A 72,089-nucleotide genomic window follows, 5' to 3' on the forward strand; every position below is an offset into this window, starting at 1 on the left:
TACTCTATACTTGGCTACAGCATCTCCCCATTTAATATTGGTGGGATCATGTGCCTGAAAAATAGTAATGGCTTTTCCATTTGTAGTGGGGGGTGGATTTAATTGATCAGATTGATCATGAGGTGTCCCAAAGAATTATAAGACTCAGTGACTCAGTTTCCCAAGTTTTATTAAAACACTGCTGACCACAGGGAGAGCACCATAGTGATAGGTGTCTCAAAGAGGGGGAAGAAGAATAGTTATATTTATAGTGAGAAAAAGTAGGTTATCTCCTCATTATCTTAATCGCCACCTTATGGAGGTATATGGGAGGTCTTATCCTAATTTGGACTTCCTAGGGTCCTAAAACAACCCATGAGGTGGGTACCTTTTTCCCTAAGGATACATTTAGTCCTTTCTGTGCATGTTCATAAAGACATGCTTAGCCTTGTCAAAGCCAGAGGGTCTCTGTGTTTATGATATCTCTTTACTTAAGATCTGGTTTCTAGGTGTCCTGTCAACTAGGAATATTAATGGCTATTAATGGTTAATGGTCCCTAGTTACTATCTCTGTTGATGGTGTGGGTTGATAGGGACAAACCCCCTTGGTTACTGTAAGAACATAAACCTTAATTTCTCTGTTAACCCTTTTAGGTACTATTGAGAAGGATTGAAGCCTCAGTTTCTCTGTTAACCCCTTTTTGCCTCCTCCATCACATTTATAGCCAGCTTTCTATTCTCAGCCTTTATAGTGTCCTTGAACTTGTCATGGGGGGAGTCATATTAAAACATATGAACCATATGGTTGAGGACAACGAAGGGGTCATTAATGGACAATGTACACTCTTTCTGAGGTGAATGCAAGCCAGATGCCTTTTCATAATAAATCAACAAAAGTGGAATCTTATATTCTCTATGTATTTCAGTCAATTGTGAGATGATAAAGATGTGGTCCATAGTTGAATATTGTTTGTGTAAGCCTCCTTGTTCCCTACTAATACCTACATTGTGTACGCCCTCATTTTGTGCAACCATTTTGTACAGATGGGAGAGTAGGCATACAGGTCATCAGATGTTGATATGTGAAGCTTTCCCCCACACTTTCAGGATATCTTCCTCCTTTAGAAACCTTGTGAATCAATCCCTCAGTGACCTCACAACTGTATTGCCTCCAATATGGATATCCTCTGTATATACATGATCCAATACAGCTGCTTTACCCAAGTTTGTTCCCCCTTTTTTTTTACTTCCTCTCTAAGGGCCTCAGGGACTGTGATGTTAAAGCATGCAGGAAACAGACAACATACATTTATTAAGCACTTACCATGTGGCAGGCACTGTGCTAACTGCTGGGATCACAAATATAAACAAAAAGAAGGTCAGTCCCTGCCTTCAAGGAGCATATCTTTACATGGGAGGAAAACACATAAAATGAAGCTGAAAAGGAGGTAAAGGTACCCAGCACAGAGGAATGGTAGAAGAAGTTTGGAATATAGCCTAGGGAGGACTGAGACATGGCTGGCTTGGACATCCTCCTTAATTGGAGGTTCTGGGTGGAGCCATCCAATGAAAGAGAGAGAAAGAGAGAGAGAGAGAGAGAGAGAGAGAGAGAGAGAGAGAGAGAGAGAGAGAGAGAGAGAGAGAGAGAGAGAAATAGCGAGCGAGCGAGCATAGGCTTTCCAATGTGTGAATTATTCCAGGGCAGAAGTGAGCTTTAGGATGAAGAGCTGGAACATATTAGAGGAAGTCTGCAATGCAGTGCAGAGAGGAATAAAAAAGGGAACACATAAAAGGAAGCTGAAATGGGGGGGGTAGGATATGATCGGGGGGAGGAGGAGGAGGTATCTGAACAGAGGGCATGGTGAAACCCAGAGAATCAGAAGCACAACCAGATAGGGGGCGGCTAGGTGGTGCAGTGGATAAAGCACCAGCCCTGGATTCAGGAGTTCCTGAGTTCAAATCCGGCCTCAAACACTTGACACTTACTGGCTGTGTGACCCTGGGCAAGTCACTTAACCCCCATTGCCCTGCAAAAAAAAAAAAAAAAAAAAAAAAGAAGCACAGCCAGGATGACAATGAAGCAAGGCTGGCCTGAGTTAATCCCCAAAATGAAGACCCCTTGGAAAGAACTCACCCAAGGGAGATGGGTACAGAAGGTCCCTCCCTGGCTCTGAAAGAATTCCCAGGCTGAGAAAGAATCTTAGTCATGGTAGCAAAGTCCGAAAGTTAGAAACACAGGAAGGAAGGACAGCCCGAGCCCATACCCAAATGGAGGGCCCAGAAGGAATTTACCAATGGGAGGAAGCCAGCATAGCAGAGGGATATTTCAGGGGAAGAAGCCTCCCAGTGCTGAGGGAGGTCCCAGGGTGTTAAGACCCAAGTGTCATGTGGTTCCACTATCCTTGCATTTGTTGCCATAGTTTCTGTAAATCTTTTCCATTTTTCTTTTCTTTGTAACCCTCTTTCCATTTTCATCCTTGAATGCCCTTGGGATGAGCTTTCTTTAAACTGGTTTTACCCTCCATTGCTTCTCTTTGCTTTATGAGATGATATTGCTCATAATTATCCATCATCTTTCTTCATAAGATTTTACAGATGAGTTTATGTTCTAAGCAGGTGTTGTCTCTGGCAGCCACCCCTTCTCTGATTGGCAAGTAAGTCAGATGTTTGTTGATTAAGGCACTTTCTGGACCCTTTTGGTCTCCTTGTGATAGCGATTAATTTACATTGGTTAAACGTCTGGATTAAATTATTGGAGTCAGAGGCATCTAGGGTAGTGCAGTGTATAGAGTGCTCAACTTTGAGTTGGGAAGACCTGCGATATTATACATACTAGCTCTGTGTTCTTGGGCAAGTCATTTCATCTCTATCTGACTCAGTTTCTTCATCTAGAAAATGAAGATAATAATAGCACCTACCTCCCAGAGTTGTTGTGAGAATCAGATGAACTAATATTTGTAAAGCACTTTGCAAACCTTGTAGCAATATATACAGGTCATCCATCAATAACAACAACAATAATTGATGTCATTTCTCTATTTGCTGTTTTTTTTTATTTTCAGCTTGTCTATATAATCTAGGGTTAAATCTTCTCAACTGTATGCCATGTCCTTTTCTTATTATAACTTCTTATTTATTAAAATTTCTAATCTTAGCTCTAATGAACTGATGGTCTAGTTAGACACAATCAGCTGACTCCAAGAGAAGTCAGATCCATAAATCTTTTCCTGTCTGTTGTAATGTAATAAATTCCATTCTTTGTAAGATTTTTTGGAGATGCTCTGCATGACCAACATCTAACCATTCTTTTTTATGAAGAAAGTGTTCATGATATAGAGGTGTGAGGCTTTTGTGACATCTACAAGTCTTTGGTCTCTGTCTTTCTCATATATAGCCTATCCCAAAGGCCTTGGTGCAATTTTAAGCTTTAATAAGCTCGGGCCATCCTTTGTTTCTTTCCAAACCTAACCTTTCCCCACTTTTGCAATAAAGTCACAAGGTATCAGGATGTATTTTTATCTGATTTGGAAGGTCTGGTCAAGTTTTTCATAGAATTTCTTGAGCATATCATCCACAGCAACCAATATTGGTATGTAAGCTGCCATTAATTTCATAGTGATCTTTCTGCAAATAGTTATCATTAGCACTGTAATACTTGATGACCAGATGCCCCATGCAATTATATTCCTTGTAGTTTTAGGATTATGATGAAGCTCATTTCATTAACCCTTTCATTGCCTCTCCAAGCAGTACCTGCGAGTTCACCCTCCCACATAGTTGCAATTTCTTTCTTCTGGTTGCAAGAATGTCAAGGTTGATGTGCTTCAGGTCTTTCAGTAAAAGGTCAATTCATTCACTGGACATTGAACAAGAACCTCAGATTTAAATCAGCTACAGTCAAATTAAAGTTTGTCGATGGTCTAAAAACTGTATATAATTTTCTGCTGTTTAAAAAAATAAAAGGTTGCATGTTACAGAAAGAGGAAAATCTACTAAGACTCAAGGAGAAAGGAACCAAGCTTATGTGGCAGTCCTTAACACAGTCTTTTGTCCCACTTCTGAACACTCCATAGTCCATGTGAAGTCAACGAAGTAGATGGTTAGCTCCAACAGCACTGCAAACTGATCTGAATGGTTCCTTAACAGTAGGGTTTGCTCTGTTTTACACACACAAGATCCCAAGGACCTTTGAATATGTCACTTCTGTATAAGCTAGATAAGGCAACCACTCCTGTGGGGACTATGTGGCTACACCTGTGGATTTCTCAGTTATTCTAGTTGTTTCTCTCTGTGTGCTCCATCAGCTTGGGGGTGGGGGATAGGAAGAGGAACGGGAGAAGGAAGGGAGGGGTAGAGGAAGGGGGAGGGGAAGGAGAAGGGGAAGGGTCCACTCTGATCAGAATACCCCAGAGAGCTTTCCAGGTGGGTAGTATTAGGATGATAAGAGAAGGAAACAGGCCTAGAAAAGCAGACTGACTCAGCTATTAAATGCTCCCGTGGCTATAGTGCTTTAAGGTTTACAAAATGCTTTCTGCAAAACCCTGGGAAGTAGGTCCTTAAAGTGGTATTGTACCCATTTTATAGATGAGGGAATTGAGAAGCCCAAGATCATCCAATTAGTGAAAGAACTGAGATTTAAACCCATGTCTTCTGACTTCAACCCTTTTGCTCCTTCCATTATATTTCCCCCAAAAGGAATAATTGCAAGAGGGGACTGTTTCCTCCTCCCAGGTGTTGTTTTGGGAGAATGGACACTGGGGGAGCCTCTATGTCACTTTCTGATCTCTGCTGTCAGTTCAGCCTGGAGTTGTTTCGTTCTCATTTGCTTCCCTTTGTGATCTGACCGGCCTTTGCCAGTTCCCTCTGTGCCCAAATGAGAAGAATTCTCCCATTTCCTCTCTCCTAGACTACAGAAATGAGCTACTTCCTGAATCTTGTGCTGTGGAATACCAAGGAAACACAAACACACAGCAAGGTAAGAAGAGAATCCCAAGCCCCCTGTGAGTGAGGGGGGTCCCTAATTCCGAAACAATAATCATGCTTAATTCACCTTCCTCATCTAACGCCAAGGCAAATGGCCAGGCAAACACATCACCACTATCAGAGTTGTCTCTGCTGCTGACTTTTATGCACAGTTAATCATATTCGACAGAGATAGTAGTGTGTGAACAGCACCAGGGACACTAACTAAATACTACATAGGTCCTCTTCGGTGCTTTTATTTCCATGTTGACAGCTCTCCCTACTCTGTGTGTATGTGTATGATTGTGTGCTGAGCATGGCTCCTGATGATTCTAAGCTGCCTTGTTTACTGACACCCCTCCCCTGCCCCCCCCTCTACAGAACTGGAATTTTTGACATGAAATAATATATCAGAGTTGTTGGGTTTGGGGACATTATGGCTTTATTCCCTAGCGATGTAGTCTCCTTAAATGGGAATAATTACTGCCACATGAGCAGAAACAGAGACACCTGTCTGCCATCCCGTAAATTCCATGGAGGTTAATGAAGCTGGAAGCGGTAAGAGGAATGCTCCAGCTGTCAAGATTGGGAGTGAGACTTCTACCCCATAGCTTCCATGGCAGCTAATGAGGGTAGCAGCCTCAAGAGGAGTTCCCAGCTCAAGGAGATCTGAGTGAGCTGGGAAAACAGGGCAAGTTAGAACTTGGTCATGCGTCTGTGTCATCTTGGAGAATTCACAAATCCCATTACCATTCTTTGCCTGGCTGGACCTCTCATCTGTCTTCTGACACTGAGCAGTCCCAGGCTCAAATCCAGACCTTTACTTTTCTCAGCCTCTCCCCCCTCCTTTGTTGCTCTTGTTGTTGTTTTTACCTTCCTTCCATTTTGGACATTAACTTGTACTGCCTCCGTTCCTTTCTGGATTTTTTTGTTGTTGTCATTGAACCTCCAGTCCTTTCTAAGCTGATTGGCCTGTCCACTCTGCTCCTGATCTGAGAGATTGCTTCCACATGCCCAAACATGATCTGAACTGGAACATCCACAGGACAGGAGAGGGTTCAACCTACACCTTGGGACTTGCCCAGCTGGAGCCTGACCAGAGCAATAATCGGGTGCAATCTTGTCCCATAAATGGGAAACTGGAGCCATCGATTCAAGAGAGCGTTCATTTAGTTCAGAGGTGAAACAGTCTTTTGGGGGAGTTTTGTTTAAATTAATGCAGCCTAGGTTTTCATAGCACTGCTAGTAGAGCTACTGCAGAGGAGGGCATACCAAATATCCTAGTTTCAGTCACTTTCTCATCACAATCTATCATGCCAAAGGCTTGGGTGACAATTGGTACCATTCTTTTCTAACCATTCTTGGCCTCTGGTCCTTCGTACACCCTCAAACTGTTAAAAAAAATTTCTAGTCCATGTGACAGTACAATAAATGAAATTACATATTGAATAGCCATCAACAAAAACAAGTTACCCATAGTGCAGCATTCTAATTGTGGAGGGACAATTTCACTCCCAAACAGAAGCTCACATTTGGGTGTATATACACTGAGTTTAATCTTGAGCATGGTCCCCAAATAATCACTCTCTTTTGGGCTCATTTTGATCCTACCCAGAGCTGCTTCTGGGAAATCTTGGAATCTTGACCACAGCTTGTGTCTGTCTCCATAGATGTATATAATAGACCCCAAAGTTCCTGTATAGTACTAAGGTAATAATGCATATATGAGGTATAAGACAACCTTTATTCTACCCCATAGAAAATATAGATAACACGTAAAAGACCCCCTGTACTGTAGCCCATGAGAAATTTATACAATTCTCTTCCTTTTCAGGTAACTCCCACCTTTCACCAGGGCCCTGCAGTCCTCCAGACTCATAGTACTACCCTATGGTGTGGACTCTCTTTGGAAGGGAAATGCATTTGAGGTTTGCTAGACAGCCCCACTGACATGCTGGTAATTCTCACTTTCATCCCAGGGACCTATACAGCTTTATGATACTTCCCTGAGAGCTTGGATTCCCATGGAAACGAAAAGCCCTTGGAGCTACTAGGGAGTCAATCCCTCTTCCCTCAGATCTGTACTGCCTGAATAACTCACAGTAATAGCAGAGAACAAAGTCCAGGGCTTTTGCTCCCCTATATTGTTGCTTCATTCCTTTGATGTGCCTCCTCAGGTCATGGAGGTAGTGGAATAGGATGTTCATGATTACTCTCTCTCCTCTAAGAGGTTGGTAGTCCAGGAATTTCCCTTCTTTCTCTAGGAAGCAGGAATTTAGACTTTTTTACCTTGGACTTCTTAGCAAAGTAAACTAAGAATTATATTACCAGGAACCTATTCCTCTTCTATCCAGAAGACTTGGAGTCAGAAACTCTTGGCATTCATCTAAAAACTTGGGGTTCAGTAACACCCATCATTCTGACAATGTAGTTCTCTTGTCCATGGTTAGCATCCCTTGGGCATAGAGGTTATTTCATTGTCTCTTCAAGGTTGGGGCCTGAAACTTGGCATCTAGGAACTTCTAAATGGATGATAATAATGCAAATATATGAAACAAATATGGCAATGAAAGTTTGTTGAAGGACTCCTGCAACACATAGAGAATCCAGTTGGAAGTCTAAACTCACCCCTGATTAGGATAACTGTTAGCCTCATAAATTCAGTAAAGCACCAGGGGTTCAGAGAGATTTGGGGCTCCCAGAAAGGGATTAAGCACTTGGGGTTGATTAATCAAGGTTTTTAAGTCGACAGGCAAATCTTTTTTTTTAATGGACCTGAAGTCTGTAAGGATTTCAGACTAGTTATGTTGACTCATGCACGAGGAAGGCAAGCAGTATAGTTCTACTTTAAAAGTAACAAAACAACGTAAACCATGAAAATGGGGATGAACTCCCATGGTATACTCCAGGCCAGGGGTGTCAGCCATGGACTTTGGGCCTTTTGTGAAACACAACACTTCTAAATGCAACCAGAATCAGGTTCAAATGTAATTGGGAAATATTTAACAAAATAAATAAAAATATAATAAAATAGAGACAATATTACATTTTTAAACTAAATCAGTATGTCACCCACAGGGATCCTTTTATCCAGATTAGTGGCCCTTATTTCTATTTGAGTTTGACACCACTGATCTAGGCAAATTGCTAGGCACCAGTATTCTGGGACTGAAAAATCCATGATGTTCATAGTAGTTGGATACAGCAATACAATGGACATTGGTACATAAATATTAAACCATGCAAAAGTTGACTCAAAGAAACTGATTGGACTTCTAAAGATAACACTGGAAAACTAACTGCCCGATTACAATCTTTTTTGTGAGGCAATTGGGGTTAAGTGACTTGCCCAGGGTCACACAGCTCGTAAGTGTCAAGTGTCTGAGGCTGGATTTGAACTCAGGTCCTCCTAACTCCAGGGCCAGTGCTTTATCCACTGTACCACCTAGCTGCCCCCCCATTACAATCTAACAAAAATCATTGTTAAAATACTATTTTTTTTCTCCACTGGATCCCTGACATATTAGGGAATCCAAGAAGGAGACTTCTGGATGGAGAGAGAGAGCACCTCATGGATGTCCTGCAAACGAATAAGGACCCAAGTATATCCCAAACAAAACCCCCTGCAGTGCAGCACCCCCTTCAGGGTTACCTCCTCAGCTTAGCATTCATAGGTTTGCAAGTTGGGAGGGGGGTGACTGCCTAAGGGATGACTGACACTAAAGCTCTTTTTTAAAAAAATAGGCCCTGCACAAAGGCTTTCCATAACTGTCTATCACACAATTGTCTGAACCAACCAGTTCATCTCCAGTCCATCCATCCTGAATTCAGAATGGGTTAAATAGGCATATACATGCCCTTCAACTGGGAAATACAATCAAAATCCCAAAGCCTTACTCCACTATAAGCTTATAAAGCTGCTCAGGAAGCTCCACTGATCCCCCTCCTATGTGAAGAATCCCATGAGAATACAAAGCCCAGGGCCTAATCTTACCCCCATACTCTTAGCTTTTCATAAGACAAAACCAAAAGAATTACTAGAGTAGAATTATGATTCTTGAAGGTAGGGCCTGTTTCATTTTTCTCTCTCAATCCTCAGCACTTCATAGTACCTGAAACACAGCAAGTATTTAATAAATGCTTGTTAAATAATTGCCCTGAATTTAAAAACAACAGCCTGGGACTCTGTGATTTGTTTTGTTTTGTTTTGCAGGGAAATGGGGGTTAAGTGACTTGCCCAGGGTCACACAGCTAGCAAGTGTCAAGTGTCTGAGGTCAAATTTGAACTCAGGTCCTCCTGAATCCAGGGCCAGTGCTCTATCCACTGTGCTACCTAGCTGCCCTGGGACTCTGTGATTTGATAGAACAGGCATGTATGACGCTTTTATCGCATTACCTTCTTAAGCTGCCACTACCTTTGGCCTTGTTTCTCTTTCTGCTTTTTCTTTTCTTTTTATAGTCAGTGTGTATGTGATTCCAACTGCACTAATTTACTTTGCTTCATCTTCTATAAGTCTGTCCGTATTTCCTTGTATGCTTCGTGTTTGTTGCTTTTAAGGTACTATAATACTCTATTTTTAATTAATATACCTTAATTTATTCAGCTATTCTCCTGTTGTGGAATATACAGGGGTTTGTGTGTGTGTATGTGTACTATCACAAATAGAGCAGCTTCAAATATTTCTGTACAGATAGGTCTTTTTTTCCTGTTTTTATGCTTTGGTGGGGGAGAGCATTCTAGAAATGCAATTACTAAGTCTAAAGTTATATGTAAGTGTATGCCATGTTGTTCTCCAAAACATTTCACCAGTCTTTGGTCCCATTATCAATGTTTTTCCCTTCTCCCATAAAGACTCTAACTTTGGATTTTATATGTTTTCCTCTTTTTTTGGTCATTCTATGGGTATATATGTGGTGTCTTAAGGTTATATTGGTTTTGATTCCTCTGATTTTTATCGACTTTGAGCATCTTTTAATTTGGTTATTTTTAAAAATGGTATTTTATTTTATTTTTTCCAATTACATGTAAAAATAATTTTCAACATTCATTTTTGTAAGATTTTGAATTCCAACCTTTTCTCCTACTCTTCCTTCCCTTCCCACTCCCAAAGCCAGCAAGCAATCTGATATAAGTTATACATTATGATCATGTTAAACATATTTCCGTATTAGTCTTGTTGTTAATGAAGAAACAGAACAAAAGGGAAAAACACAAGAAGGAAGAAACAACAACAACAGGAAACCAACACAAAAGTGAAAATAGTATGGTTCAATCTGGATTCAGAATCCACAGTTCTTTTTCTGGGTGTGGAGAGCATTTTCCATCATGAGTCTTTTGGCATTGTCTCGGATTGTTGCATTGCTGAGAAGAGCTAAGTCTATCATTGTTGATCATCCAACAATGTTGTTGATACTATGTACAATGTTCTTTTGGTTCTGCTTATTTCACTCAGCATTAATTCATGTAAGTATTTTCAGGTTTCTCTGAAATCTGCCTGCTCATCGTTTCTTACAGCACAATAGTATTCCATTACGTTCATATACCACAACTTGTTCAGCCACTCCCCAATTGATAGGCATCCCCTCAATTTCGAATTCTTTGCCATCAAAAAGAGAGCTGCTAAGAACTGTGGACTATAGATGCTGAATGAACCATACTATTTCTTTTGTTTTTGGTGCTGTTGTTTTTCTATTTTGAGGTTTTTCGTCATTGCTCTGATTTTTCTCTTATAACATGACTAATGCAGAAATATATTTAATGTTATTATGTATATATATTTAGATATAGATATATAAAACCTATATCAGATTACCTGCTGTCTAGGGGAGGGGGAGGGAGGGGAGGGAGGGAGAAAAATCTGAAATTGGAAAGCTTGTATAAACAAAAGTTGAGAACTATCTTTATATGTAACGGGAAAAATACTTTATTAATAAAAAATAAAAAAGAGAGCTTCTAGAAATATTTTTGTACATGTGGGTCCTTTTCCCTTTTTTATGGTCTCTTTAGGATGTAGACCTAGCAGTGGTATTGTTGGGTCAAAGATATGGAGGGTTTTATAGCCTTTTGGGCATGGTTCCAAATTGCTTTTCAGAATGGTTGGATCAGTTTACAACTCCAACAGTACTTTAGTGTTCTAATTTTCCCACATTTCCTCCAACATTTATCCTTTTTTCCTTTTTTGTCATATTAGCCAATTGGCTAGGTGTGAGGTGGTACCTCAGAGTAGTTTTAATTTGCATTTATGTAATAAGTAGTGATTTGAGAACATTTTTTCATATGGCTATAGATATCTTTGATTTCTTCATCTGAAAACTGCCTGTTCATATCCTTTGACCATTTCTCAAATTGGGGAATGACTTGTATTTTTATATATTTGATTCAGTTCTCTATATATCTTAGATGTGAAGTCATTATCAGAGACACTGGCTGTGAAAATTGTCTCCCAGCTTTCTGTTTTCCTTCTAATCTTGTTTGCATTGGTTTTGTTTGTGCAAAAACTTTTTAATTTAATGCAATCAAAATGGTCCATTTTGCATTTCATAATATTCTCTATCTCATCTTTGGTCATGAATTTTCCCCCTCTCCATAGATTTGACAAGAAAATTATTCCTTCCTTTTCTAATTTGCCCATGGTATCACCCTTTATGTCTAGATTATGTAGCCATTTTGACTTTACTTGGGTGTGCAGTATAAGATGTTGGTCTATGCCTAATTTCTGCCATACTGTTTTCCAGTTTTCCCAGAAGTTTTTGTCAAATGGTGAGTTCTTATCCTGGAGGCTAGAGTGTCTGGGTTTATCAAACAGGAGATTGCTATATTCATTTACTGTTATGTTTTGTGTGCCTAACCTATTCCACTGATCTACCACTCTATTTCTTAGCCAGTACCAAATAGTTTTGAGGGTTGTCACTTTATAATACAGTTTTAGATCTGGTACAGCTAGGCTACCTTCCTTTGTATATTTTTCATTAATTTCCTTGATGTTCTTGACCTTTTGTTCTTCCAGATGAATCTTGTTATTACTTTTTCTAGCTCTATGAAATAATTTGGTTTAATTTGGTTATTGAATTTGTATATTAGCTCTTTTATAAATTGTCTTTTCATGTCCTCTGACTAAAACTTGATTGGGGAATGTATATTATTTGTTTTATATAAATGCTCTGATTCTTGATAGAGTCTGGGTATCAGACCTTTACCTGACATTTTCACTTTAAATATATTTCTCTGTTTCCTTTGTTTTAATTTTGGAGATATTGCTTCCTGTTCTTTTAAGCCTTTCAGTCTTTGACTACTCAAAACCACTGATTTTGTCTATAGTTTTGATTGATTAAAAAATGGGCATACACACCATAGCCGAGACAAATATATTATTGTCTTTCCTTCCATTGCCTTTTATTTGAAAAATATTTACAGCACTGATGCACTTAGAGAAAACTCTGTGATTTTTTTCCCCTGAAAACTCAAAGGTTTTTTTGAACCGTGGTACCTAGAGAAGGCCCAGTAATGGATTTCTACCTGTCAACAGTTCAGACATCAGCTCAGTGTCTTAGAGACGGTGAATTGAAGACAGGGAGGTGGTGTTTGATATTGTATGGTGTTAAAGTTTCTTTTATAATGTTTTGGCAGTCATTGTTCAACCCTACACTCTCCCTCACTGCCCCACCCCCATATACAAATAGTTGTCATTTCATTTATTCTGTCTCCATAACAACTCTGTTCCCTTCTCTCTCCTTATACAGCTACCACCCTAATTCAAATCCTCATCATATTTCCCTTAGACATTTGCAATAGCCTCTTAATTGGTTTCCCTGCATCCATCTTCTCCTTTCTCCAATCTAGCCTCCAAATAGCTAGTAATAACAATAGCTAACATTTATATGCACTTACTAGGTACCATGCGTTATGCTAAGCACTTTACAAATATTATCTTATTTGATCCTCATAACAACCTTGGGGTGGGGGTAAATGCTATTATTACCCCCATCTTACACATGAAGAAACAGAGGCAAACAGAAGTTAAGTGACTTGCCCAGGGTCACACAGCTAGTTAAATATCTAAAGCTGGATTTGAACTCAGGTCTTCCTGACTCCAGGCCCGGTGTTCTAGCCTCTGTGCCACAGCTGCCAAACTGATACTCCTAAAACAGTAGAATGTATTCTGTGCCACTCCCTTACTCAAGAAGCTGCAGTGGCTCCCTCTTGCTTTTGGATAAAATACAAATTCCTCTTTGGCATCTGAAACCCTTCACAGTGTGGCTCCAGTCTATATTTTTTGAAATGATTTTACATCATTCCCTATCAGGGTCTCTTATCTTCCCACCAAACAGGCCTCATTCTCATACCTTGTACCTAATACTCCCATTTCCCAGTTCCATGCCTTTGCATAGGCCATCTTACACAGCTGGAATGCTTTTTGCCCTTACCTTAGCCTCTCAGAACCCCTAGGCCCCTTGAGGTCCAGCTCAAATGTCCACCCTTGTGGGTAGACCTTTCCTGGTCTCCCTGTCTCCCCCATCCCCTATGCTATTAGCAATCTTTTCTTCTCCCCTCCCACCCAAATATCTTTGTATTTACCATATATACAGGGTGTCCCAAAAGTCTTAGTGCAGTCTAAAGGGTTTTTTTTGTTTTTGTTTTTTGTTTTTTGGTTAGGCAATTGGGGTTAAGTGACTTGCCCAGGGTCACACAGCCAGTAAGTGTTAAGTGTCTGAGGCCGGATTTGAACTCAGGTACTCCTGACTCCAGGGCCAGTGCTCTATCCACTGCGCCATCTAGCTGACCCTCTAAAGGGTTTTTTAATAGCTTAAGGCTGCACTAAGACTTTGGGATGCCCTTTCTAGTCTGGATTTATTTAAATCTGCACCTGTCATTTCCCTCAGGAGAAGGTACTCTTTTTAAGCAAAGGAGCAGTCTCCCTTTTGTCTCTGCATCCCCAGCACTTAGCAAAGTGTCTGACACACAGTAAGTACTAGGGAAATGCTTGCTGACTGTATTGTTTAATAGAGATTTAAAAAATATTTAAAAGCTGCCTTTTTCTTTCTGCACTTTTAATGATATAATTCTAGAGCAAAATTCCAAAGGATCATGTCATCTTGTACTGAATAAGGGCCTTCCTAGTTCCATTTAATCTGTTCCAGGGATCCCTTATCTAGAACCCATCTGATCTAGTGTCTTAATCCTCCCAGTCAAAGGTCATGGAGATGGTACTTTTCATTTGTTAAGGGCTAAAATTCTAGCTATACTGTCTAAAATATCTAATGAGTGGTCGCCAATAAATTATAAGCTTTAGCAAGAGTTAGACTTTTAAGCATTTATTAAGGAGAATAAGAATTTTGTAAAGAGAGAGAGAAAGGCCTAGATTCCTCTGTCTATTAAAGGGAGAGCACATTTCTAGCTCCCTTCTTCACCAGAGTCTACACGAAAGAGAGCAAGTCAGAGCACCAGCCTCCCTCTTCTTCCTCCCACAAGCAAATGTCACTTCCTGACGCCAAAGAAAAGACACATGGTCTTGCCCTCAGAGACCTTCACCTCATGGTGGAGCTTTCCTACAGTAAGTCCTCAGCAGGTGGCATCATTCCAGTCATTACACATTTAACAGTAGACTTCCCTGCTACCCCTGTTCCACCCCAAGTACCACTTTCTCTCCAGCCTGCTCACTGCCTATAACTGCTAGGTAAGGCTTGCCCCCAATACGTAAGTTGCCCTTTTGGGAAATCTACTTCTTTTTTTTTTTTTTAGTGAGGCAATTGGGGTTAAGTGACTTGCCCAGGGTCACACAGCTAGTAAGTGTCAAGTGTCTGAGGCCGCATTTGAACTCAGGTCCTCCTGACTCCAGGGCCAGTGCTCTATCCACTGTGCCATCTAGCTGCCCCTGAAATCTACTTTTGATGAATGAAAAGCCATTTAGTACAAGTAGCAAGAGGGACAGGATTAAACACAAAAGGCAGGCATTTGCATCCAAACTCTGCTGTTTAGTTACTGTGTGGCTTTGGGCAAGTCAATTTCCATCCCTGAGCCTCAGTTTCACCTTCTGAAAAATGAGTGTACTAACCCCATGTCCTTCCTGGGGTTCTTGGAAGGAACAAACGAGATAATTGGTGTCAAAGAGCTTAGTAATTGTAAAGCACACAGCAAATGGCAGCTTTCATCCCATTAGCAAGGAGTTAGTGTTAAAGGTTTGGCCAAGGAAGTATCAGTTGCTGCACACCAGTTCTGGCCCAGCAGCCTTCCGGTAGCCATTTTGCAAAAAACATTGGCAACCCTGCTGCTCTGCATCACTAGTGGTAATAAACCTTCCTGGAAGAGATTAGAGATTGTTCGTGATGGATCACGTTGTCCAGTGAGTCACTGAGTGGGCAGACAATGCACAGGCGGTAAGGGGAGCTCGGTCCAGCAGCCAGCCTTTTAACTCTAGCAGCCTGGAGCTCCCTGCTTCTGTTGGCAGGCAAGACAAAACCCAGGGGCTCCGTGGTCACAGCCCCACGCTTACAGGCAGACGTGCAGAGAGAGGATGGAGCCCTGGAGCTAACTGATCTTGTAAATGTGGACAGGAAGAAGTAGGCAGCAAGCTAAAAGCCTCTGGTCAAATGGAGAAACGTTCTCAAGTCTTCCCAGATGGTCTCCGAGCACTGGAGCTATTCGCTCAATCACAGAACCTTGGAGTTGAAAGGTACCTCAGAGGCCATTTGGTATAACCCACACCTAAACAAAAAATCATCTCTAAAACATCTTCAGCAAGTGCTTGTTCTTGAAACCGCTTTGAGGCTTATGGGGGGGGGGGCCCACTGCCTCCCAAGGCAGCCCGTTCCACTTTGGGGAATCTCTAATTGTTTATTTTCCCCTTGCCTCAAGCTAAAATCTGCCTTTCTATATCTTCAACCCATAAGTCCTAGTTCTGCCCTTTGGGGCCAAGCAGAATGAGTCTGATGCCTCTTTCATGTGACAGCCCTTCATATACTTGAGAGCTCTCATGCTCCCCTTGAGTCTCCTATTCTCTGGGTTAAACATGTCCAGTTCCTTCAACTCACCCTCATCTGGCCTGGACTCAAGTCTCTTCACCATCCTGTGGATGTTCTCCAATTTCTTCAGGTCATGTAGGAGGCAATATTGGATTGCAGCAAAGTCAGCCCTGGCTCTGGTGTCAGTCATTCATAGGCTCCTTGAGCTAGAGGAGACCCTGCAGGCCCCCTAGTAAAAACCCCCTCATTTGACAAATGAGGGACTGGGCCCAACTGGGTTAAGTGATTTGCCTAAGTTCAGCCAGACAAGAAGTTGAACAATTTGCTGCTCCGAGAATTCAGATACATGGGATACTACAGAAAAACAGAAAGCTAAAATCTCCAAAGTGGGTCATACCAAAGTGTTGAGACTTTATTAGGCTCAATCTGATTCTCCTTCCATGTAGTAAAGTAAAAGGGATTTAACCCTTAAACCTCTGACTCCAAAGCCAGTCCTCTTTCTAGTACACGATGTTCTATCTCCCACCTTTGCAAGGCTCTTCCCCATCCTCTCCCTACTTGCTTTGGGCTCTTGGAATCCTTAGATCCATTAATAACAATAACAATAACAGAGGGGCAGCTAGGTGGCACCATCATGGTCAGAGTGTTGGGCCTGGTGTCAGAAGGACACCAGAGTCTCAGAGACTTACAAGTTGTGTGACCCTGGGCAATTCCCTTCACCCTGTTTCCCTCAATTTCCTCATCTGTTAAATGAACTAGAGAAGGTACCTTTGCCAAGAAAACCCACAAAATGGGGTCCCAAAGAGTTGGCCACGACTAGGGGGCAGTTACATGGCGCAGTGGATAAAGCACCAGCCCTGGATTCAGGAGGACCTGAGTTCAAATGTGGCCTCAGACACTTGACACTTACTAGCCATGTGACCCTGGGCAAGTCACTTAACCACCATTGCCCACCAAAAAAAAAAAAAGAAAGAAAAAAAGAAAAGAGCTGGCCACGCCTGAAAAACAAGTGAACAGCACTCTGACAAGTCAATTAACTTTTCAGGCCTCAGTTTTCTCCTCTTCAAAATGGCGATAACCATATTTGCATGGGCTACATTATAGGACTGTAGCTTAAGGAAAATAAACATTCCAGGAACTGAATCATGGGATTATAGAAGTAAATCTGGAAGGGGCCTCAGAGATATGGTCTAGTCCTCTTCCCTCATTTGATACATGAGGAAACTCGAGCACAGAGAGGTTTAAATGACTTATCTAAATTGACACAGATTCTAACAGAGCTGAGGCTTGAACCCAAGTCTTCCAACTCCAAATCCAGTGCTTTGTCCACCGTAAAATGCTTCCTCCTCAGGGGGCGGCTAGGTGGTGCAGTGGATAAAGCACTGGCCCTGGATTCAGGAGGACCTGAGTTCAAATCCGGCCTCAGTCACTTGACACTTACTAGCTGTGTGACCCTGGGCAAGTCACTTAACCCCCATTGCCCTGCAAAAAACAAACAAACAAACAAACAAAATGCTTCCTCCTCCTCAGTTACTGGAGTAATAGATGTTGGCTCTCCGAGAGATAACTTAGAAGAGGGAAGAGCAAGGGTCAGGGGTCAAATCCTGCCTCTGCTACTTCCTATATATATGATCTTGGGCAAGTCATATCCCCTCTAGGTGCTTCAGTTTCCTCATCCACAAAATTAGGAGGTTGGATTAGATGGCTTCTGAGGGCCCTTGCAGCTCTAGGGTTCTTATTATTATGATGGGCATTCTTCCTCCATCCTCCTACTCCAACCTGGGAATATCTTCTGAAAGCTGCACAGGCTCCTGGAGTTTAGGGCTGGTGGGGCCCTGGTGAGAAGATGACTCAAATCCACTGTTCTGTACAACTCCCTCATGGTCTCATGAGTCTGTAGGTTGAGAATCCCCTGTAGCTATAACATTCCCATGAGCTTTTCCAAAGGCCGGTTGGAGCTGCCAAAACTAAAGGTTACCTTCCCAACGGGACTCCACGGGGCGGTTTCTGTAGTGATTCCCATTGGGCTAATGTGAGTAATGTTCATGCTTTGAAGGGGATGTGGGAGGGTGCTTGGAGCCACATGGGAAGGCTAATAGCACACAGATATAGTGGACAAAGGATTCTATAATGATTGCCCATTCACAGCGAGGTGTGAGCTGACAGAGAGAGAGAGAGATTTTCTAACACAAAGCCAGGCCAGTATAAGAGGACAAGCCCATGCAAGAATGTGGCTCACCCAGGTGTTAGATCAATCTCACACATGTCAGTGTATCTGAGGGAGACCTGGAGGTGAGGAAATAATGACTCTTACCTGGAGCAGAGGAAGCTTGGCCAAGTCAAGAAAAGTATAAAGGTGATGGTCTATGGAGAAGAACATGGCCCTGAAGTCAGAAGATTTGAATTCCAATCTTATCTCTGACACTGACAAACCTTCTTTTGTATACTAGGTGTTCAGAACATGGGGGCATCTGAAGTCACTTTAACTTTAGTGCATAATTTCTATTTTGGAGAGCTTTAAGAGGTCATGGGGATTGGAGAAAATGTCTAGTCTGCCATCTTGTTGCTCACATGACCCAGAAGTACTGTCTGACACTAACTCTGTGACTATGGGCAAGTCACTTCCTTTTCCTAACTCAGTTGCTTTGCTTGTAAAAATGATCCTAGCTAACACACATACCATTTTAGGGTTTACAAAGCACTATCCATATGTTTTATCCTTACATCCCTTTGCGGTAGGTGCTATCATTAATTCCTATTTTATGAATGAGGAAACAGAGTCACAGAGAGGGTAGGTGACTTGGACAGGGTCACACAGCTAGTGTTTCAAGCAATATTTAAACCCAGGTGTGCCTGACTCCAAGTTCAGTACTCTATGTCACCTAGATGAGGAAGTTGATTTTGGAGGTCCCTACTAGCTCTAGATCTAGGAGCTTTGGAATCAGAATATCATCAGTTGAGAGCTGGACAAGACCTTCATAGACTTAGGGTTGGAAGAGATCACCTAGTCTAAACCCCTGATTTTACAGAGACAGAAATAGAGGTCCAGAGACGGGAAGGGACTGGCCAAGGTCACACATCTAGTAAGTGTCAGAGATGGGATTTGAACCCAGGTCCTTTGATTCCAAAACCACTGTTGGTTTAGGTTCAAGATACCTGGGAAGTGTCAAGGTTCAAACAAGTACACCATTTGCGGGATCAGAAAATTCAGAACAATAAGTATCTGCAGGAGATTAAGAAGCCGAAACCTTCCTGGTAGGAAATACCAGGGGCTGATATTTTCTTGGATTCAACCCAGTTTTCCAAAGCTTTGATCTTTTCATTATAATGGCTTATGTGCCCCGCCCCCTGGCTGGCACTGATGAGCCCCTATGGTCCACAGCAGGGTTCGCCACATTTCCTTCTACTCACCCACCAAGCCATGGGCATATATATCAGGCTTGAGTAGAGCCAATCTGACAATCCAACAGTTTGCCACTCCTTCATCTTGCAAGATGTATGGTTAATTGGGAGATGAAAGACCAGAGAGGAGAGAGTTAGACTGCTGAGGTGAATGTGGGGAATGGGGGTGGGGTGGGCGGGGTAGGAGGTAATGCCTCACCACTAGGTGTCAAGAAATCAAGGGGAAATGGGAGGCTTGAACAGATGGGTCCAGGAAATGTGGGTTCTATGGTAGTTAATAGCTGCTTTAAGCTCCACAGGATAGGAGCCAGAATTGCAGAAATGGAATTTGAGACCTGAACGTGATATAGTAGAAAGAACCTTGAACTTGGACTCTGGAACCCTCAGCTCAAATCTAGACCCTGATAGTAGCTGTGTGATCTTGGGCAAATCACTTAACTACTCTGTAAAATGGGTGTAAGCTCCTTGTCAGGATTATTGGGATGAAAGCTCTATGTAAAATTGATATAGGAGGCATGAGATTTCCATCTCCAACAGCTCTTAAGAGCTACATTCTCAGAGTTCAATCCAATCTTACTACTGTCAGTGAATGCTACTGCTGCAGCCTCCAGAGTGCTAGAAGCTCAGGGATCGAGAGTGAGGGTGGCTGAGAGTCTTATTCCAGGCTACTGGCAGCTCCTTTCCAGAGCTTCTGGAGTAGGTTTCTTATCTTGTCAGTGTGTGCATATGCATGTGAATGCATGCATGCTTGTGTGTGTGTGTGTGTATATGTGTTGAGTGTTATACAGATAACACAAACAACTAGTGAAACTTCCCAGTAGATTAACAGACTAGGTAGGGCAGCTAGGTGGCACAGTGAATAAAGCATCAGCCCTGGATTCAGGAGGACCTGAGTTCAAATCCAGCCTCAGAATTTGACACTTACTAGCTGTGTGACCCTGGGCAAGTCACTTAACCCTCATTTCCACCCCCCCCCAAATATTAACAAACTAGGAGCTAAGACACCTGGGCACCTGGGTTAGGAGCCTAGTTCTGACACTGATGATTTTTTTTTTTTGTGGGAACAGGGAAGGGAAGAATCAATTCAATTTGAAAAGCATTTGTTTACCACCTACCATGTTCAAGAGTCTGTACCAGGCACTAAGAATACAAAGAAATGAAAAAGAGCTTCTCAAGGAACTTACCTTTAGATAAACATTAAGTTGTGTCCAACTCTTCATGACCCCATTTGGGGGGTTTTGAGGCAAAGATCCTGGAGTGGTTTGTGATTTTCTTTCCTAGCTCATTTTTACAGATGAGGAAACTAAGTCAAACAGGGTGAAGTGACTTGCCCAAGGTCACATAGCTATTAAGTGTCCGAGGCCAGATTTGAATTCAGAAGATGAGTCTTTCTGACTCCGGGCCCAGCACTCTATCCACCGAAGTGCCACGTAGCTATCCTTAAAAGATGAATCTGGTTGGATTTGAGGAGGCGGAGGGGGAGTACTTATAACAGTCAGCATCATGAAAGGATTCCTACAGGAAGGGAAGGCTAAGTTGATCCTTGAAGGAAACTAGAGACAGCTGGGTAGCTCAGTGGATAGAGCACTAGACCTTAAGTTGAGAAGACCTGAGTTCAAATTCTGCCTCAAACACTAATAAACTGTATGACTCTAGGTAAGTCATTTAACCTCTGTCTGCCTCAGTTTCTTTATATGCAAAATGGAGATAGTAATAGCACCTGCCTTCCAGGGTTGTTATGGGGTCAAATGAGATATTTGCAACATGCTTCACAAACCTCAAAGTATTATATAAATACTAGTGATTTTTTGTTAAAATAAGGATTCTTAGAAAAGGAAGTAAAAAGGAGCTTGTACAAAAGTACAGAGGTGGAGATGAGATGTAATTTTTTGTTATTCAGTCATCTCAATCATGTCTGACTCTTTGGGACCCAATTTAGGGGTTTCTTTTTTGGGGGGTGAGGCAATTGGAGTCAAGTGACTTGCCCAGGGTCATACAACTAGTAAGTGTCAAGTGTCTGAGGCCGGATTTGAACTCAGGTCCTCCTGACTCCAGGGCCAGGGCTCTATCCACTGCACCACCTAGCTGCCCCAATTTAGGGGTTTCTTGACAAAGATACTGGAGTGGTTTGCCATTTCCTTCTCCAGCTCATTTTATAGATGAGGAAACTGAGGCAAATAGGGTGAAGCAAGTTGCCCAGGGTCACCCAGCTAGTAAGTGTCTGAGGCAGGATTTGAACTCACAAAGGTAAATTGGAGTGAGATTACAAAGGGCTTTAATTGTTAAATTGAGAAGTTTACATTTTATTTTATCCTAGAGGCAATAGAAAATCACTGAAGCTTCTTAAGCAGGGAATAACATGGTGAGAACTGTGCAACAGCAAGATTATTTTGACAGTTATGTGGAGGGCAGATTGGACAGAGAGGAGATCAGAAGCTGTGAATGTGGTTAGGAGGCATTGCAATAGTCCAGTTGAGAATTGCCATGGGCCTGATCTAGGGTGGTAGATCTAGACTGGAGAAAAAGAGATGGCTATGAAAAATATTGTGGAGGTAGAGCTGATAAGACTTGGCAACTAGATTGCATGTGGATGCTGAGGGAGAGGGGAGACTCAAAGATATCTCCAAACTGGTAGACCTAGGTGACTGCGAGTATGATGGTATCCTCAAGAGAAATAAGGAAGTTGAGAAGAGGGGTAGGTTTAGGGGACAGGACTGAGAGCTCTGTTCTGGCTATGATGACTGGGGATGCCTATGGGACATCCAGGTGAAACTGTCCAATAGAAAGTTGGTGATGCAGGACTGGACCTGAGGAGAGACACTAGGGTTGAATATATAGCTATGGGAGTCATCTGTACGGAGAAGATAATTGAGCCCAGGGAAGCTGATGAGCTTGCCAGGGCTGGAGTATTTAAGAGAGAAGTATATAAGAGAACCCAGGACCGAGCCTTGGTAAAGACCCATGGTTAGTGGGTAGGACAAGAATGATGATGATGATCTAGCAAAGGAGTTGGTGGAGGAGCAGTCAGACAGATAGGAAGAGAACCAGGAGAGAGAAGAGTGCCATGGAAACCAAGGGAAGAATATTCAGAAGGAGGGAGTTGTCAGCAATATCAAACCTGCAGAGAACTCAAGAAAGAGGTGACCTGAAAAAAGGCCAGAAGATTTAACAACTAAGATCATTGGTAACCTTGGAGAGCGTGGTGTCAGTTAAGCGGTAGGGTCAGATACCTGATTAGCAAAGATTGAAGAGTGGGATGCGAGGAAGTGGAGGCAATGATTAGAGATGACTTTTTTTAAATGAGTGCAGCAATTAAAAAGAGGAGAGGTGGAAGACGATAGCTTCACTGAGTAGAAGGGGTCAAGTGAGAGATTTTCTTTAAATGATGGGGGAGACCTGAGCATATTTATAGAGAGCAGGGAACTATGAAGGGAGTTGTTAGGGAAGAGGAGAGGGAGGGAGAAAGAGGTAAGGTGTAGGAGAGAGAGAGAGAGGGGGTAGGGAGAGAGAGGGGATGGGTGGGGGAGAGAGACACAGATAGACAGAGACAGAAACAGAGAGAGACAGAGTCAGAGAAAGATGGAGAAAGAGTCAAAGAGACAGACAGAGACAGAATGAAAGATAGAGACAGAGAGAGAGAAAGAGACAGACTGAAACAGAGACAGAGTCAGAGAGAGATGAAGAAAGGGATAAAGAGACAGAGAGACAGAGACAGAAACACACACACACACACACACACAGAGAGAGAGAGAGAGAGAGAGAGAGAGAGAGAGAGAGAGAGAGAGAGAGAGATGATTGAAGGGCCCAGTTTCCAGAACAGATGTGAGGGGATTGGGATCAAGATCAAGGGCATATGTGGAGGGGTTAGCCTGGACAAGGGGAAAGGCCAGACTGCAGCTAGCAACTATAGGAAAGGAGGGGAGAAAATGGGAGGTGATGTCAAGGGATTTTGTTGTAGAATGGGGGAGAAGAGGGAGTTCAGGAGATATTGCCTTTATTTTCTCAATAGAGTGTGAGGCGAGAGCTTCTACTGAGAGACGGGGGAGGCAAGGATGTGTAGGGAACTTAAAGGGAGCCAAGAAAGTTTGGAAGGGCCACTGCAGGAAACGGAATCAAGATTGAATCAGAGAAGGATAAAAGGATTGATGAGCAGCAGGGAAGACCCAATTGAGATGAGATAACAGGAATGTGTAACTTTTCTCAGCACTTCAGATTCCTCATCTATAGCTGGTGGGGGGGGGGGGGGGCAGGAGGAAGAGGTCCAGATAATCTCTAAAGTCCTCTCTAACACTAAAATGATAAGATTCCATGATTGATTGACTTAATTTAAGTCCCTAGGAACACCACCTCCAATTCTCATTATTAATTATTAAGAATTGTAAATAATTAATAACTTAGCCTCATAAAGCACAGCAGGGTCATGCCTCTACAGGTCTTAGATCAAAACCATGTGTGTATGTTTAATAGTCTGGTCAGAATCACAGAATGTCAGAGCTAGAAAGGACTTCAGAGGCTGCCTAGACCATCTCAGAGCTGAACAAGAGCCCTTTCTGAAGCACTCCAAGCAAATGGCCATCCAGCCTTTGCCAGAAGACCTCCGAGGACAGAGAAGCCACCACCGCTCACAATGGCAGCCTGTTTCACCTTGGAGCAGTGGCTCATTGTTGGGAGGTGTTCCTTTGAGTTGAGCTGAATCTTGCCTCCCTGTACCTTCTACCTATTGCTCCTTGCCTTGTCCTCTGGGGCCAAGCAGAATAAGACCCATTTTATCATAGACATGACCCAGCCCGCTCACTCTGGTCACTTCCCTCCCTATGGGAGCAGGGGAAAAGAGATGTGAAATGTCTCACCCAAACTCTTAGCTCCATAAGGATGAGACCTCTGTGGAGAATGATTTCCTGTTCTTTTTACTTCTTGTCCAAACTCAAAGGAGATTAATTTTCTGGTCATAATTTCCGATCCTCTGGGATGTTATCCGGAAGAGAAGTAAAAATAGCACATCATTAGGGTGTCAGGTCGTATGGGTGTGGGTGACTCACAGCGGCCATGTCACAGACTTAACGGTTTAATTATGCCTCTGTATCTGCAAAGGCAGGCAGCCTTTGCTGGTGTTGCAGCAGCCACAGCAGCACATCTCAGTGGGCCCCTCAGATTTAGGGTTCCCTGGTGGATCTGCTCCTGCCCATTTCCTCTCTTTCCTATTTCTGTTGTTAAGAAGAAGAGTTTATACTTTGATGCTTTGCATACGCGATCCCATTTGAGGACTTGGCTTGGACTGTTTCCCTTTCTTTCCAAGGGACACCTTCCCTTCTCCTTTCTCCCATCCAGACCTCATCCTTTCCTGAAGGCCCAGCTGCTGCCACCTCCTCCAGGAAATCCTCCCTGACTTTGTCAGCCAGTGCTGAGCTCTCCTTTCTCAAATCACTCTTACATTCAGCTCTGCCCACTTTAGCCCCTCAGCTGTTCTCTCACTATTTCCTATGTGGACATGGTCTGTGATAGCCTCAGGAATAGAGGCTGAGCTCAGTATTTTTATATTTTTGTTTGTTTGTTTTTTGTTTTTTTGCAGGGCAGTGAGGGCTAAGTGACTTGCCCAGGGTCACACAGCTAGTAAGTGTCAAGTGTCTGAGGCCGAATTTGAACTCAGGTCCTCCTGAATCCAGGGCTGGTGCTTTATCCATTGCAGATCCACCTAGCTGCCCCAGTATTTTATATTTTACTGTATCACTTTGGACAAGTCCCTTTCCTTGTCTGGACCTCATTTACCTACATGGTTAAATGAGGAAGATAGACTGGAAAGTGCCTTCCAGCAGAGTCTTAACCAGGGAAGAGCCCTCAGAGCTTTGTCCCAGGTGCTAACATCCAGGAAAGCATGCCTCTGCCTCCTCTCTTTGACGGTCTAAAACTTGCCATCCTTGCACCTCATAGTCATAAAGTCATGGATGGAGAATTGGAACAGACCATTTAGTAGAAATCCTGTTTTATAGATGAGGAAACTGAGGCCCAGAGAGGTTAAGTGACGTCCATGATCACAGAGGTAGGAAGCAGCAGACTTGGGATTTGAACCCAGGTTCTCTGATTTCCAAGTCAATGTTCATTCTCCTGTCTGAATGAATGGAAAAAACCCCATTTATTAAGTGTGGATTTTCCAGGCACAGTGCTAAGTGTCAGGGATACAAATACAAAAAAGCATGACAGCCCCTGCCTTCCAGGAGCTTATATTCTAGTAGGAAAAGAGAACACATAAAGGGGAGAGAGTTAGAAAGTAGACGGGAGGGATGGTTTAGAAATGGCTGGGGAGTGGGGAGTAGCATGGTGGAGGAGACCTGAAAAAAGTAAAATGAAATCTCATTTACTTATTGGAGCCCCAAAGGCTCAGGAGCAGAGTTCAAGTTCCGTTCAGAGGAGGAAGATGTGCCAGGGTGCATGTGGCATATGTGTTATAGAAATGGGCTAAGAAGCATGCTACCCAGTTTTCTGCTGATCCATGGCCCCCAAAGGTTTTGGGAGAGGAGGTAAATGTCATGGGCTAAAAGAGGTTGAGAGAGCAGGGGAAGGGGTTGGGCTTTCCCCATCTTTCATCACGACTGTCCCCAAGGTTGGTTGAATTGTCTTTTGCTAGCCTACCTCCGTTGCCATCTTTCCCCTCCTATCTTGCCCAAATCCTCCCGGGATGGAGAACATGAAGCCCCAATGCCTTCAACAATGTCCATGAAACTTGTAGGATGATAGAGGGGGAAGGGAAGGGACAGGGCTGGAAACTTGAGCACTGGGGATGTTGCCCCTGGCTCCATTAATCTTCACAGCTTTGATATTGGGGGTGAGTTGTAGTGCAACACTGTGGATAGATAGCTGGTCTGGTATCAAGGAAGACATGAGTCCAAGTCAGGCCTCTGACACATATTATCTCTGTCACCCTGGGTAAGACTTTGGACCTCTCAGTGCCCATAGGCAGCTCTCCAGCACTAGAAACTTCCAAGAAGTAGCAGATCTACATTGGTAAAGCAAGTTCCTCCAAAGAAGTTTCCTGTACCAATGAAATCTGAAGTTTAGTTGAAAAAAAAAAAGGTAGACAAAAGGTACAGATACTGACAAAGCGGCTAATGGTCTCCAATGTTAGAGTAGAGTTTGTATGCTATGGAGTTGTGACTAGAGTGCTAGATAGGAATGCAAGAAAACCTGGGTTCAAAACCCGTCTCAGATGCTAGCTGTATGACCCTGGGCCATCCTTTGACCCTCAGTTCCCTCATCTGCAAAATGGGGATGATATCAGCACCTATCCTATACAGAGTTGTTGGGAGGATGAAACACGCTCCTTGGTCCATGATGGCTGGTACCTCCTCACCCTTCATGCCAGGGGGTCACCAGAGAGCAGCACTAGAAGGACAAGCCTTCAGTAGGGTAAAGAAGGGGGTTGGGGTAGAGTGGGGGATGTCTAATATTAGTGTCTCAAAGCTAAGACAAGAAGAGAGATTTTCAGGCATCTCTAACTTGGGAATGTGAGAGCAACAGGGGTCAGACATTGCCAGAGTAGCAATACCAGAAAAGCCAGCACAACTTCATGTGAGAAAGACCTAGGGTTATCTTGCCAACATCATATCTCATGATTATCTCTTGTGGTCTCCTTAGGGGTAAGTCAAGAGTTTCTTAAAAACTTTTGTATTCAAAGAAAAAGAAATGTACAGTGACCACACACTTGCGTCAATGTTGCCACAGCTTAGAGAGATTTTATAGCTCATGCACTGCAACCCCTTCCTTTTAGAGATGGGGAAACTGAGACCCAAAGAGGGAAAAGAGACTTTCTTAAGATCACATAGCAGGGCAGCTAGGTGGCGCAGTGGATAGAGCACCGGCCCTGGATTCAGGAGGATCTGAGTTCAAATCCAACCTCAGACACTTGACGCTTACTAGCTGTGTGACCCTAGGCAAGTCACTTAACCCCAATTGCCCCACCAAAAAAAAAATCACATAGCAAATTAGTAGTGGAGCAAAGACTATAGAACCCGACTTTCTACTGCCCTTTTGACTCTCCAGGGATGCCGAGTATTTGGGGTTAGGGTTGCCCCAAATTGGGTTTAAGTTAATACCATAAGTCCCCAAGTTAAGCTTTGAAATCAAGATGTGTCTGAGGTAACACAACTCTTAGATTCCATCTAGTGATGCCCTTCACTATACAGATAAGGAAACAGAAGTGCCTTGTTCATGGTCACACAGCTATTATAAGCACAGTCAGGCTTCCTGACTCTCAGTTTAGGTGTCTTGCTGCTTGTTATAGTTTTGAATGGAGGATATACTACACTTCAATTTGGCATCTTTGTAGAGTAACAACAATGGGACCAGAGAAATATTTTTATCATTAGCATCATCAGTCACTGTGTGTAACAGTATCATGGTTCCTCATGAGATATTTCTATCCATCTACTTAGGGAATCATAGGAATTCAATTAAATTCAACTGAACATACATTGGGCAGGCACTGTGCTTGGCACCTAGGCTACAATGACAACAATAAAATGGTCCCTACCATTATATTCTCCTGAGGGAGAGGATGAAAACAGATAATGTAGGGAATGAAGAGGACAGCTTGGTGGTGCTGTAGTGGATAGAGTGCCAGGCCTGAAGTCAGGACAACCTGAGTTCAGATGCAGCCTCAGACATTTACTAGCTGTGTGACCCTGGGCAAGTCACCTCACCCTATTTGCCTCAGTTTTCCTCATCTGTAAAATGAGCTGGAGAAGGAAATGGCAAACTGCTTCAGAATCTCTGCCAAGAAAACCCCAAATGGGGTCATGGAGAGTTGGACACAACTGAAAAACAACAACAGCAGGGAGTGAAGGGCGCAAAAGAGATTTCAGCAATATACTGTCGGGATCTCTGAGGAGGGAGGGAGGGAGAGCCCACTTAAACTTGGGGATAATAGGATCATGGATCTGTAACTAGAAGCAACCTCTTAAGGCACCTATACCAAGTCTCCCATTTTATAGATGGGGAACTTGAGTCCTAGAGAGGGCCGAGGTCACACAGGTAGTAAGTAGTAGAGCTGAGATTTGAACCTGATTTCTCTGACTCCAAATCCAATGTTCTTTCCATTGCACCACACTACATTGTAATTATGGAAGGCTTTGCAGAGGAGGTAGCACCCAAGTTGAATTTTGAAGGAAGGTCAGCATTCTGAAGGGCAGACATGAGAGGGGAAATGCATTCCATATATGGGGAATGAATGAGCTGTGCAAATACAGGAACATCTAAAAGTCTAATTTGGCTGGATTCAAGACTGCATGAGTGGAGTACTATGAGATAAGACTAGAAAGGTAGGTTGGAACTGGATTGTAGAAGACATTGAATGTCAGACTAAGAATTTTGTATTTTATCCTGGAGGCAATAGGGAACTACTGAAGGTTTTTAAGCAGACAGCAAGAGTCTGTGAAATTGCAATGGGAAAGACACTGGAATTGGAACCATAGATCCTGGGTTTAAATCCTGACTCTTCTACTTGAGCGAGTCACTGAACTTCCCCAGGCCTCAGTTTCTTTATGTACAAAATGAGGAGTGGGTGGCACTTGAAGACTCCTCTAAATCTTTGAACCAGGGGCTCAAGACCTGTGCTTTAGGAAGATAATTTTGACAACTGTGCCAGAGAGAGACTGGGGGCAGGGAGGCCAATTAGGAGGCTATTGCAAGAATCTGAGCAAGAGATGATAAAGGCTTGAATTAGGGTGGTAAATGTAAATGGTGAAAAGGGAACATAGCTGAGAGATGTCATATATGTGGAAATGACAAGATTTAGCAGCTAGTTGGCTATGGAGGAGGAAGGAGTGAGGGTGAGGGAAGATTGAGAGTAACTCCAAAATTGCAAACTTGGGTAACCAGAAGAATGGTAGTGTTGTCTATAGAAACAGGTAACTCAGTGAGAGGGTTAGGCTTTGGCAGGGAAGATAATTTGGGTTTGATATATCTATGGGATGGGATTGGAACTCAGGAGAAAGATTAGAGCTAGAGCTGGAAATAAGAACGAGGGAGCAAGAAGAGTCAAGGCTGACAGAGGTATTACTGACCACACTGACTGGGACAGTGGTGGGGCCCTTGGCAACAGAGATATGGAAGCCTGAATGAAGTTGAGTTTAGGGGGAAGATCATAAGTCCCATTTTAAACATGTTTCCTTGAAGGCAGTGTTGTATGGCAGAAAGAGGATTGACACTGCAGTCAAAACAAAACAAAAAATGTGGGTTCAAATCCTGCCTCTGGTGCTTACTGCCTGTGTGCAACTGGGTAAGTTATATCACCTCCCAAGGTCTCCATTTCCTCCTTTGGAAAAAGAAGTTGGAAATTTGGAGCTAGAGAGGGATGAGAGAGAAAGAGAGAAGCGGAGAGGTGAGAGACAGAGACAGAGACAGAGAGAGAGAGAGAGAGACAGAGAGAGAGACAGAGAGACAGAGAGAGACAGACAGACAGACAGACAGACAGACACAACAAGGGATAGAGACACAGAGAGACAGAGAGACAGAGACACCTTCCACCCATTCCTTCTAGGCCTGCCCTCTGAGGCTGAGCAGATCCAGTCTAATCTCTCTTCTACATGACAGCCCTTCAAATGCTTGAAAATCCCTGTTGTATCCCTACCGTCTTCTGTCATCCTGGCTAAATGCCCCCATTTTGTTCAACTGCTCCTCACATGGCATAAATTCAAACCCCTTTACCAGCCTAATTTTCCATCTCTAGATACTAACTCATCAGTGGCCTGCTTGAAATGTATAACTCAGAGCTGAAAATACTTATGAAAATCTCTTAGTATTTTTTGTTTTAGATTTAGATTTCTCCCTATATCCTTCCCTCTCCCCTCCTCCAGAGAGCCATGCCTTATAACCAAACATTTTAAGAAGTAAAAAAGAGAAATAAGAGAAAAACATCAGCAAAACAGATCAATACCTCCCCCCAAATTGACATTCCATACAACACTGAAAATCCTTAGGATATGGTCTTATTAGCACAATGTACAGTGAAAGTGCTCCCTTTTGATCCTGGATGCTATGACTCCCTTATGTGCTGCTCAAGATTGCATTAGCTTGGGGGCGGCTAGGTGGCACAGTGGATAAAGCACCAGCCCTGGATTCAGGAGTACCTGAGTTCAAATCTGGCCTCAGACACTTGACACTTACTAGCTGTGTGACCCTGGGCAAGTCACTTAACCCCCATTGCCCCGCAAAAAAAAAAAAAAAGATTGCATTAGCTTTCTTGACTACCATATCATGACTGAGTCCCATCAAGCTTGCATTCCACTAGGACGCCCAGATCTTTTCCAGACAAACTGCTATATATGTAAATATAATCCTCTGTCATTCAAAGTCCTTCATAGCCTGCCCCCCAACCTTCCCAGGCTTCTTTAAACCCACACCCCCCACCCTACACACACACACACACACACACACACACACACACACACACATTCACTCTAGGTTCCAGTGATACAGTGGCCTCCTTGCTGTTCCTTGAACAGGCATTTTTCTTGACTGTGCCCCCTGCCTGGAATGCTCTCCCTCCTCATTTCTACTTCCTGACTTCCCTGGCTTCCTTCAAGTCTAAGCTAAAATTTCACCTTCTAGAAGAAGCCTTTCCTGATCCCCCTTAACTGTAGTGCCTTCCCTCTGTTGATGATCTCAAATTCATTAGTATATATCTTGTTTGTACATAGTTGTTTGCATGTTGTCTCCCCCATTAGAGTGTGAGCTTAGGGAAAGAAGGGACTGTCTTTTGCCTTTCTTTGTATCCTAGGGGCTAGCACAGCTCCTGGCACATAGTAACCACTTAATAAATGTTTATTGACCGACTGACCAGCAAAGGAGACTGGGACATGGGAGTCAGACAGGTAGGAGAAGAACCGGGAGTCCTCAATGTTGCAGAAACAAGCAAAAGAGCAAGTATCCAGGATGAGAGGGCGGCCATCACTGTTGAAAGCTGCAGAAAGGTCAAGGAGAATGACATCTGAGAAAAGGCCATTGCATTTTAGTGATTAAGAAAATGTCAGCAAGCTTTGAGAGGCTGGTTTCAATGGAGTGGGGAGGTCAGAAGCCACATTACCAGGATTTGAGTGGGTGTTGAGATGGAGTTAAAGTTAATAACAATAATGATAATAGGAATAACAATAGTAATAGTAGTCACCATTTGTGTAGCACGTTAAGGGCTACAAATTACCTTGTTAAGAGGGTAGATTAATCATTCCCAAAGTTTCAAAGTGAAATGAAGGATATAGGACAAGAGTGTGAGGGGGTGGCAGACAATATGAAATTAAATATTGGGAAAAAGAGGGGGAGAAGAGAAAGGATGAGGGAGGGAGGGAGGGGAGGGGAGGGAGGGAGACAGAGAGAGAGAGAGAGAGAGAGAGAGAGAGAGAGAGAGAGAGAGAGAGAGAGAGAGAGAGAAGAGGGGGGGAGTGGAGTGAAGAGGGAATAGAAATGTTTCCATGGGCAGGCTTCTGGCCGGGTCAGGAGCAGTGGGATAAAAGGCACAGGTAGAGGAGTTAGCTAGCCTTGGAAAGGAGATGAGTCATCTCTTCCTCAGAGACAAAGCAAGAGAGGTTGGCCAGAGGTGGAGAGAGGTCTTCAGGTATGGAACAGGAGAGATGCCAGAGAAAGGCGTGCATTTCCTCAGTAGAGCCAGAAATAAGGACATTCGCAGAGATTACCGGTAATATGTGGGAGTGTTGGCTTGAAAAGAGAAGCAATAGTCTGGTACAGCCACTCTAAGGAATGTGCTCTAGAGACAATGAGAAGAATAAAAGCATTGCCAGGTAGTCATCATTTGTAATGGATCCCATTAGCACAGTTGCATGGCTTTTTCCAGAAGCATTCATAGGGTCACAGAGCTAGGGCTGAAAGGGAGCCTGGAGACCATTTACTTCAACATTTAGTCCTTATTTTGCACATGAGGAAATTGAGGCCCAGGAAGATGAAGTCATTTGCCCAAGGTTACATATAGAACCACAGATTTATGGTCAGAAGGGATTTTTCAAGGCCATTTAGTACAAGGTTCTCATTTAACGGAGGAGGAATTGGTATGGTAGAGCTTGTTAGACTCCAATTCCAGAAGATCTGAGCTCAAACACCACCTCAGGTGGGTGACCCTGGTCAAGTCCCTTAAAGTCTCTGAGCCTCAGATGCCTCATCTATAAAATAAGGAGATTGGACTCAATGACTTCTGAGATCCATTCCAATTTGGAATCTATGATGCTATGAAATCAAGGCCCAAGTGACTTGCCCAAGATCATATAGTTACGTGTCTCAGGTGGGATTCGAACCTGGGTATTCCTGACTCCCAGAGTTGTGCCCAAGGAGTTGCCATGCTTGTTGTTAAAGCTAATATAAGGGGCAGCTAGATGGCGCCGTGGATAGAGAACCAGCCCTGGAGTCAGGAGGACTTGAGTTCAAATCCAGCCTCAGACACTTAACACTTACTAGCTGTGTGATCCTGGGCAAGTCACTTAACCCCAATTACCTCATCAAAAAAACAAAAACAAAGCTAATATATGCAAGATTGCACCATTCTATAAAGGAGACCACTAGTTCTTTGAAAGCACCAACCTTGGCACATATGTGGACCATTTATTTACCAATCCTTTCCACAGGTCACCATTTCCCACCTACATTTTTCCTCTTAGGCCTTATTTACCCAGCTACTCTTGAAATGCCCAAGAGGCACTTCAAGTCAGTTAAGTTAATACAATTTGACTATGGAAGAGGAGGGGAATATATATCAACAGACGTGTATGCCCCCCTGCTTTTGTGTGTTTTTGTACCCCAAAATGTCAACTATTAAGAGGCAAAGGTACCTAGCTATTAAATTAAAAGAGGATTAATCAGTGATATTGACTTGATGTATGTGGAGCTTGTAGATAATGAGCTTTGGCATCGTTATTTGGCTTCTGAGAACCAGATTTTAATTGTTGGCTCCATTTTTTAAAAATTGCTTCCCTCCGATATGATTTTACCTACATTAATTCTTGGGTTGGGTCTCCCATTCTCCGGTTAATGGCATAGTTAATTAAAATGTTCTCCATTCCCAGTAGATTGAGCTGATTGATGAATCAGGAATTGGAACCAGAGCAGAAGCTACAAATGAAAAAAAAAGCTTTTAGATACTTGATTAAGAAAGGCAGAACACACTTGATATGAGTGAAATGTCAGAGGTTTCCCTCACTACTTTGGAGGTCAGCCTGACCTCCCCCCCTCAAAAACAAAAGATTGAGGGGTGGGTGGGAGTCAGGGGTGTTGCTGCTGCTCTTTCGCCTTTTTAAGTGTTAGACTGGATGAAAACACTCCTGAGCATCTCCTCCGTTGTGTTTCATGATTTGTCACATTTCAAAAGGCAAGAATGTAATCAGGTGAACATTACATACTGGCCATTAAATCCGTGACCTTTTCAAACTGTGGTGTGGGAGAGAGAGTTAAATCCAGAATTTCTGAAGCTTTGCAATTCTGATTGAAGATGCCCTTCCCCAGAACGAGAGCAGACTCTGAGGAGAGAGAATAGTGGTCCGTGCTTGGTGCTGTGGTGGGCATCAGTAACGATATGACTGGATTTTATGCTGTAAAACTACTCAGAAATCACTGAAACAAGCAACTACTTCCCAACTTCCCTATTTATGCCACATTTTTTTCTATTCTGCCTTTACAATATCTCTGGCCCATAATACATGGGATAATGATTAAAATGTTTATATTTTGGGGGCAGCCAGGTGGTGCAGTGAATAAAGCACCAGCCCTGAATTCAGGAGGACCTGAGTTCAAATCCAGGCTCAGACACTTGACATTTACTAGCTGTGTGACCCTGGGCAAGTCACTTAACCCTCAGTGCCCCGCAAAAAGAAAAGTTTCGATTTGAAGTCAAGAAGACCTTGGTTCAAATCCTGCCTCTGATACTTATTAGTTGTCATGGGCAAGTGACTTAACCTTCCTGAGGCTCAGTTTCCCCTTCTGTAAAATGAAAAGATTGGATTAGATGGCCTCTGAGGTCTCTTCCATGTCTATATCTGTGATCCTAAAACCACCATCTTGGCTCAGACCCTTATCATCTCTTACTTGGATTGTCGCCAATGGCAGCTACATGACAAAGTAGATTTCAGGCTGGGCTTGGAGCCGGTAAGACCTGCGTCCAAATCCTACCTCAGATCCTTTCTAAGTGACCCTGGGCAAGTCACTTAACCTCTCTCGGCCACAATGTAAAATCTGTAAAATGAAGATATTTAGCACTCACCTCACAGCTGAATCAAACCACCACCACATCTCTTCTGAACATGTTGGAGAATGGCCCAGGACCCTGAACTCAAGAGCCCTGTAAATAATAGTACCACCTTCCCTACCCAGACCATCAGCCCCTGATTCCAGCCCAGCCCCCACAGCCACTATTAAGGAAACCAGCCCCTTGTGAAGCTCTCCCATGTCCACTAGAGATTGTCTTCTATCTCCTCTCCATTCCATAGCTAACCTTCATAAAAAGCTATTTACAGCATCTCCACTTCTTTTCCTCTTCTCAGTTCCTTGCAATCTATGGTCTTACCTCATCATTCAGCTAAAACTCCCTTCTCCAAAATTAATTGTCAAATCCAATGAGCTTTTCTCTGCCATGGTACCCTTTGACCTCTCTCCAACCTGTGACACTTTTGATCATCTTCTCCTAGATATTCTTTCTTCTCTGTTGTTTGTGATACTGCTCTCTGCTGTTTCTCTTCCTACCTGACTGATCTCTCCTCAGTCTCTTTTTCTGGTTCTTAATCCACTTCACGCCCCCTATGCATGGGTATCTATCCTGGGTTCCCTTCTCTTTTCACTCTGTGCTATATCAGTGATTATACTGGCTCCCGTGGGTTCAATTATCATCTCTATGTAGATGGTTCCCAGTTCTATACCTCCAGTGCTGGGCTCTTTCCTAAGCTACAGTCACACATCTCCAAGATATCTTCACCAGGGTATCCTATAGGCATGACAAACTCAATACGTCCAAAACAGCTTCCTTACCATTTCCCCCAAACACAACCTCCTTCCAAATTTACTTATTGGTAGTGACAATGAGGGTACCACCATCTTTGTGGTTATTTACATCCAAGACCCCAGTGTCATCCTCAATGCCTCACTCTCACCCCATACATCCAATGTGTTGCCCAGTATTATTATTTCCACCTTCACAACATCTCCCTCAAATACACCCTTCTCTCCACACAACCCCAGTTCAGGCCTCATCACTTCTTACCTGTAAGAGCCTTTTTTTGGCAGGGCAATGAGAGTTAAGTGACTTGCCCAGGGTCACACAGCTAGTAAGTGTCAAATGTCTGAGGTGGGATTTGAACTCAGGTCCTCCTGAATCCAGGGCCGGTGCTCTATCCACTGCTCCACCTAGCTGCCCCCTTTAAGGGCCTTTTAACAGGCCTTGCAACAACCTTCTAACCATCTTAAGTTCTTCCCCATTCTAGGCCACAGTGATGCACTCCCTGACTGATTAACTGATAAGATTTGGCACCTGCTTCTGCAGGTTCTATGGCCCTATCTCTTCTGCCACTGAGGACCAAAAGTTCATGTCACCAAAGTCCTTGGCACTTGTCAATTGGTTCAGAATCAGAAATGGGTATGCTTTTATCAGTGGAAATGACACTAAAGAAGATACATTATTGTCTGCTGTGTTGCTACAACCTAAAGACCAGCAGGGCTTTCCATTTAACTTATAACTGAAACTTCCCATATATTGTCTCCCCATGTTAGAATTTTAACTCCTTGAGAACAGAGACTGTCTTGACTTTCTATTTGCCACCCCCCAGTGCCTAGCACAGTACTTTGTACACAGCAAGTGATCAATAAATGCTTTTGCTTTCATTCATTCATGCATGCACTCCGTGGTCCAGTGGATAGAGTGCCGGGCCTAGAGTCAGTTCATCTTCCTGAAGTTCAAATCTGGCCTCAGACATTTATTAGCTGTGTGACCCTGAGAAAGTCACTTGACCCAGTTTGCTTCAGTTTCCTCATCTGTAAAATGAGTTGGAGAAGGAAATGGAAAACCACTGCAGTATGTATCTGTGCCAAGAAAACCCCACATGGGGTCACGAATGAGAACCACACCACAACAAAAATGGGGATAATAATAGCACCGACCAAGGGGGCTGCTAGGTGGCGCAGTGGATAGAGCACTGACCCTGGATTCAGGAAGACCTGAGTTCAAATCCGGCCTCAGACACTTGACAATTACTAGCTGTGTGATCTTGGGCAAGTCACTTAACCCTCATTACCCTGCCAAAAAAAAAGATAATAATAACACTGACCTTATAGGGCTGTTGTGATGATCAAGCTAGTTAACCCATGTTGCAAACCTAAAAGTGCTACATAAATGCTAGATTATTATTAATTAATGCTCGACTTTTATTATACCTAACAAGGAGGAGAATTTCATTTGAGCCCAAGTCTCTGGGCTCTTGGTTAACTGTCTCTTCACTACCATCCTGTCTCTTTGAGGACATAATGTTCTAGTTTTTCTCCAAATAGATCTGGTCTAAATAGATCTGCTCACATTCTGGGCTTCCAGAAACTTTTTGTCTCTGCTCACTCCAAAGGGTACATTGACCAGTCTTGTTATTCGAGAGACCTCTGTGACCTCATCAGGGTTTTTGGTCACTCTCCCACCATCACTGTGGAAGTTGAAGGAGCTACAATGGGACCCAGGATCATTTTTGCTTATCTATTTTGAGGTTCTGCATGGCCAAATAAACCATGACCAAGTACCCACTAGGCTGGTGATGCTTAGTTCTCCATGCTTAGCTAAACTGGAATCCTTGATGACAATGCTCTTCATGCCCTCCCTAGAGACTGATGGATAGATAGATTTGGATAGATGTCAGGGGAGTCTGTGAACTTGGATGAGAAAATAACTACAGTTTTATTGTCACTAACATTATGTGTTTGTTTTATTCATTTAAAAATATAATTCTGAAAAGTGGTCCCAAGGCTTCACGAGATTGCCAAGGGGCTGGGGGCGGGGGGGGGGGAAGGGGCGGGGGAAGGACAGGATACAAAAAAGCCTAAACACTCCTAATCCAGTCCAGTTTTTTTATCTGTTCACTTTACAGATGGCTTTATTGGAAAATGAATTCTAACCTGAACGGGTGCTAGACTTTCCTCACACTAATAATGGATTAGAATGAATATTGGACCACTTAAGAGTGACTCATTGTGTGGGTGGTGAAGCGGAAGTTGGAGACCCAGGGGCAAGTGGGACAGACAAGCCTGAGAGATATAGCAGAGGGTTAATTCTGGACGATATTGCCTCAGGCCTTTGTCTCTTTGGGAGCCAAGCTATTTTCTCAGCCTGATTTTCTTCTGTTTGCTCTTGACTTATCCTTTTTAATTAAAAAAATATCCAAGCAACCCTAGTTCATCTCACACAGTTCGATCAGGAGGTGATATTGTGGGGGGAAAAAACAGAGCTGGGATTCAAATCTCAGCTCGGATATTTCCAAGCTATGTGACTATGGTCAAGTCACTTCCCATCTCAGGGTCTCAGTTTCCTCCTTTGTTTTTTTGTTTGTTTTGTTTTGTTTTGTTTTGTTTTTGTGAGGCAATTGGGGTTAAGTGACTTGCCCAGGATCACACAGCTAGTGTCAAGTGTCTGAGGCTGGATTTGAACTCAGGTCCTCCTGACTCCAAGGCCCTATCCACTGCGCCACCTAGCTGCCCCTCAGTTTCCTCCTTTGTAAAGTGAAAGGGCTGTAACATGGCCTCTCCCAGTTCTAAATCCTAGCCACCTAGGACCTGCGTTTGGGGTGAGTCCTAACTCTTCCATTTTCTAGCTGAGGGATTCTGGGTAAAACTTCCCTTCCAAAGTTCCTGGCACCTCTAAAGTCTATGATCCTGTCATCTAAGTCCCTTCACCTCTTTTGAACCTCGGTTTCCTCTTCTAATAAATTAGAGGGTTGTCCTCAAATACCTCTAAGGGTTCCCTTCCCTCTAACACCTCTGATCCTGTCATCTTAAATCCTTTCATCTTTTTAAGCCTCAGTTTCTGTCTTTGCAAAATGGGGATGATAATCCTTATGCTACAGAGGTGCCGGGAAGTAAGCCTTTCTAAGACTTAAAGCTCTATGTAAATGGTGGCTTTTATTATTAATACAGCCATGCTCATATTGACCCATATTGAATCCCACCTTAGAGGATAGAGGAACCAGATGATTCCTAAGCTCTAGAGGATGGGGGGGGGTGTCCTTAGAATTTCTTTCCATCAGCAGTTCTTAACCTGGGGTCTGTGAACTTATAGATATAGATAGATAGATTATATGTCAATAGAATTGGTTGCCTTTATAATCATATATATTTTATTTTATGTATTTGCAAACATTTTTTCTGACAAGGGATCCACAGGCTTTGCCAGACTGCCAAAGGAGTCCAGGGCACAAAATCTCTAGCTAAAGGCCCAGGGAGCCTACCACAGCAGCCCACATTTCTGTAAGTGCTTAGCTCATACCTGCCTCAGGAAGTAACCTGAGCAAAGAAGAGATTTTCTGAGGGCCTTCAATTCTACCTCCAAGGTGCTTTCCCAAGCATCACTCAGCCACTTTAAGTGTAGACCCCAGGTGGAGGTACCAGAGAAACCCAGAACCAGAGGCAAAATGGGTAAGAGACCCAGGGGCAGAGGGAGGAGAGGCCCCTTAAAGCCTTTAGGGTCTCGGCATGGGCCTAAACAGGATTGCCAAAGCTTCGGGGTGCCAGCCAGCTACAAGTTTCTAAATAGCCCTAATAACTGTTCTGAAAATTTGTGAATGCCATCACCTACAGCCTGGTTTTCTTGCCTGTAGCACTTCCATTTGGGCTCCAAGGTACCTTAATATCAGTAACACAAATGGAAAGTCATTTTCAGGAAAAGCCAATTGCATCTGTTTCAGGTGTTCTTTTTCTTTGAGGCCAAGAAAGGATAAAATGATTGCTGAGAATGCAATTCTTGTCCCTCTCCTCGAGTCGCTCCCCAATTATACAATTAAAAGCCCAAACAGGTCCTTAAATATGCTACCCTTCATATACAATAATGATTCCCTTTCCTTTCTACCAATATAGGCACATTCTCAGAGTTTATTAATGGAATTCATTCAAAAGCCATTTATTAAATGCCCAATACAGAAAACCTGCACAGTTCCTTTTGCTCAAATACTTTCATTTGAGGCTCACAACAGCCTAGCAAGATAGGTGTGCCAGTCTCCCATTTTAATGATAAGGAAACTGAGGCCCAGGGAGTTGAAGTGATTGGCCCAGGGTAACATAGTTAATAAATATCAGAGCCAAGATTGGCACTGGGTTCTTCCTGATGCCAACTCCAGCACTTTGGCCCTGCCTCCACACTGCTCCTCCAAACTTAGCCTATCAGAGGCAATGTTTTCGGTGCTGAGGATACAAAACCAAAAATGACACTTGCTAACAATTAGAGCTGTGCCCAAGTCAAATGGGCTGCCTCAGGCAGGTAGCCTCACCGACTTCTTCAAGCAAAGGCCAGGAGGGAGGGAGGACAGAGAATACAAAAACGAACACATACACTAATGTAATACATGCACACACTTTTGCACAGTAATTAGGGGAAAATTCCAGTACCTGAGCAAAGCCTTTAAGGAAGTTAGGGATTCTGACAGCTAAAGGAGGAGAAGGAAACCATCCCAGGCATGAGGGATATAGGCAGTGCAAAGGCACAGAGATGGGAAATGGAAATTCAGGAAAGTTCGGGAAACATCTAGAAGGCCAGTTTGGCTAGAATTCAGAGGACATGAAGGGGAGGAGTATGAAATAAGCCTAGACAGGTAGAGTGGAACCAGGGTGTGTATGGAGGGCTTTAAATGCCTGGCTGTTGTATGGAGACTGTAGAAAGAAGAGACTAGAAGTAGGGCTGCCAATTATGAGGCTATTTATAGTTCATGAGAGCCTAAACTGTAAGAATGCCAGTGAGAGTTGAAAGGTGGGAACAGATGCAAGGGATATTATAGAGGTAGAATTGACAGAAATTGGCAACTTATTGAATGTATTGGGGGGGGGGGTAGGGTGAGAGAGATGGAATAGTCAAGGATGAATCCCAGGTTATGAATTTGAATGATGGCAAAGATAGTGGTTTCATAGACAGTCATGGGGAAATTTAGAGGGAAAAGCTACTGAATTCCATCTTATACAAATTGATCATGGTATGCTTATTGGACTCTAGGTGTAGATGACTATCAGGTAGTTGGCATTGCAGAACTGGAATTCAGGAAAGGAAGGAAACATACATATAGACATACCCGTGTGTGTATATCGATATGTACATGTGTGTATAATACATATATTATCTATGTAGAGATAACGATCAAACCCCCTAACACGGATGAGATTTCCCAAGAAAGTGCAAAGAGAGCTGAGATGAGGATCTCAGAGAAAGTTTTCTGGGACATCCAGAGTTAGGATTTAGAAGATGAATGATGCTCTGGCAAAGGAGAATGAGAAGGAGTAGTCAGACAGGTGGGAGGAGAACCAGGATAGAGAGCCATAGCCAGGAGGAAGGGGTGGTAAGCAATGTGAAATGCTACAAAGAGATCAAAGGGAAAGACCAAAATAATGCGTTTGGATCTAACAAGAGATAGTTGAGAGAAAGAGAGAGAGAGAGAGAGAGAGAGAGAGAGAGAGAGAATAGTAGAGAATAGTTTCAGTAGAGTGGTAAAAGTCCAAAGGCAAATTAAACAGAATTGAAAGCAAGACAGCTTTAATTTAAAAATAAAACAAAGGGCTATTTTTTTCTTTTGAGGAACAATAGGTGCTAAATCATTAGCTAATTTATTTTTTAAATAAAAGAAAACCAAATTATTAAAACCAAAAATGGGACAGGGGAAATCACAACAAATAGACAATAAAGAAAATTATCAGCAACTATTATACCGAGTTCTATTCCAGCAAAAATAAAATACATGAATATCAACAAAAATATAAAATATTCAGATTATTGAAACTGTTAATAGATAACAAATAAGCCAATTTCAGACAGAGAAATTGAGTAAGCCTTACGTAAATGAGCTGCTATTTAAAAAAAAAAAACAACAAAACCACAACCAGGACTAGGCAGGTTGACAAGTGTAGTCTATCAAAGGCTTTAAAGAATGAATCATCTCTATACTATACAAAATATTTTCAAAAATAAAGAAAGGCAGTTCTCAACTCAATTCTCTCTAGGAGACAAATGTCATATTGTTACTTAGACCAGGGAAGGCTAAAGCTAAAAAAGATCTATGAACCAATATCACTAATGAACACTGATGCAAATATATTAAATAAAATACTGGCAAATAGAATGAAGCAATACATCAAGACATATCCATTATGATGCAATTAGATTGAGACCAGAAAATGCTAGGATCATTCAACATTAGAAAAACAATGAAGATAATAAATCATATGAAGACTAAAAACAATGAAAGACATGCAGAAAGAACCTTCAAAACAATACAACTCTAATTTAGGTTAAAAGCACTAAAAGCATAAAAACAGAAGACTTTTTCCCTTAGCATGATACAAAGTAGCTATCAGAAACTCAAAATTAGCATTATTTGTATTAGAAACTTTCCCACTATGAACAGGGGTTAAGCGAGGATGCCCATTCTCACCATTATGTGAGGTAGTTCTAAAAATGCTGTTATCCATAATGACAAGAAAAAAATTAAAGGAATAAGCAGTGGCAAGGAGGAGGCTCAAATATCACAGTTTGCAGGGGATCATAGGATCATAGACTGAGAGATGAAAGGGACCTTAGAGGCCATCTAATCCAACCCCATCATTTAGCAGATAATGAACTGCAGTCTAGAGAGGTTAAGTGATTCACCCAAGGTCACCCAGGTGGTAGCAGAGACAGCATTTGAACCTAAGTCATCTTGACACTAAAACAGAAGGCCTTGACATTTTTGTGTGTATCATAGACCTCTTTGGCTATCTGGTGAAGCCTGTGGACTCCTCAAAGTAATGTGTTTAAATGCATAATACGGTAAAAGTAACAGGAATACAAAGGAAGCCAACTATATTGAATTATAGTCATTACAGTATAAAAAGCCAAGTTTGGGGCAGCTAGGTGGCGCAGTGGATAGAGCACCGGCCCTGGAGTCAGGAGGATGTGAGTTCAAATCCGGCCTCAGACACTTAACACTTACTAGCTGTGTGACCCTGGGCAAGTCACTTAACCCCAACTGCCTCACTAAAAAAAAAAAAAAAAAAAAAAAAAAAAGCCAAGTTCATGGACTCCATGCTCATTACGGTGTACTAAGCTACCTCTGCTTAAACAAAAAATTAATTGAAATAATGCATAACTTCAGCAACATGTAGGATATAAAACAAACCTAAAAGCTCATCAGAATTTCTTTATTTCACAAAAGCAAGAGAAATTGATAAATACCTAAGAACCCACCTACCCAGAAACACAGGATTTGTCTAAATATAATTATATAACAACTCTCATGAAAAAAGTAATGCATCAAAAAATTCAGTGCTCATGTGTGGATCATGATAAGTTTACAATGCAATACAAATTACTCTATAGAAGAAACACTATGCCAATCAAAATAACCATAATTAATTCTATTGAATTAAGTAAAAGAATACTAATTCATATGAAAGATAAAAGATCAAAAATATTGAAAAAAATTATAACAAAAGGAAGAAGGAATCGTAACTACTTTGATAGACCTTAAATTACATTCTGAAGCAGACCTTTAAATTGTATTAAAATAATCTGGTGATAGTTTTTTTAAAATACCAGTGAAATAGATTATTTAAGCAAGGTATCAAACTAGATATATATAGTAGCTATGTTTAATAAAACCAAGAATACAAATCAAGAGGAAAGGAATTCACAATTCAACAAAAACTGCTCAGAAAACTAAATAACAATTTGACAAAAAGGGGGATAGAATATCATGTTTAACCAATCACCACATTAAATTCCAAATGGATCAATAATTTAAATATAAAAAGTCTCACCACAAAAAAGAGATGAATGAAATGTCCTATCTTATTCAATTGTAGGGTTAAAAATAAACTGTAGGAAAAAAATGTTTTAATCACAGTATTAGAGAAATGTATGAGACAAAATATTTTGAATATATTGAATTTTATTTATAAAAAATTAAGAGCTTTTAAAAATAATTAAAAGCAATATCATCAAAATAAGAAGGAGCTTTATGGACTGGGGAAAATAAGCCTTTGCATTAAATATTTCTGATAATAGTCTTCTTATCCCAAATCTGTTAAGGAATTGGTAAAAATGTATGAGTTACAATCATTCCCCAGTTGACAAGTGGTCAGTGTACAAAAATGCAATTCTCAAAAGAGGGGCAGTTAGGTGGCACAGTGGATGAAGCACTGGCCCTGGAGTCAGGAGGACCTGAGTTCAAATCTCACCTCAGACACTTGACACTTACTAGCTGTGTGACCCTGGGCAAATCACTTAACCCCAATTACCTTAAAACATCCGGGGCCATCTCCAGTCATCCTGATGTATATCTTGCCACTGGACCCAGATGGTTCTGGAGGAGAGAGTGAGGTTGGTGACCTTGCACAGCTCTCCCTCACTTAAATCCAATTCATTGCAAGTCATGACATCTGTCATAGTCCTCTTTGAAAATGAAGGACAAACAACAATTCTCAAAAGAGAAAACAGAAACTTTCAACAAACACTTGCAAGTATTAAAAATGCCAAATAATCAAAGAAATGTGACTCAAAGCAACTCACTTGGCCAAACTGACAAGGTCAGTAAATAGTAGAATTCAATGCTAGAGTGCCATTAGATTGCTGGTTCTCTCTTCTTGGAAAGAAGCATGGAATTATACAATGAGAGTTACAAAAATTTGCATACCCTTTGACCCAGTGATCCTACTACCAAGTTCATTCCTGCAAGACATTATTGATGAGGGGAAAAAAGAAACACCTGTAAAAACAGATCCTAACAGCGCTATTTGTAAAGCAAAAAGCAAGAACGATAACAACAAACTGGAAACAAACTACAGGCTCAATGATGGGGAAGTGGATGAATAAATTATGATATGTGAATATACTGGAACATTACGGTGCTGCAAGAAATGACAAATATGAAGAATTTTTTAAATATGGGAAGACATCCAAAATGATGCAGAGCCCAAAGAACAATGCATATACTGCTGGGTCATGTAAATAAAGACAATATTAAACAGCAACAAAATTCATGCTAAATACACAGGATGGATTTGTTGCACCCATTTTAAAGTTAATATACACAGTTATTGCTTCTGTTAACAATCAGTAAATAACAGAAGTGTTCTGTTTCATGAACAATCATTGCAATCACTTGTTTTGTTTTTGGTTTTATATTTTCATTTGTTATTGTTCATGTATTTGCATGCTTATATTTGTAAATAGAAGTTAAAATGTGTTCATTTAAAAACTATATATAGAAATATATATATATATATATTAAAATTCTGATGTCAGAGGCTCTTATATAACATAATGGACCAGGGTATATAGGAGGACATTTCTTATCCTCTTGGCTCATTGTCCCTACCCAGAAAATCTGGGAAAATTATACCATCCAGGATGTTGTCCACCAAGTCCCTTTGTCAGCACACATCATCATCTATGTTGGGGAGGCTTCCACTTGAGCAGTAGTACTAAACTCTGAGAAAGAATGATAAAAAGAAATATTTTCTACTCCTCTTTCCTCCCCATGCATTTTAAACCTGGAAAACTGAAAAATGTGTCTGGTTTGTGAATATAGGGGCCAGCTCCTAAGCCCAAAGCAAAATGTGTCAAGCCCTGGGCTGGGGTCTTGTCACTGATTTGTTATGAGGCCTTAAATAAAAATGTTAAGCTTTCTAAGGCTTTATCTCCTTCTTGGCTAAAAGAGGGCAAATCAAACTGACCTCTACCTTCTAGAGGCCACTCTGTGGACTAATTATAGCAATAATTAAAGAGCTTTGAGGATGCAAAGTGCCTGTAAATGTTTCATACGGTTTTTCCTTTCTGATTAGACACAAAACACAGCGTTCTGAGTGTTAAGGAAGGAACGAACCACTTCTGTTCCCAGTAGCAACCAATTGCATAAACGATACCCTTCTGGGGATTCAAGTATATCTAGGGCTGAAGGTTTGAGGAGAAGAAAGACAGTTTTATCTACTTTATAACATTAGTGAAATCGCAGAGCTCTTTCTCAGCTTCTCAAGAATAATTTGCATTTCTATTGAGTTCTCCCTCTCCCCACACTTCCCCCAATTGTCTAATGTCTCCAAGGAGCTTTTTGAAGAATTAGATTCATAGACTCAGAATGTTAAAGCTGGAAAGGACCTTACTGGTCTCCTAGTCCAAGCACCTCGTTTCACTGATGGGGAAACTGAGGTTCAGAGACTTGCTCCAAGTTGCTTAAGCAAATTGGTGACAGAACCGCAAATAAAGTCTCTTCATTCCCCATCCCATTTCCGGTCCATTCCGTCACCCAAATTCCACACTGGAAAATGAGTGGTGCCCCTTTGGGGCAAATGAGGTGGGTGGGCTATTGTCACATCCCATATGCCTCTGCCAGAGACCTAAAATAGGTACCCTGTTACAAAAAGACAGACCTTTTCTTGCTACTATTTTCTTCATCTGCAATGGACTCACAGTGAATAAAGGGGGCTCTGAGGCCAGGGAAATTTTACCCATGGAGGAAAGAAAGAAGAATAAAAGGTGTTGCTTCCATTCCCTATTGAATAAAGTCTTTTGTTTGTTTGTTTGTTTTTGCTTTTTTGTTTTAGTGAGGCAATTGGGGTTAAGTGACTTGCCCAGGGTCACACAGCTACTAAGTGTTAAGTGTTTCAGGTCGGATTTGAACTCAGATACTCCTGACTCCAGGGCCGGTGCTCTATCCACTGCGCCATCTAGCTTCCCCTTGAATAAAGTCTTAAAAGTCAGTCTGACTTGATGAAATTAACTGCCATTTATAAAGTCCTTTACTATTTGCAAAGTGTTTTCTAGATACCATTAGTAGAATGTAACCTCCTTGAGGACCGAAAGTGGTTTGTTTCTGTCCTTTGTATTGCCAGGAGCTAATGCAGTGCTTTCATCACGTCAGGTGCTTAGTAAATGCTTGCTGGATTGAACCTCCTTTGAGCCTCACAGGAACAACTCTGTGAGTGAGTAGCATTATTTCTATTCTCAAGATGAAGAAACTGAATCCTTAGGAGATTCAGTGATCTTCCCAGGGTCACACAGCTAACTTTCAGAGGCAAGACAATGTGGGACAGTACAAAGAGCACTGCCTGGAGCCGGAAGACCTGGATTCAAATCCCACCTCTACCAGCATGACCTTGGGCAAGTCCTCTGACCTCCCTGTGCCTCAATTTCTGCATTTGTAAAATGAGCTGGAAAAGGAAATGGCAAACCACTCTAGTATCTTTGCCAAGAAACCCCTAAGTGGGGTCACAGAAAGTTGGACACAAGTGAAAACAACTCAACAACAATAAAATGAGGGTGCTGGATTAGATGACCCCTGAGGTCTCTTCCACCTCGAAATCTATAATCCTAAAATCACTTCACCTCCCTGGGCCTCAGTTTCCTCAAATGCAACAAAGAATAATTGAACTAGGTGGCCTTTGAGATCCCTTCCAGTTCTAGGTCCATGTTTCTCAGTCATTTTGCCCGTCCGAGCCTCGGTACCCTCATCCCTGAAATGAAAGGATTAGGTGCCCTCTAAGGTTACCTCTAGCCCTGGATTTAGGATCTATGATTAGAACCTAGGTCTTCTTTTTTCCCAATCTTAATAGCATTTTATCATTTTCCAGTTACATGTCAAGATCGTTTTCAGCATTCATTTTTATAAGATTTTGAGTTCCAAATTTTTCTCTCTCCCTCGCTTCCCTCCCCACTCCACAAGACAGCAAGCAATCTGATACAGGCTATATGGTATAATCATGTTAAACATTTCCACATTAGTCATGTTGTGAAAGAAGAATCAGAAGAGAAGTAGAAAACCTCAAGAAAGAAAACAACAACAAAAGTGAAAATAGTATGGTTCAATCTGCATTCAGATTCCATAGTTCTTTTTCTGGCTGTGGAGAGCTTTTCCCATCATGAGTCCTTTGGCATTGTCTTGGATCATTGCATTGCTGAGAAGAGCCAAGTCTATCACAGATGATCATCACACAATGTTGCTGTTACTGTGTACAATGTTCTACTGGTTCTGCTCACTTCATTCAGCATCAGTCCATTTAAGTCTTTCCAGGTTTTTCTGAAATATGCCTGCTCATCATTTCCTTTTTTAGGCAATATGGGTTGACTGAATTGCCCGAGGTCACACAGCTACTAAGTGTCTGAGGCCAAATTTGAACTCAGGTGGACCTGATTCTAAAGCCAGTGTTCTATCCCCTGCGCCACCTTACTGCCCCCCTCATCATTTCTTATAGCACAATAGTATTCCATTTCATTCATATACTACAACTTGTTCAGCCATTCCCTAACTGATGGGCATTCCCTTGATTTCCAGTTCTTTGCCACCACAAAAAGAGCTGCTATAAATAGAACCCAGGTCTTCTTAACTTCAGGTGCAACACATTAGCCACCACATCATTCTGCCTCTTACACGCAACTTACCAATGACCCACATACGCAAGTAAGCATCTCCCCTACCTCATACACACACAGTACTGCCACTTGGACCTTCATCTGCTGGGGAGGAGCCCTTCTTTTTAGGAGAGATCCCTTGGTGGGGGAACTGGAGATCTTTTTCTCTTTACAATTTAAAAAATTTATTTCTAACTTGAAGTAAGTGGCAAATAAAATGGACTTTTCTATATACACAGTTGAACAGAAAAAGAGGTTGTGATATGAATCTGTGTGTCCTTATTATACATGGCTGGCTTTTCTTCTTGAGTAAGTAATAAGATCAATATGAAGTTTTCAAAGCTGTCCTGCTTATCTGTGCTTTATTCTGGCCTTCCTTCTGTTCTCTTCTATATGATTTTTAAGAAGATGCTCCAGAGGCCTTCTTTTCTTTTTCTTTTATTTATTTAGCTGCAATTTCCCTCTATCATCTTCCTCCCATCCACCCCCATTGGAAAAAGGAAAAGAGAAATAAAGCCCTTATAACAAAAGAGCATAGTTGAACAAAACAATTTCCCACACTGGCCATGTCCAAAAATGGATGTCTCCTGCATCTTGAATTCATCACCTCTGTCCACTGGACTTCTATAACTCTGGAGGAGAGAGTGAGATTGATGACTCTGCACAGCTCTGCTTCACTTAAATACAATTTACTTGAAAGGCAAGACATCACCCCAAGATGTCATTGATCCTCTTCAAGAATGAAGGACAAGCAACAACAGCAGGGGTGGGCAACATGCTTCATCGTGGGTCTTATGAAAGGAATCGTGAATAGTCATTATATCGAACAGAATTCTAAAGTCTTTCATAGTTGATTTTTTAAAAAAATTATAATGCTATTGTTATTATAGAAATTGTCTTCTTGGTTCTGATCACTTTGCTCTGCATCAATTCATACATATTTTGCCAGGATTCTCTAAAACTATCATTTATTTATTTTCTTGTGGCACAATAATATCCCATTATGTTCATATACCATAGTTGTTTAGTCATTTTCCAACTTATGGGAGCTTCCCCTTAGTGTCTAGTTCTTTGCCTAACCATAAATTATGGAATTACACAATGAAAGTCACCAAAATGTGCATGCCCTTTGACCCACTGATCCTACTATCAGATTTATACCTGTAAGACATGATTGATGAGGGGAGAAAAGAGACACCTAACAAATCTAACAAACACCTATAAAACAGATCCTAACAGCACCATTTATAAAGCAAAGAGCAAAACCAATAATAACAACAGGAAACAAACTACAGGCCCAACAACGGGGAAATGGATGAATAAATTATGATATATGAATATGCTGGAACATTATCGTGCTGCAAGAAATGACAAATATGAAGGTCTTTGAATTTGCCACTACAAAAAGAGCTGCTATAAATATTTTTGTACATATAAATCTTTTTCTTCTTTCTTTGATATATTTGGGGTAAAGATGAGCTACCTTTCTCAAACTTATTTTCTTAGAGAAAATAAAAAGATAACACTCTTTAAGCATCATTAAGAGAACATGGCAGGGGCAGCTAGGTGGTGCAGTGGATAAAGCACCAGCCCTGGATTCAGGAGTACCTGAGTTCAAATCCGGCCTCAGACACTTGACACTTATTAGCTGTGTGACTCTGGGCAAGTCACTTAACCCCCATAGCCCCGCAAAAAAAAAAAAAAGAGAGAGAGAACATGGCAGCCATAGGGTTATCAGCTTAGAGCTGGAAAGGACCTCAGAGGCCATTTTGTTCAAGCTATAGAACCCCTCATTTTACAGAGAAGGAACCTGAGGTACAAGGAAATCAAATGACTTGTCTAAGGTTATAAGTAACATGTCACAGGTAAAATTTGAACCCAGGTCCTCTGACTCCAGAGCCAATGCATTTTTCACTATATTACAGTCATGATCCATTATCAAAAATGAAAACAAGCTAGAGCTAGGTAGAACCTTAATAGTCATCATGTCCAACCCCCTCATTTTACAGGGAAGAAAACAGACCCACAAAGGTGAAATTTCTTGCCCAAGGCATTGTAGCTAATAGCAGAGTCAAGAGTGAAACTCAGGCCCTCTGACTTGAATTCCAGTGTTTTCTACCATACCAACCCCCTAGAACCCTTTCATTTTGGGCCATTGGTCTCCTACTATCTTTTTCTACTAAGCCCATAGAACGTGACTCTGAACCCCTGATTGGTTTAGACCCTGACCATGGGTAAACTAGCAGCCTGGCACATTGTCTAGGGCATATTGATGGTATGTGGTGGCTCTGTATATCTCTACTGTTGGAGTAGGGAGTACTATTTTAGAATCTGTTTTTTAAATTATATACTAATATCTATGTCTTCATCCTCATTAAAGTTCTGAAGTCCAGTCTGTATCTGCCACCATTTCAAAGTCAGTGACTTGAATAAGCAGTTGGGTGGGTATTTTGGGGGGTGAGGTAATTGGGGTTAAGTGACTTGCCCAGGGTCACACAGCTAGTAAGTGGCAAGTGTTTAAGGCCGGATTTGAACTCAGGTCCTCCTGAATCCAGGGCCAGTGCTCTATCCACTGTACCACCTAGCTGCCCCTGGGTTTTTTGATTAAACTTGACCTTGTCACTCTAAACTCCAAATGATCTGTCTTTACAAAAACAAACAAAAAACCCAGCGGTACCTAGTGCCAGCTTGACAAAAGTTGGAACTGGGAAGTCAGACAAACCTTGAAGATCAGTGGAAGGCTTAGGGGAGGGGGTCTGACTGTGGGAATAAAGTCAACACTCTATTATTCCAAGCCAGGCTTCCAAGAGCATAACTAATATAGCTAACATTTCCATAGAGATTTAATGTTTGTAAAGGCGTGTATGCATCCACATACATGTATATACATGCATATATATCTACATATACATGTGTATATGTATATACACATATATCTCTCATCTTATTTGACCCTCACAACAACCCTTTAAGTTTGGTACTATTCTTTTTTTTTTTTTTTTTTTGGTGAGACAATTGGGGTTAAGTGATTTGCCCAGGGACACAAAGCTAGTAAGTGTCTGAGGTTGGATTTGAACTCAGGTCCTCCTGAATCCAGGGCCATGCTCTATCCACTGTGCTACCTAGCTGTCCCGGTACTATTCTTATAATTCCTGTTTTGCAGATGAAGAAACTGCATCAGAAAGAGGGTAAGTGATTTGGCCAGGGTCTCATAAGTAACTAGTCAATGTCTGTGGCAGGTTACAAACTCTGGTATTTTTTACTCTAAAGCTAAGGCTTTATCCACAATGCCACCTAGCTGCCTCAGAATATCAGCCCTAGGCTAAGAGATGGTCCGTGGGGGAAAGGACATAGAGAAATGGGAAGACAATGGGCCAAGGCCCAAACAGAATATAAGCTCTGGGGTATTTGTCCCCAAGCCATCAGTGGCCTCCAAGGTGAGCCAGTGGTCATAATCAAGAATGTCTGACAGCAGGGCAGGAAGTTCAATTACAAAGGGACCTAGAGACCAAGGAATAGACTCAGTCATGGAGAACTGAAGGCAAAGACTCAGTCATGAGAGGACAGGAAGTAGAGAAAGTGAAGGGTGGGGTGGGAAGAGGCAGAGAAAGGGCAAGGCAAGGAAACGAGTCACTGAAGACCTGGGCTGGGAAGGTCAGAGCAGAACAGGTAGCTGGGTTGATGTGGTGCTGAGCCTTTCAGCTGGTGAAATCAGATTCTGGATGCCCCCACTGCCCTTTGCTGAGATTGGTCTGGACTCTGGGAATGGAGGGAGGAAGTTAAAATTTGTTTTTACATATATTTTGGAAAAGAAAATTCTATTTAAAAAAAACTAAGCAGTAGACTCTGCAGGTCAGAGGGCTCAGTGAAGTGGATCCAGGTGGGTCATTTTAGCTGTGGGCTCCCAGACACTGTCACCAAGCTGATTGAGCTCATTTTGCACAAAAAGCTAAGAAATGGGCTGTCGTCCCATAGGATCTGGTGACTTCATCCCTGCAGTCCATATCATTGAGCCAACAAGCATTTATTGGGCACCGATTATGTGCTACCACTTCCAGTCTCATTCTGATTTATAGTCAGTACTTTCTTTGAAGACATTGTGGGGGGCGGGGAAGCTAGGTGGCGAAGTGGAGAGAGCGCTGGCCCTGGAGTCAGGAGGACCTGAGTTCAAATCCGACCTTGGACACTTAACACTTACTTACTAGCTGTGTGACCCTAGGCAAGTCACTTAACCCCAATTGCCTCACCAAAAAAAAAAAAGACACTGTGGGGTTCAGAGAGGGAGAAGAGACCAACATTTTAGGTTTACATAGCAAATAAGTGTTGGAATTTGGATTCAAACGAAGATCCCCTAACTCTAAGCCTACTGTTCCCCTTCTGCATACCTAGCCCCTGCCCTCAAGGATCTGACAATCTGGTTGAGAAGAGATGGAAATTCCTTTTGTAAAATGAGAGCTATTTTTGGTCTAGACCTGTGATTTCATAGGTATAAGGGTATTCCCTGGTGTGGTAGCTTCCTCCACCCAAATAGAATCTCAGAGAATTGCCTGAAGATCAGAGGGGTTAGTGAAATATCCACACTGTGGGCCATTAGCAGAGGCAGGAGACCCTGAATTCAAGTTCTGCCTCTAACCCCATCTACCTGGGCCTCTCAGCGCCTTCAGACAATTCTCAGAGACCAAGGTGTGTGTGTGTGGGGGGGGCATTGGGGATCTTCTGTGTCAGTGCAGACAATTCCTAAGCTATGGTTCTTCTATGCCATTGATTGGCAGATGCACAGAAGGAGAGCTATGGGGAGAGCATATAGAAGAGCCCAGCAGGTGATGTAGGATGCAGACTGTTCTCTAAGGGGAACAAGAACATTAAGGCCCTCTCTCTAAAGTCACTGACAGCTTTCCGTGTGTGTGTGTGTGTGTGTGTGTGTGTGTGTGTGTGTGTGTGTGTGTGTGCCCTTTCCCCTCCATAGACATTGTACCCGGGAATGGAAATGTATGACCTCAGTTTATGGGTGGACTCTAATATTTCAATTATTCCTGCTTTTGCCTCCTCTTCACCCAATGTTATGTTGTGATTATTAGTGTTTATTTCTTCTTATTTAATAAACATTTCAAGTTTAAGTAAAAAAAAACAGGGATAGACCCCCCCAAAAAAAAAACCCCAAATCACCTCCAACACTTGCGAGCTGTGTGACTGTGGATATTTCACTAACCCCTCTGACCTTCAGGCAATTCTCTGAGATTCTATTTGGGTGGAGGAAGCTACCACACCAGGGAATACCCTTATACCTATGAAATCACAGGTCTAGACCAAAAATAGCTCTCATTTTACAAAAGGAATTTCCATCTCTTCTCAACCAGATTGTCAGATCCTTGAGGGCAGGGGCTAGGCATGCAGAAGGGGAGCAGTAGGCTTAGAGTTAGGGGATCTTCGTTTGAATCCAAATTCCAACACTTATTTGCCATGTAAACCTAAAATGTTGGTCTCTTCTCCCTCTCTGAACCCCAATTTCCTTATTTGTAAAATGGAGTTAATAATTATTGCATCACCTACTTCACAGGATTGGTGTGAGGAAAATGCTTTTTTAACTATGAAGTACCAGAGAAATGGGGGCTATTTGGTGGGCCTCGAGACAGGAAGTTTGAGTTCAAATCTGACCTCAGATACTTACTAGCTGTGTGACCCTGCATAAGTCACTGCCCCTCTGTTTGCCTCAGTTTCCTCAGCTATAAAGTAGAAATAATAACAACAATAATAATAATACCTACCTCCCAGTGTTGTGAAGATCCAATGTGATAATAATTGTAAATCACTTAGTAAAGTAGCTGGCACATGGTAAGCATTATATGTTAGCTATTATTATTACCCTGTATCCCTACATGGCGTCAGTCCATAGAAGACTAGCTTCAGGGGCAGTACCCCCAGGTATGGTTGGTTATATGTTATATATAAAATTGCTCATTTTCACAGCTAGAGGAAGTTTCCAAATCAGGAATTCCTTACAGCAATGAAATCACCATTCTAGACTGTTCTGCCCCCTTGTATCCCAGTCTATGGCACTGGGATGAGCACATAGTAGGTGCTCAATTAAATACTACATTGGGCCAATAATAATGATAGCTAATATTTATATAGTGTTTCAGGGTTTGTTTTACAATCATCTCATTTTACCCTTACTTATTGTCTCCATTTTACAAACAAGTAAACTGAATCAGGCAGAGGTTAAGTGACTTGTCCAAAGTCATGCAGCCAGTGAGCATCTAAGGTAGGAGTTTAACTTGGGTCTTCCTAGCTCCAGGTCCAGCACTCTATCTACTGCACCACCTAGCTGCTATTAGAGGGTCCTCACTCCAAAGTCTTACTTAAGCTGAATATGATCTTTGAGTATGGCATTAATTTTCAGTGTATACCTATATCTTGTTTCTTTTCATAGATGTTTTATTGGAATGATGCAGCTTTTATTGGGGAGGGCAGCCTATATTTGCATCATCATGGTACTTGTTATATAACTAAATTTAAAATCAGGTGAACTACATTGATGGGGAAAAGAGGGAGAGTTTAGAAATTAGGAGAATTTAAATAAACTACAAGCTAGGCATATTTATAGTTCTCTAGCTCTGTCTCACTAGACCTACTTGCAGATTTCGTTGGGATCACATATCTGCTTCCATGCATGAGTGATAGCATCAGACTCCCAAAGGCATGAGCCCTTTACCATGCTAAAGAGGGCATGACAACATCTCATCTAGTCAAAGAAATCAGCAAACACTAAAGTTCAAAGCCCTGCCAAAGGGTGATTCATTTTGGTCATTGAGTCTCTTATAGCCATTTCTTCTTTGCCATGACTACTGCCTACCACTCTAGACCCAGAGTTTGTCACTTTATTCTCAAATGACAAGCCTGGATTCCTGGTTGTCCTGATTGGCCTCTCTATCTACCCCCCTTCCCCAACCATCCTTACCAGCAGTTATTAGATTAGTCATTCTTAAAGACTACTTTCATCAAGTTAGTACCTTGCTTTAAAATTGTCAATGGTTCTCTAGTGCAGGTCTCAACTCTTCTGACTTTGAAGGTCTTCCCTAATTCAGCCCTACCTGACCTAGCTAAGCAAATTTCTGTAAGCTTCACTGTCTGGCAAACACCCTCATGTTATGATTCAGAAACCTAACATTGGATGTAGAATGTGCTCCCCCTTCCAATATGTTCCCAATCTTTCAAGGTCATGATCAAGTCTTACCTTTTCCTTACTCTAATCCTCATTGAATCTAACCATATCTCTTGCTCATTCCAGTCTGCCTCTGGTCTTCACCTAGACTTCCTGTTTCTTACATTTCACTCTGACTCAGGAAATTCATGTTATTGCATGCATATATTCTGCCACCTTCTAACTTTATTCTTGCCTTTGCACTCAGATCCAGCACTTTGGTGGAATGGGAACACCTCATCATGGATGTATACTACAAACCACTAGGAGAGGAGGAAACAGATGAGGGGTTCAAGAAAATGGCATGGAAGCGTGATGTATTAGTGATCTAGGATATCAATTATCCAGACATCTGCTCAAGCTCTCTGTGCCCAAAGCGGAACAGCTGATGATTTCTTGGTGTGTCACACTAGCGATTTCATCCTTTAAAGGTAGAGGAAATAACAAGAGGAAATAGATCTTTTAGTCCCAATTCTGATCAATAAGGATGAACTGGTTGCTGAATTAGAAATGACAGGAATCTTGGAAAGAAGTGAACACTCCATCCTAGAATCTGGGATAGAGGAGAGGAGCCCTGAGCATATTCTGATAAAAACTTTAGATTTAGGGGACAGCTAGGTGGTGCAGTGGAGGACCTGAGTTCAAATCTGGTCTCAGACACTTGACACGTACTAGATGTGTGACCCTGGGCAAGTCATTTAACTCTCATTGCCCTGCAAAAAAACCCCAAACCAAAAAACTTTAGATTTATAGAGAGTGGATTTCAAGGGATTATGGTAAAGAATAAGTAAAATTATACAGGAGAAATCAATCTGAGAGATGGGAAATTCTCAAGAATGACATCCTGACTGTGCTAAGAAAGTGACTAGTGTCCATGTTCTTGACCCTAAGATCTCACTGCTAGGTGTATATCACAAAGAGGTCAATGATGAAAAAGAAGGGCCCAAAAAATAATAAAAAAGAAAAAGAAGGGCCCCATAAAAATATTTATGCACCAAAATATTTATAGCAGCACTTTTTGTGGTAACAAAGAATTAGACACAAGAGTAGATGCCCATCAATTGGTGAATGGCTAAACAAATCAAAGAACATCAATTTAACAGAATGTTACTGTGCTAGAAGAAACAATGAATATGATAGAGAAAGAGAAGCATAAAAATACTTATATGAATGGATATAAAATGAAGTAAGCAAAACTAGGAAAATAATATGCATAATGACTACAGAAATGTAAATAGAAACCACCAACAAAGCCATCCCAACTGAATGCTTTGATGTTGTAATGACCAATCATAGCCTCACAAGACAAATATGAAAAGGTACCTTACTTCCCTCTTTGCAAAGGTTGGGGGACAATGACTGTGGAATGCTTAGTCGACGCATTGGTTAGTTAGTTTTTCTGTATCCCTTTTTCCTCTTTTTAAAATTATTTGTTGTAATGGATGACTCCATCGGAGGGAGAAGGGAAGATATTAGGAAATGTAGATGATATAATGTATACCTTTATTACATCCTGCAGACCCAAATTGAGAAAATTCCAATGAAGAAGAAAGGGATAACTGTCTAAAAAGACTGATGTGGTTGCATAGGGAACTCACTGGCCAAATTATAAAGTCCTGCAAAGAAGGTTGTATCAAGGGCAAGTAAAGGATTCCTTGCAAATTTCTAGAATGTGTTATTAAAGACTACTGCAACACATCAGTTCAAAAAGCATAGCATGGTCCCCTAAGAATGGTGTCAGGACTGCAAAAATTTAAAAGGAGCTAAAGCTGGAATGATATATTAAAGATAACAAAAAGGGCCTTTGAAGCTATGATCTACCTCCTGGGGTATGTAAATAATCTAATTAGATTCAACAAATATCTATTAAGCACAGACTATGTCCAAGACGCCATGTCAGTACTTTGAGTAAAAAGATGCAAACAAAACAATCCTTGACCTCAAGGATCTTACATTCCAGTGTATCACCCCCTCTGAGGGTTGTTCCCTCTTAGTTGTCTGGATCCTCAGAGGGCATCTGGATACTTCTCCTCTTGGGGTTTCAGGGGCAACCCCGAGGGTCTGTGGTTTCTGGTACTGTCATTCGTGAACTCCCATCCAGTGCACTCTCCATTGATTTTCAGCCAGACTTAATTAGCTTTTAGAAGGGTTATAGATGTACTAAGGAAGCATGGCAAGGACAAAACTCTGGGCCACACTCTCCCTCGATCACAAATAAGGTTCTGTGAAGAGAATGGCCTCAACCTTCAAGAGCACATGTGACAAAAGGGAGTGGAACTTGAAGCTCTAGATTACTGGAAGTCCTTTTTGCTTGGTCTTCAGGAAATTCCCCTTAGGCGGAGCTCTCTGCTCAGCTCCAAGAGTCCAATGAAGATGCCATCAGCAGGGGCAGCTAGGTGGCACAGTGGATAAAACACTGGTCCTGGAGTCAGGAGGACCAGAGTTCAAATCTGGCCTCAGAGACTTGACACTTACTAGCTGTGTGACCCTGGGCAAGTCACTTAACCCCCATTGCCCCACAAAACGAACAACAAAAAAGATGCCATCAGCCACTGTAGCTTTGGGGACACTGCCACTGCAAACCTTCTGATCTTTCAAAGTACACAAGGTCACCATCAGCTGGAGGACAGCAGGAAGAGGAGAAAGAATTCAATTCACCTCTCTCCCCACCCTAGCAATACAATTTGATCAATCCCAACTAGATTGGTAGATTGCTGGGATGCTCTTGCTTCAGTGCTTGATTCTGAACTGGCTTGCTATTATATACATAGGCTCGGTCATGTGTCTGATTCTTTAACCCAATCCCAATAGTTTCCCATGTGGCAATTTGGTTTCATCCAGTGATGTTCCCAAATGACTTAAGGGTTTGTTACCTATATGACACTTTTTTTTGGTGAGGCAATTGGGGATAAGTGACTTGCCCAGGGTCACACAGCTAGTAAGTGTCAAGGGTCTGAGGCTGGATTTGAACTCAGGTCCTCCTGAATCCAGGGCTGGTGCTCTATCCACTGCGCCACCTAGCTGCCCCTATATGGCACTTTTGATTGATTGACTCAATCATGAAGTCTAGGTCTTCCTGTCAGAGTGTAGGTCAATGTCAGTTTGAAGGGAGGTCTCTAGTGGAGTGCCTCATGGATCTGTCTTTACCTTCATTCTCTTCCACATGTTTATCAATATCTTAGGTGAAAACTTGGAGATATGAGTGATGTGAGTCTAAATCATGCCTCGAACCCTTACTATCTATGATTTTCTACCTCCTGTGATGTTTAAAATCTAAATTGTGGTTGCCTTAAATTAGAAGCTTTAGCACCAGTCCTTGGGCATTAAACATTTATTAAAGCATACAGATATTCTCATGGAGTTCAGAAAGTTAAGAAAAAAGCCTATTTAGCCTAGAGTTCCAGCCTGGTCTGCTCTGGTTCTTCCTCAAGTACTCTGCCACAAGCCTGCTTCAATCAGGAACTCTCTCCAGCAAACTGATTGTGGAAGCTTTTTATAGGTCTGGAACAGAGGTGGTCCTTACACACTGCTTCAAGCTGATTGGTTGGCATCCTCCAAATCCATTGGTTCTGAAGGTGTTCTCAAGGTGTGATTACAATCCAGTTAACTTGAAGTAGGCTAATCAGCAGTCAATCACTCTCACTTGATTCAATCAGTCTAGATTAATCTCCAGGTGGGTCTTTGAGTATCTGCTAAATCTCATTATTTCATCACACTCCTTAATCCTCAATTTCCTCATCCAAAAAATGGCAATAATCCGTATGCAATCTTTCATTTTTCTGGTAACATCCTTTATACAACTTCTATATACTTTCTCATTTGGGATGTGTTGCAGCCTGCCCACATCCACCATGGGCCTCTCCCATCCACCTCTAGGTGATTTAAACTTTAGTTATTTGAATAGCACAGTGTTCTATTACTTTCAATGTCATAGATAACCTTTGTTTGAGGGAAATGATTTGCATTAAGTCCCTGAACAATGCAGAGATGAATACAGAGATAAATGAGATGTATAATCACTCAAATGAGTTTAACTTAAGTATCCAAACAAGAAAAACTAGGTGGATGAAAAATGCCTATTCACCAGACTATGATATCTAGCTGGATGGGCAGCCCATCGAGCTCATCTGTTAATGCAGACATTTTGGACAGAGATCACAAATGAGCAGTGAGCTGGGCCCAGAATTGTACAGGAGGAGAATAATTGGATTGCCTTTGGGAAATTGTAAGGTACTTTAAAAATACTTATTGAACTAGAGCCATAGTAGTTACTGTGACTATAAGGTCCTTAAGGTCAAGAACTGTCTTTTGTACTTCTCTTGCATTCCCCTTCATATGGAAGAATGCAAACAAACTCAAAACTATAAATAAGATGTTTATTATTTTTTAAAAAAGAATGCAAACAAGGGGTAGCTAGGTGGCACAGTGGATACAGCACCGGCCCTGGATTCAGGAGGACGTGAGTTCAAAATCTGGCCTCAAACACTTGACACTTACTAGCTGTGTGACCCTGGGCAAGTCACTTAACCTTCATTGCCTGGCCAAAACAAAAAACAAAAACCAAACAAACGTTTGCTGAACCAAATCAACCAAATCCAAAACAACACGTATTTCAGCTGGATGCCTGGAGCTTCATCCTTGTCTCCCTTCTCTGGAGTGACTTTGGGAAACTGATCACAGTACCTGGCAGGCAATCATATAGGTACTGTTTGGAAACAGCCCAAATTAAATGGACAAAACACGGGAGACCGTCTAGGGCTCCAAAGAGGCCTGAATATCCAGGAAACATTTCTCTTAGTGCAAACATCTCCTTGGAACTATTGAGTTACCAGTCTGGGATGTAATATGTCCCTTATTTGCCAGAAGGAAGAAACATCAGAAGAGGTGAATGAGTTTGGTAGTGTACAGTAATGCTGCTAACAACTCATCTAGGGTTATGGGGAGGGGAGTGCCTTTGGAATGGGAGCTTAAGTTGTACATGATATAGAGGTATATTTCATGGCATGGCTGGGACAGTAAATGGTAACACAGGATGTCAGGAAATTGCTGTCCTTGGAAAGAAGGGAACAAAGGGCAGGGTAATTTGAGACCTATTGAAATGCTTCAATGAATCAATTAATCAGCACACATTTTTGTTTTCTTTTGGTTTTTTTCGGGGTAATGAGGGTTAAATGACTTGCCCAGGGTCATACAGCTAGTAAGTGTCAAGTGTCTGAGGCCAGACTCGAACTCAGGTCCTCTTGAATCCAGTGCTGGTGCTTTGTCCACTACGCCATGGAGCCACCCCTAAATTGATATGGTTTTCTTTTGGTGGGGCAATGGGGGTTAAGTGACTTGCCCAGGGTCACACAGCTAGTAAATGTCAAGTGTCTGAGGCTGGATCTGAACTCAGGTCCTCCTGAATCCAGGGCCAGTGCTTTATCCACTACACCACCTAGCTGCCCCTTCACTGCCTTATTTTACAAGTGAGGAAACTGCATTTTAATAAAAAGTGCCAAGCACTGTGCTGGGTATTGAATAAAAATACAAGAATGAAGCTGTCCTTGTCCTCAAGGGGGCTTACATTCTATCACGGGAGACAACATTTGCATAAGTAAGTTTCTGCAGATTATATAGAAAATAATACAAGGTAATTGTGGGAGGTAGGGCCCTAGGAACCGAGGTGGGGACTGGGGCCGGGAGAATCAGGAAAGATGAAAGAAGGCTATTGGCAATGTGGGGCTGGAGTGCAATTTTAGGAGAGAAATTGGGACTGGATATGTAGACTTGGTCTTCATCAAGAGAATAATTGGTCATTAATGGGCAAATGTTAGAGAGAAGTTAGAGAAACCAAGGACTTTGGAAAGCCAGTGATGATATTTTCCAAGCCAAGTTTTGGTCGAATTTAGTGCTGAAGTGGGATTAAGGATTCTGAATGCCAGTGGATGGAGGGGGGGGGGGAGGGAGGGAGGGACTTCAGAAGCTACCTGGTTCAAACCTTGTCTGACCAAGAATCCTCTCTAAATCAAATGGTCATCCAGCACCTAAAATGCTTGGAGACTTCCAAAGAGGAGTTACCCACCATGCTCTAAGGTATCCCAGTCCCTTGGTGGGCAGCTCTCTTTGTGAAGTTGTTCCTCACATCAATCTTCAATCTACTCTCTGATGTTCTCTCCTCTCCTTGCCTCCCCCCCCCCAGCATGTCGCAGACCTTCAAATACTGCCCTAAGTCTCCTTTCCAGACTACGCACCCCAAGTTCCTCTAACCCATGATCCTGTAGGCTTAGCAAAGAGAAAGACCATATTTTCCTCCATTCAAACAGTTAAACTTCCCTTTCCTTTTCATTACCATAATGATGATATTATCTTCATTTCTTTAAGTGGAATAGATATTAATCAAGGTTTTGTTTTGACTTTTCCCAGCCTGCAGCAGCTTCTCTTTCTAATCAGAGCCAGCCTCCCTTCCAGCGCTGCCCTCATACCCTCCCACCCTCATGCCCACGAACTCCACTCCTGTGCCCTCCCCCACCCCATCTACTCTTCTTGATGATGCAAAGAGGGCACCTAGGATAGATGAGCTGACATTCAAAAAGTTTCTGAGGCTTTTTATGAGAAAACACTTGGTGGGCTCAGGTTGACTGGGCTCAGCAGGAATATTCCTCTGGGGAATTCAGACCCAAACCCCACCTTACCTTGGGAGAGGAGAAGGAGCTTGAGGCAGCCCAAAGTATATACCAGCACATGTGTCTATCCGGCCTCCACTTCACATACCCTCCATGCCCCTAACATTGCCTTGCAAGTTGCTCCTTTTCCCCAGAATTCCATCTCCCATCTCTTTACTTTGGAACAAGAGGCAGCGTGATAGAGTGGGAAGGGTATTGGCTTGAAAGTCAAAGGCCCCTTGGGAACAGCTAGGTGGCACTGCAGTGGATAAAGCACCGGCCCTGGATTCAGGAGGACCTGAGTTCAAATCTGGCCTCAGACACTTATTACCTGAATGAGGCAAGTCACCTGACCTCCTAACCTTGATCCAAACTTTTGCCCACTCTGCCCCCTCCCCAGTTCCTAGGGCCCTGCCTCCCACAATCATGTTGGATTTACTTTGCATCTAATCTCCACATATTTATACACATTGTCTCCATAGATAATAAAATGTAAGGTCCTTGAGGATAGAGACTATTTAATTTTTGTATTTGCATTCCCCATCACCTGGAACCCAATAAGCACTTAACAATTGCTTGTTGATTGATATACCTCAGTATTTCTCAAATTGAACTTATCCCCGCAGCACCCTTCTCTGTCTGCTCTCTGCTTCTGTTGAGGGTACCTGGATCCCTACTGCCCACCACCCACAGTGTTCATAACCCTGCAGTCTGCCTTGCCTCATCCCCCTTGTTCTCCCTCTTGACCTAATTCCCTACCCTCACTCTGCCCCCAGTCACGTGCAAGTCTCCTTCAGTCTATTTCTCTGGCATCTTTCATGCTGCTTTTCTTATTTCCAGTTCATCATCACTAGTTCAAGTCTTTGTTACTTCTCACCTAGACTAGGCTATTGGGAATGTCCCCGATTGGTCTACATGGATAAAATCTCTCCCCTCTCCAACCTGTCCTCCACACAATAGCCACAACTACTTTCCTAATGTTGCTCCTCTGATCAACAGCCTTCAGTGGGTCCCATGACCTCTGGGATAAACTCCAAGCTTCTCAGTTTGGCACTTAAGGTCCCTTACAATCTGTCCCTAGTCCAAGTTTCTAGCTTTATTTCATACCGCTCTCCTTCCTATATTTTGGCTTCCAGTCAAATTAGCTATTCCCTAAACTTGACAATCCATTTCCTACCTCCAGGTATTTGTATATACACCTCCTCATCATTTTGGTCTTCCTTCAAGTCTCGGTTCTGATGTCACCTTTTATAGTAAGTCTTCCTTGAGGTCAGGGATTTTGTCTTAGCAAACTTTGGTACCTCGCATTCCCTGGCACGGTAGGAACTTAATCAATGCTTGTTGAAACGACTGAATGGATGGAAGTATTTTGTGAACACACTGTGTTCATTTGAGCCTACATCCCCAAATAAATTAAATTCAGCCATGGACAAAGAGTTCTGGGCCTAGTCTGGGCAAAGATCTATTACTGGAGATGAACCCTCTTCCCATAATGCTGAATTGAGAATCATGTGCTAAAGTGCATGTGTGACAAGTAGGTCCCAATTACTTCCAGGGTTAGGTTCTGAGTAGCCAGGAGAAGGCCAGGATATAGAGGCAGCTAGCCCAGAGCCAGGCTTGGGTATGTCATTGAAATTGTCCAGGAAAGGGGGCAGCTAGATGATGCAATGGATAAAGCACCAGCCCTGGATTCAGGAAGACCTGAGTTCAAATCTGGCCTCAGACACTTGACACTTACTAGCTGTGTGACTCTGGGCAAGTCACTTAACCCCCACTGCCCCACCAAAAAAAATGAAAGAAATTGTGCAGGAAAGTGCCATGGTCCTTTCAGAAAAGAAAATAGCAGCTTCCATTTCTATAGCTAGTTAGGGTTTTGGTTTTGTTGTTATTACTGTCTGGACCTGCTGCTTACTATTGATGTGACCCTGGCAGCTAGATTACACTGTGGATGAGCCCAGGGTCTGGAATCAGGAAGACCTCAGTTCAGATCTGGCCTCAGACACTTACCAGGTGTGGAACCCTAGGCAAGTCACTTAACCTCAGTTTGCTTCAGTTTCCTTAGCTATAAAATGGAGATGATAATAGCACTTACCACCCAGGGGTATTGTGAGGATCAAATGAGAAAATATTTGTAAATCACTTAGCACTTAGTCTGGCAGAGTACTTATTTCCTTCCCTTCTCTTTTCTCTTCCCTACTTTACCCCATTGAGAAAGTCACCTAATCAATCTGGGCCTTAGTTTCCTCACCTGAAAAAGGAGGTTTAAGCTAGACACTTACTAACCTTACTAGACTCTAAGGTTTCCCACCTCCAAATATATGATGGTTCAAGGGCCATCTCCAGTCATCCTGATGTATATCTTGCCACTGGACCCAGATGGCTCTGGAGGAGAGAGTAAGGCTGGTGATCTTGCACAGCCCTCCCTCACTTAAATCCAGTTCAGTGCAAGTCATGCCATCATGCCAATGTCATGGTCCTCTTGGAGAATGAAGGCCAAACAACAATAGGATAGTCCTCTGGTTTCTTGGAGTGGGAAAATTTCTAGTATGGAGACTCTTTCCACCAATATAATTCAGCAACTCATCTGTAACTTCCATTGTATAAATATACATGTGTATACACACACATGTATATTTATAATACATGTGTGTATATGTGTATGTACATATGCACACGTGTTATATAATAATAAATACTTATATGATGCATACTAGGAGCCAGACACTGTGCTAAGTGCTTTACACATATTATCTCTTTTGATCTTCCTGATGCCCTTGTGAGGTGTGTGCTATCATTATCCCTATTTCTCAGTTGAGGAAACTGAGGCAGGCAGAGATTAAGTAATTTGCCCAGGATCACACAGTAAATAAGTGTCTAAGGCTGGATTTGAACTCAGGTCTTCCTGACTCTAGTACTCTATCTACTAAGCCACCTAGTTACATATCCTTTAATCTTTTGACCTGGAAAACCAGTGCACACAGTGAACTCCAATGAAGTTATAATTATAATGATATCTTTTCACTGCAGCAGCAAAATAAACTGAACTAAAATTCTAACTCCGACCTTTTCTACACAATCACTAGAAAATGCAACATCTATCTTTTTAATGGCTTTACCAATCAGGAATCTCTCCTCCATCAATTTGGTGTCTTTATTATTCCTTTATTCTATTAATTTTCCCCCCTAGCTTAGTACCCTCTTACTTCTCTATGCATGTACCTTTATTTGGGGCATGCTAAAGCCAACTTGGACCCAAGAGCTGGGCACAAAAACCAATTGTCCAATTTTCCATGTGAAATTAGCAAACGCTCCCAATCAGGACTTGATTTATTGCTTTGTCGATTGTCTAGACTTAAGAAAGTGGTGGAGAAAACCTTAATACATATTAAACTTACAAATGTGTTGTGAATACATTATACTTTTAGAGAGCCATTATGAAACATTTCTTAGCACATCCATGAATGTGTTCATATTAACTGGACCTTGAAGAGTACTAGCCTTCAGAAAACCTAGCTTTGTTGTTCACTTTTATTGTGACCATGGTTAAGTCTGTTTTTCTCTCAGCCTCAGTTTCCTTCTCCATGAAATGGGGGTGGTAAACTTGTCCAAGTACCTTCTTCCCAGAGTTTTGGGGGAAGCCATTTGTAAACCTTTTGAGCATGATAGAAGTGGGAACTTATAATAACACCATGGAAGAATGGGGGCGGGGAGATAAGATAGACCCTCCCAAAAAGGAAAGAGCATCATTGAAGTATTTTTAAATGCACAGTAGAGAATAGAAAGTATTTCAGAAGAAAACACAGGTAAGCAAGATGACTTTGAAACTGTGTTGAATTTCTTATATATTATAAAAAATTATGCTGGAGTTAATAGACATTCATGGTTTCGCATACAATATTCTTTTTCTTTTTCCTTTTTGTATGTGGAAATGTTCAACAATATTTATTGTGGTTGGTCAATTACAGAATGACAAAATATTAAAATAATAACGACAATAATACTAGTAACGGAACATTCTGGGGCTCATGACGTATTGATAGTTCTGGGAGCCTCTAACTTACAGAATACCCCCGGTATAAAGTATTGTTCAGGGTCACACAGAGAGGAAGTATCTGAGGCAAGATTTGAACTCCTATCTCCTTGACTCAAGACCCAGTGTTCTATCTGCTATACCACTAGCTGCCTCTGAATTTGGAGTCAGACCACTTGAGTCAGAAACCTGGCTCTCCTACTTATTCTCTGGTCAAGTCTATTAACCTCTATGTGCCTCAGTTTCTTACTCTATAAAATGAGGCAGGGTTGGGCAAGAAGTCCTCTGAGGTGTCTTCCAGTTCAAGATCTATGATTCCAAGTCTTTTGTTCCAGTCTAGGTCTGTTTCCTCTTCCATAAAATGAAAGGATTGCACTAGATGATCGATGGTCTCCAAGGTTCTTCCCACCTCTATATCTCTGATCACAAGATTCCTACATGTACATTGTCACGGAAAGAGAATTGGGTTTGGAGCCAGAGGAGGTGGGTAAAAGCTTGGCTCTGTTGCTTACCAATTGTGGTACCCAGAACAATTATCTTTTCCTCTCTGAGTCTCAGTTTCCTCATCTGTAGAAGAATGATGTCACACCAGATGATGCCTAAGGTCCCTCTCACCCTAAAATCCAATGAGCCTGTGCATTTTTGACACACAGACATAATTCCGCGTCAATGTTTCCAAGGGGAAAAGATGGCTCATCAGCCTTCATGGCCTCCCTATTCAAGTAGCACAAAATGCCAATGTTCTGTAAGGTCTTGTTTATGACATGCTGGGTTAGATAAGCTTTCCAAGCATAGAGCTCAAGCAAAAGAAGCAGCCTTCCTCTCTTCTCTGTCCCTCCTAGGGAAGGTAGTTGTATGAGTTTTTGATTGGCTTAGCCGAAGGATGGCAAGTGGCCTTCTTATCATCTTAACTCTCCCCCAGCCACAGGTGGCAAGAGGCAAACATGCCCCTTAGCTGCCAACAGATGCGACTAAGCACTCAAATTAGATCCCCCTTTGCTCGGGAAGGATAAAAATGACCCTGTGGAGGAAATTACACTGTGAGGCAAAAATGGAAAACACTCCGCTGATGCACAACAATGTAGAAGGGACAGATACAAATTGTTCCAATCACAGCATGGTGGAAGACTAATGAACAATGGGCTCGGGAAAGGAATGGGGAGAAAATAGCAAATTGCCGTTTGAATGAACTCGGGGCCCAATGGCCTGCGTCACAGATTGATTATTTGTCATTTCAGAGGAAATGTCCTTTAAAGGAAAGGGACTGGGTCGGGCCGGCTCTGCTGTGCTGCAGTGAAGTGGAATGGCCTGCTCTAGGTGGCTTGGTATCTTCATTAATTTTCATTGGCTGGTTTTCCAATACACAGTTCTAATTAGCCATTTCCTTTCCCCAATCCCAGAGTCAAAAGCAGTAGAAGGAGCACTGGACTCCGATCCTAGCCCTGATGCCTCCTATCCATGTGACCTTGAACAAATCACTTTACTTCCTTGGGCCTCAGTTTCCTCTTTGGTTGTATGAGATGGCCTCTGAGGTCCCTTTCGGTTCTCAATCTATGGTCCTGGGGGGCAGCTAGGTGGTGCAGTGGATAAAGCACTGGCCCTGGATTCAGGAGGACTTGAGTTCAAATCTGGCCTCAGACACATGACACTTACTAGCTGTGTGACCCTGGGCAAGTCACTTAACCCTCATTGCCCCGAAAAAAACCTCCTGTGTCTCAATCTATGGCCCTTTGTGTGACCCTGAGCAAGTTATTTTCTCTTTCTGGCTTCAGTTTCTTCGTGCATAAATGAGGGGATTGAGATCCCTTCCAACACTGATTCTGTGATATATGAGTGGGAAGGCTCCTCAGAGGTCATTTAGCACGACCTGTACTTGAGCAGCAATCTTCTTTGCAGTATCCCTAATGAGACCTCCAGACATGGGAAGTCCACAATGTTCGGTCATTTCAGTTGTATCTGACTCTCCATGACCCCATTTGGGGTTTTCTTGTCAGAGATGCTAGAGTGGTTTGTCATTTCCTTCTCCAGATCATTTTACAGATGAGGAAACTGAGGCACACAGGGTGGTGAAGTGACTTGCCTAGGGTCACACATGTCTGAGGCCTGATTTGAATTCAGGTTCTCCTGACCCCAGGCCCAGCACCCTATCCACTGTGCCAGTTAGCTGCCCTGGAAAAATCTACTAACCTACTACCTCCCCAAATTAACCATTGTACTTATAACAGATAGGCACAAGAACCTTCTCTACTTTTTTCCCCCTTTTCCCAGTACTTCTGGGAAAGATTTGAGGAGGAGTGAAGCAGGGGGCCCAGGTAGTACATTGCAACAGATGTGATGCCAACAGGAAAAATGTTATTTTGTTAGAATACTGTGGGCCAAGAGTACATCACAAAAACACTGAGTACAGTGGCTGAGACAAAAAGGGCTGTTGGGATGGAGAATGACGATGGAAGAAGGAAAGAGAACAAGAAAACAAGAGAGAGAAGAGCTTCTACATTATGTCATTCACTTGGGGACAAAGAGACCTTGCCAAAGGAAATAGCATGGAGCTAGAGGATTCAGGCAGCATATAGCAGTAACTAACAGCTGAGAAGGACCCATGGTGCCTGCAGGAAGTAGTGGCAGTAGTTGAGGGGGTGGGAGAAGGGGAGAGGATGGAAGGGATGGAGCAGGCAGGAATGAAGAGCCTATATTTGAAAAAATCAACGAAAGAAAATGTTGACTGGATTCTTCCTGTGCTACTTACCACAGGACCAGCAATTGCAAGGCACTCAAGGTGTTGGTACTTTCCCTATTTAGGGCATGAGTTTTGAGGGCCCAAGGTTGAAGCATTCTGGGAGAACCAAGAGTAAGAAATAGCCCTCACTGGGGCTGGGATCACTAAGTACCATTATACTCTCCAAGAAAGACTAGGATTCTAGCCCCTTCTGTGTCTTATACATTCTTTGAACTAATGCTGCTTTGTTTATCATCATCCTAAATAATTATCCGATGTTTAGAAGTTTTGAAAGCCTTGCATTCTTTTCAGGAATAGAGTCTAATGCCCAGAAGTTTCAAGTTAATATGAGGCAAATTGTTGTTATCCTTTTACCCAGATAGATATACTGGTTGGGGAGCCAAGCTAAGACAATCCAATTCGACAAGCATTCATTAAGCACCTACTGTGTGCAAGGCCCTGTGCCTGGAACTGGGGACAAAAAAAGACAAAATAAAAATAGTCATTGAATGAGATGAGTTATTCTTGAAAATTCCTGAAATAGAACCCAGGCTGGCTGCCGGGAGTAAAGGCGGGGGTTGGAACCCTGCTTGCTATCTATTTATGTATCCCCCCAACTTAGCACAGTGTTTTGCAAGCAGTAAGTGCTTAACAAATACCTTTTCATCCACTTATTGATATTGGACTTGCACATTTGGGGACAGTTCTAATTGTTAGGAAGTTTTTCCTTACATAGACCTAAAATCTGCCTCTTGGCAAATTTGACTCTTTGCTCCTCCTTATGCCTTCTAAGATTAAGAAAATCAATTCCCTCTTCCAAATGGCAGCCTTTCAAGTACATGAGAGCAACAAGCGTTTCCTAATTCTTCTTCTCTAGGCTTAATTGCTTCAGTTCTTTCAAAAAATCTTTGTGTGATGTGGCATCCAATGAGTTCCCCCTACCCCTAGAACTGTTCTCCTTAGGATGTGCTCCTGAGTTTGCTGATGTTCTCCCTAAACCATGGTCCCCAAAGTGAACCCAATAACCCACCTATACTGTGACCAGTGAGGAGATAGTAGGTTTATTGCTGCACAATTAGAAAAATACTTTGATTCTCTGAACATAGCCTAGGGTTACAATAGATTTTTTTCAATGATTCTAGGCATTAAGGTAAATACAAAGATTGGGTAAGGCATGGCTGCTGCCTTCATAAAGCTTCTAGTCTAATTTGGGGATGATACACAAACACAGATAATGATAATGCATTATATTACATAATAAGTGTTTTAGTTATTGTTGCTGTTCAGTTGTTTCAGTTGTGTCTAACTCTTTGTGACCCCATTTGGGGTTTTCTTGGCAAAGATCCTGGAGTGGTTTACCATTTCCTTCTGCAGCTCATTTTATAGACAAGGAAACTCCTTCCCTGTTTAGACCCTTTAAATCAGTTCAACTCTATACTGTTCCCTATACTCCAATCCCTTGCCCCCTTGATCACCAATCATGACTTGCCATCTTCCAATCTTCAATTACTCCCATCATCTGATTCCTCCACTCCTATTTGCCTGTTCATTTGCAAGTAGTTAGAAGAAATCAGGAAACCATTCTGATTGCAGCCACTATAAATTGAAGTTACATAATTTCTACTGGGCCCTCACAACAGCAAGGCAATCCTTCTGCACTTCCCTAATTGATCCCCACTGCTTATACCTTTTTATCCCTTCTCCAGCCTTCTTTAGCAGTTCCTTTCTCCCACCTCTCAAATGAGGACTTTGACTTGTACTTGACTGAAAAATCGATTCCCTGAGAGTTCCTTTTTCTCTCTTCCTCATTTCATATCACTCAGACATCTTCCCCCACTATCTTCTTCACTCTTGTCTAATTAATTAATAATAGCTGGCATTTACATGGTACCTACTATGTACACTTTACAAATATTATTTGATCCTCACAACAACTCTATGAGGTAGGTGTTATTATCCTCATTTTATTGTTGTCGTTTAGTCATTTTTCAGTCATGTCCAACTCTTTGTGACTCCATTTATGATTTTCTTGGAAGAAATACTGGAGTGGTTTGCCATTTCCTTCACAAGTTCACTTTACAGATGAGGAAACTGAGGCAAACAGGGTAAAGTGACTTGCCCAGGATCACACAGCTAGTAAGTGTCTGAGATCAGATTTGAACTCTGGAAAATGAGTCTTCCTGACTCCAGGCCCAGCATGCTATCCACTGCAGCAACACTTAGCTGCCCAAGTGTATTAGAGAGGTATACAAATATATTTTGTGAGATACAAGGGGGAAGGAGGAGTTCCAGGGTGGAGCCAAGATGGCAGAGGAAAGGCAGTGAGCTCTCAAACTCACAACACAATCGCTCTAAAAAAACCTCCAAATAATGCGATAGGACAATTCCTGGAGCAGCAAAATCCACAGAAGAACGTGCTGAGATCATTGCCCAACCAAGGATGGCTTGGCAGGTCAGAAGAAGGGAGCTTCTGTGCTGAGACAGGAGTGGAACCCAACCCCATAGTCTTGCGGACACAGATCCAGTCCCAGGAAGGTCTGGCCAGAGCTTTTGAATCAGCTACAGTGCCAATGTCATCTGGAACTAAGCTCACGGTCTGGTGAGAGGGCTGAGCCCTTGGCAGGGGGGAGATTGCAGGGATCTCTTCTGGTGCTGAGGCAGAATTTGGGTTTTTCACTCCTGCTGAAAACCAGGAGGTAGGCTTGAGTAGCAGTGGCCCAGGTGGGGGAAGGGCACAGGCTCACTGGAGCTGACAACCACAGCATACAAAGTTTTGCTGTCTGGTTGGTTAGCACATTGGCCTGGGGTTATCTACAGACCAGGGAACAGGCCAGGTGAGTGAAGAACCTGCCCTTCCTTAAATCATACCACCTGGGACCCTCTGAAGCTTAGGATGGTGCAGCCTGGAAACAGGCAAGATGAGCAGACAGAGAAAGGTGAGGACCATAGAAAGTTTCTTTAGTGACAAGGAAGATTGAGGTGTACCCTCAGAGGAAGATGGAAACATCAGGGCCCCTATATCTAAAGCTTCCAAGAAAAATACGAGATACAAGGGGGAAGGTTATTACTACTCAAGGGGAAAAGGAAAAACTTGATGGAAGAGGTGAAATTTGAATTGTGCTTTAAAGGTTGGACAGGAATTGAAGAGGGCTGAGGATATTCTAGGCACAGGGAGTTGGGTAAACAGAGGCAAAGATAGATGAGGGCAGGGCATATTATAGGAGTAGAAAGTGGACCAATTTCACTAGAATTTCATGCACATGGAGGGGATGAAAACAAGGTAAGGAAGAAAAGGTATGACTGTGATATATTATGTAGGGCCTGAAATATTGGGGATAGAATCCTACAATCTGTTGGGCTTCAAGACCCAGCCTATACATAAACAAGTATCCCATCTACAACATATCCAACAAGTGGGCTCATTCAGGCTATCAGAAGGCCTCCAGTAAAAGGAAATAAACTACTTATATTTGCCTCTTTGTCAACTTCTGCCCATTGTTCCTGGTTCTGTCCTCTGTATCCAAGCAGAATAAGTCAAATCCTTCCTCCACAGCTTGAGGACAGCTATCAAATTGCCCCTAAATCTTCTTTCCTCCAGGCTAAACATCCCTAAT

The sequence above is a fragment of the Dromiciops gliroides genome, chromosome X (genome assembly GCF_019393635.1).
Source record: "Dromiciops gliroides isolate mDroGli1 chromosome X, mDroGli1.pri, whole genome shotgun sequence".
Classification (NCBI taxonomy): Eukaryota; Metazoa; Chordata; class Mammalia; order Microbiotheria; family Microbiotheriidae; genus Dromiciops; species Dromiciops gliroides.